Raw genomic sequence first — 72,089 nt, forward strand, 5'->3', positions numbered from 1 at the left:
CCGTATAATAAATGGTGGATACTCCAACAGCTAACATGCTGTTCGATCAACACATAGCAGAGATAATGGACATGCATGTAACAGCTACCATTATAGTATATCTACAAAGTTACAACATATAATAATGTATGTATGCAAAGAAAAGTATTGGTATGACTTACATGTTGTAAACCTAGAATTTAGGCACATTAGCATGTACTTTTGCACCCAATAACTTATTTGTCAATATACTGCTACGCAGAGAGGAAACTATCCTCCACTAGTACTGAAATATTTTTTTTCAGACGTTACCAATTTCTAACAGAGACGGACGACATAGGAAACCGTCTGTAACCTTGATGACGAACACTGTAGCTAACGAATCGCTACTGGAAATCAATTTTTAGGGGCAGTTCCGTTAAGAAAACTAGCCCTAGAGATGTATCCTGAAAATAGGATTTTCAAGAATGGACGTCTTTACCGAACCGTCTCTAGAAGAATCAGATTATCACGGACGGTTTTGTTACGAGAACCAAAATCTGAATTATATTCAAGGATGGTGCTCTTAGTCACCCGGCCCTAAAAAAACAACCCCCTAATAATACCCTTCTTCCTCCTCATGACTATAGATGGTCATGCGTGACTGTTGTTGTTCACACCATTGCATGGGCGGACCCAGCACTAGGGCAGCCCAGGCCATGGCCCTAGTCGCGGCCCATGTAACAAGGGAGCAAGTCTTCACTTTTTTTTGGCCCATCAATCCATCGTTCCATCAACAACACAGGCAGCGAGCAAGTGAGCACCAACGGAGACAGAGTGAGAGCCGCTCGGCCTTGGCGAGTCGCGCAGGCGCAGGGGAGGCTCCACGGCCGGCGGCTCCGCCAGTGCGCACCGGCGCGGCGCTAGCTGCGCCCAGCCGGCAGCCTACGCTCACCGGCCCTCCACTCCGCCTCCGCCCTCCGGCCTCCACGCTCCGGCTCCGGCGCTCCGCGGCGGCGCGGCCGGCGGCTCCTTCCTCTGTTCCTCACTTCCTCAGCCAGTCAGCCGGGTGCCGGACTGTCGGGCGCCCGCCTGCTGACCGGTGAGCCTCCTGCCCTCCTTCCTTGCAAGTTTGGATCTGACCGGTGAGCTGAACAGTTGAATACTTATGCGTTCATGCTCATCAAATGTCAGCGTAAATCATTTGTTCGTTTCAATTAGCATTTACAAAATGAGCATTCAATCTAAGATTTGGCCCTAGTCTTGGTCAATTCCTGGGTCCGCCACTGCACCATCGTAGAGTTCACTTGGAGACGAGAAATTGCAGAAAAAGATGGGGAGGTTTTGTCCATTAAACCTTCAAAGGAGTTCGGTTTGAGAGCTGAGTTTATGCCATCCCTAAAATCTTTTCAAATTTTGCCAATACATTTCGTTCACTAATTTTTATTGTCATGTAGATCTAGATCTAGAGACATGATGTTTGATTTTTTTTATTTTTCTACCAATTTATGCTGATTTTTTTGCCAAACTTATTTGGCTCACGTCAACTCTAGTTACTTTATATATTTGTTTTGTCATTTTTGGTTCACAGCTTTTCTTTAGATCATTTTTTTAAGCATATGTATTATATGATGGATCTTCGAAGCACAAATTTCCTAGTCGCAGCATATTTTTACACCCTTTAACAACTCATCTATGAGTACTTAGCTATCATCATTTGTATTTTCTCGCTCTGTCCCTGCTTACATGATTACATTACATACTTACCCGCCGAAGTACGATTTTTTCTTTCAAAACAAGGCCACCGTCACTTGGTCAGTCATCACTCAGAGAAACAAACATTAGATAGACAAAAGCCCTGTAGGTGGTAGCACAAGCGTTGAAGCATGCACAAGGCAGTCAATCTGCACAGGAGGCGTCCCTTCAACCATCCAACAATCAACCAATTGAGATGTCAGATGTCCTCGTGACAACAGCAAAAGATTGAAATTCACGAGCAAATCTCTGAAAGGATCGTGATCTAGAGGCAAACTTGCTTAACATGTACTCCTAAAGATATTATATTACAAAATCGGAAGCAAACGTGCAAAATTTCTTGGAACAAGTTAAACCGTTGGTCAGAACCGTGTAAAGAGGTTCAATCAGTCAAGGGATTCGCAGTCGGTTCAGGTAGTCAGAAGACTCAGAACTCCGGTATAGGTGTAGACAGAATGGTGGGAACTGGAATCTACTGTCGAACAGGGAGACCAAAGATGTAAAACTACAGTGTTTTCTTCATGTAAAAACAAATCTGAAGAACTGGGCTAGAATTCTCGGTAATGGCAGGATGCTAAAGATTCTGACTTTCCACGGTAGTTCATACCAGTTGCAAAATGTTTCCATCATTTCAAATGCTGTGCTCTCCAGTCAACAGCAAAATCTGTGCTGTCATCCTCTTCATTGCTCGATGAGTCACTGCTGGACTCCATGTCCATACCGGTAGGTTTGCTATTTACTTTAGCAGTACGGGCGGCCTTCGACTCTAATAGCTGTTTCTTCAACATATCAATTTGCTGCCTGTACTCCCTGTGTAGAAATAAAAGGATGCCCACGGTAAAAACCTTCACTCTGGTACACATGCTTTTCATAGTCTAACAGGATGTGGTGAAGTATCTTACTGTTGCTCTAGAGTCAAGTGCTCCTCCCTCTCAGCAGCAGCATCAATCTACAGCAAAAAGGAAAAGCTTAATCGTATCAACAGTCTGGAACTAACATTGGCAATGGGTAGGTAAATATCTTTTTCACTGTTAGCATATAATGGACAATATAAATTAGCCTAACCTCCTCTTCTTCAAGGTGGTCATCAACTTCCTGCAAATCCTCCTGAATTTCCTTCTCGAATTCTTTGTACGCATCACTGCACAAGATTTTTAATGAATTGACATGATAATGTCAGTGTACAGACAACAGATAACATTTTACTAACTGTAGATTACTGCAGATTTTGAACTTGACAGATGCACAAACACAAAATGGGCGTGGAAATGACAATAAAACGACCAGTTTAGAAATCAAACTCATTTATGCTGTTAAACTATGCTGACCAGCTGCTGCGAAGAGCCATGATCATAATACATGAGTCATGACAACAGAATGTAAAATTGCCAAATGAACAGGACAATGCATGACAAACAGGTAGGTCTGGTAAAAAATGGTTATGCATGAATACTGAACATAATCCTGGCAAGAGATGGCCACTAAAACTTACTTCATGTCAACTTTTTGAGGTTGGATACCACGTGCACGGAGATCTGCATCTTTGTTATCAAAGAAACCTTCAGGCAACAATCCTTTTGCTTGAGCAGTTTCTGAACTCGGTTCATTGGGTTGCATGTCACTGCCAGTTTTGTTGTGATCAAAGAAGCCATCAGGGACACCTTTCACCTTTGTGTGAATGGAACTGGCAACATTTTGAGATGTACTAAGATCTTTTGGAACTGGAGTTGGAGCTTCATCTTCTTCTCCATAGTCAAAAAAAATCCCTGGAAGGATTCCTTTGACACTGGTATTGCTTTGACTCCCTTTCTTTGGCATTTGATCCATCCTAACAGATGATTTATCAGTGCTTGCTCCTATGGTCTTTGGTTGAATAACAGCAACTTCATGGCGCATAGACCTTCCCTCAGAACCAGTATCTAGAAATCAAAGATGTTATACCAATGCATTGATGTTCACAAAACTGTTGAGTTTACTAAGGGCCCTAACAAATAGCCATTTTACAGGAAGAAAGCGTAGAAAGCTATACAGGAAACACATCTGCATTAGATATTTGACATAACAAATGTACAGAAAAAAACAGAATAACTAACATTATACTTAGACATTGTAGGTAAAGATTCTAAACAACTTCATGGTGTATTAAAATCCTACACCATGTTTCATTTAACAGTTAACACAGTGGCAGACTGATAGGTTTAATGATTTGTCAGGTACAGCTAGGAAGAACAATAGGACATTACAGTTTATTGGCAGTTGTAGATTTAAATAAGAGAACATGAAAATGACAATTTAATCATTTGAAAATACAATTGAAATAGACTAGAATGCACAACTCTACAGAAATGAAGGGCGGGCCTGGTGCAAGCGGTAGAGTCTTACCGCTTGTGACCGGAAGGTCTCGGGTTCGAGTCGCGGTCTCCTCGCATTGCACAGGCGAGGGTAAGGCTTGCCACTGACACCCTTCCCTAGACCCCGCACAGAGCGGGAGCTCTCTGCATTGGGTACGCACAACTCTACAGAAATATGGTATCTGAGAGCAATGCCGTGGGGGCAATCTTTTCCCCTGCAACCCGAGTTTTTTTTTAACATGGTATCTGAGCAAGTGTACATAGAGGTGACAAAAAAATAATGGAAGGCAAACACTGGACAAGTGGCAGAACAAAAGGAGGAATCAAATGTAAACTCAAAAGCAAAATAACAAATGTTTATTTCCATGATAATGATAATCTATCAGACATACATAACAGCAGCATGACATGTAAAATAATATACGCAAATGCCTCTAGAGCAATACTACAGACCCAGTTGATTTTACACTATCTGGAGCAAGGGAGGTCATTAGGTATTCTCACCATCACTTTGCCTTTTAGTTCCCTGATTATCAAAAAAATTGATAGGTAGTGTGGAAGATTTTTGTTTCTCAGACTCCAATGGTTGCTCTTGCTTGGCACTGTTGCCTCTAGATCCTGCACCTGTTGCAGCCTTAGCAGCGGCGGCTTTTGCCTGTAATCAGAATACAAGCTCAGTTCAGAAGTAATAAAAAAAAGGCACCTTCAACTTCAAGAGCAAATACACTTTGAATGCAGTATATCAACGTGATTTCATAAACAATAAGCCTATTCTTGGAGCAATTAAGTATACTTAACTAATTATGTCAACATAAAAATCATGTGCATGCAGTTCTGGTCAAATGTACGCTATCTGATAATAAACAGAAACTAAATTTGAAAATTGTCGCGGGGCGGGGAGGCGGGGGATATAATGGTTTACAAAAATGCTAGAAGTGTTTCGGATCCAACAAACAAAAATAATCATAACAACAACAAAAAGGGCAGACCCAGTGCCAGAGGCACCCACATGAGTGGGGTCTGGGGAAGGGAAAAAAACGAGGCAAGCCTTCCCCCCGCAAAATCTGCGGAGAGGCTGCTTCGAACCCGTGACCTGGTGACTCAGTGAGACAGCTCTCACCACTGCACCAGGCCTGCATCAAATATGTATTTATCTAACACTGTTCAGTTTCATATGGAACAAGCAAAACAAGCAGCGAAAACAACCATGTATGGTTTTGTTACATAGTTCTTTGCCTAATCTTTTTTAAAAATGAAGTAATGGAGAAGACTTAGTTTTATGGGAATATGGTGTTTCTACACCTACTACAAGGTGCAACTGTGATTTTACTCTGTGATTTTGCCCTCAAGATTTTGAATTGAAGCAGTTGTTTGCCCCTGGTTTGTGACGGTGTTAGTGTTGGTGGATTAAATGATGAAAAACATAAAAACAAAATATGCCCACACACGAAAAGACAAAACTACCCTCACCTTCACATTCCCCACACCGTACCTCCCTACCCTTTCACTTTCCCCAAATCAAGAGTCAAACCCTAGCTGCGGCCGCCAGGCGGTGGGCGTACGTACAGCAACGTGGTGGTTTGCAGCTTGGCTGCGCAGGTGCAGGCGGCCGGCGGCGTGGGCCTGGGCGACTGCGGTCTGCTGCGTGGGCGTGTCCAGCGGCGTGACAAAATCGAAGGTGATGCGGCGTGAGCGATGCGATGAGCGCAGAGAACGGAGGAGTAGATGGGACTGGGAATTGGAACGCAGAGGGTAGCGAGGAACCTCGGCGGTGGGAACTTCTCCAGTGTCGGCGGCTGAAACGCCCGCCGCCACCGTTGAAGGGTAAAACCCCACCCCAATACCCAGGGAGGTTTATTCCTTCTTCGATAGAGATTACAATCTCCTAGGGTGCCCTTTATAATATAGGTGCACTGCCAACAATAATAAAATCAATCTATAAAAATCCTCCCTTTCCAAAACAGCCGAGCCTAGCCACGGCTTGGGCTGGGGGATTGTTTGGGGCGACGCCTGTACTGGCGGCCCACAAACGAGTCCACAACACTTCCCTCCTCCCCGACAAACAGCTCGTCTGTGAGCTGAAACACAGGATAGCGATCCTTGAAGTCTTCCACAGCTTCCCAAGTGGCATCAGCAGGTGTGCAGCCCGCCCAATGAACAACGAGCTGCCAGTGGCCGTGGTTGAGGCGAGCACAGACCACAGCAGCCGGTGTCGGAACCACCCGGCCATGGAGGAGCGAAGGCAGTGGAACCAAGGTAGACAGCAGCTCCCCCACAAACTTGTTCAAGAGAGCGACATGGAAAACATCGTGAATGCGCGCCTTGGGGGGGAAGGCGCAAGCAGTAGGCCACTGCCCCAATACGCTCAATCACCTGATATGGTCCGAAGAAATGAGGCCCGAGCTTGGATGGCGAAGCAGTAGTGATGCCAACAGCCGTGCGGTGGTGGAGACACAGCAACACCCAATCACCCACAGCATACTCGACTAGGCGGCATTTCTTATCTTGATGCTCCATCACGTCCTGGGCCAAACACAGCCAATCCCGGATCTCAGACAAGAATTCATCACGGTCACGAAGCTGCCGATCCACCGCAGCCACCCGGGCCGAACCAGGAAGGTAACACGCCAAAGGTGGCGGCGGTCTGCCATAGACCACCTCAAAAGGAGTGGCACAGAGAGCAGATTGGAAGGAAGTATTGTAACTGAACTCTGCCCATGGTAACCACTGGAGCCAAGAATGCAGCCGATCACCAGCCAAGCAGCACAAGTACATCACGATGATGCGGTCGGTCACCTCCGACTGCCGATCAGTCTACGGATGAAATGCCGAACTGCGCAGCAACCAGACATTGGCCAACTTAAAAAGCTCTTCCCAAAAATTGCTGGTGAACACCGTGTCGCGGTCACTAACAATGGAGCAGGGAATCCCATGGAGGCGCACAATATTGTCGAAGAAGGCACGGGCTACCGAACTCGCTGAATATGGATGACTCAAGGCGATGAAATGAGCCATCTTGGAAAACCGATCCACCACAGTGAGGACCACCGACTTCCCGCCGACTCGCGGAAATCCTTCAACGAAATTCATGGCGATGTCGCTCCACACATGTTCTGGAACGGGCAAAGGCTGCAGCAACCCAGACGGAAGTAAATGCTCTGTATTGTTCCGTTGACAAACAGCACAGCCACGGATGTAGTCACGGACCAAGCGATGTGCACGAGCATTGAAGAAGGACGCCCGGAATCGGTGAAGAGTCTTCTGCGCCCCCTCATGGCTGCCATGTGCCTCCTGCAGCAGACACGGCCACAACACTGAGGCGTCTGGAACAAAAAGGCACCCCCGGTACATCAGCATGTCATCTAGCAATGCCCAGCCATCAGGTGCTGCTCTAGCTGCTATCTGTGCTCGCAGCCCCTGGGCCTGCGGATCATGCAAGTGCTCCAGTCGCAGATCATCGTAGAGGGCAAATGTTGGAGCGGAAACTGCGCGAACAGAAGGTATGTCGGAGTCGCGGCGGGACAAAGCATCGGCCAGAGTATTCAACTTCCCCGCACGGTATTTGACCATGAGATCATAACCAAAGAGCTTAGTCACCCACGTGTGCTGTGGAATCGTCATGAGGCGCTGATCAAGGATGTACTTGAAACTCCAATGATCTGTGCGGACCGTGAAAGCACGACCCCATAAATATGGCCGCCAGTGACGTACGGCTTTCACCAAGCCGATGAGCTCCCTCTCATAAGCTGGTAGCTTGGCATGATGAGCTGCCACTGCTCGACTGAAGAAAGCCACGGCGCCATCTCCTTGATGAAGTACTGCGCCAAATCCAGCTCTTGAAGCATCACAATCGACAATGAAACGCTTGCTGAAGTCGGGTAGCTGCAGCAACGGAGCAGACACAAGCGGCGCCTTGAGCTGGAGGAAGGCTGCCTCTGCCTCATCGGTCCAGGAGAAGGCCTCCCGCTTGAGGAGGGCTGCAAGTGGCGCGGCCACACCACCCTAACCGGCGATGAACTTGCGCTAGTAGCCGGTAAGCCCCAGAAAACCGCTAAGGGCCCGCGACGAACGGGGACGCGACCAGGCCTCCACCGCAGCCACCTTGTTGCTATCCATGGAGACCCCATCAGCCGATACGATATGGCCAAGGTACGCGACCGACGGCTCACTAAAGAAACACTTGGAGCGCTTGGCGAAGAGGTGGTGATCATGGAGTTGCTGCAGCACAGTTCGTACATGTTGTAAATGTTTAGCCCACGTGGGACTGAATATTAGTATATCATAAAAAAACAAGTGCGAAGCGCCGGAGGAAGGGCTTCAACACATCATTCATCAAAGCCTGAAACGTCGCCGGCGCGTTGGTCAAGCCGAATGGCATGACCAAGAACTCGAAGTGGCCACGATGCATAAGGAACGCGGTCTTGGCGATGTCCTCCGAGTGCATGCGATGATACCCGCTACGAAGATCAATCTTGGTAAAGAAGTGGGCACCTTTGAGCTCGTCGAGAAGCTTGTCAACGATCAGGATAGGAAACTTGCCCTTGTCGGTGCAGTCGTTGAGCGCGCGGTAGTCGACACAAAAGCGCCAAGTGTCGTCCGGCTTGTGGACTAGGAGCACCGGGGAGGAAAAAGGCGATGTCGACTCCCGGATGATCCCCTGGGCCAGCATGTCGTCGCACTGGCGCCCAATTTCATCTTTGAGCAGCTGCGGATACTGGTACAGCCGCACCGCCACTGGAGGAGAGCCCGGCAACAAGTGGATGCGGTGATCATGGCGGTGAGCCGGGGGTAGACCGTGGGGCTCGTTGAAGATGTCCTTGTAGGACAGCAGCAACTCGTCCAGAACTGTGCGGGGGTCGGCCATGGTGTTGACAGCCATGCCACGCCAGTGATGGGCACGACCATTGAACCAAAAGGCCATCGAAAGGGCGTCGAAGTCCCAAACGATGGGCCCCAAGGTCTGTAGCCACTAGACACCAAGGACGAGGTCGAACCCACCTAAGTCGAGGGCGAAGCAGTCGACGGAGAAGCGTAAGTCGTGGATGAGTACGTCCGTGGCGAGGCATACGCCGGGGCTACGCACTCAATTGCCGTTGGCCACCATCACCGACAGCCTAGCACGCTCGGTGACCAACAGTCCCCAAACGCGCAGCCACCGCTGAGTGAATGAAGCTGTGCGTGGAGCCCGTGTCAACCAAAGCCCTGAGCTGAATACCATAGATCACCACCTGTGGCATCATGGAATTAGCAGGCCCAAGGCCGGTGAGAGCATGTAAGGATATCTCCAGGTTGGTGACATCGTCGCCAAGCAGGTCTTCCTCGCCCTCCGCAAGCTCCATGAGGAAGACGCCCTTCGCGGCGCACTTGTGATCCTTGGAATAAGGCTCCGGGCAGAAATAGCAGTGCCCTTTCTGTCGCTTCTCTTGCATCTCAGTCTGCGTTAGGCGACGAAAGCGAGAGCGCGGCCCTTCCTGCTTGTCGTCCTGTAGACTGGCAGCAGAGCCAAAGGCGCCGGTCGAAGCAGTGGCGCAGCGAGTAGAACACTTAGGTGCCGCCGAGCTGTTGACAGTGGCTGACCCATGCCCGCACCAAACTCATGGCCTGCTGCAGATCGATGGGGTGCTGCAGCTCCACGTTGGAGGCCAGTGGCTAACCCAGGCCACTGGTGTAGAGGTCAATCTTAGTCCGCGTGGTGAGGTTGTCACAACGCGACAGCAAGGCAAGGTAGCGCCATGAATACTCCTCAACAGTGCTTGTGCGGAAGAGGGCCTTGATCTCCCCGAGGGAATTGGAGCGGATGGGTGGCCTGAAGCAAAGGTTGACGAAATCGACAAAGAGGAGGTTGACGAAATCGACGAAGCGCGGCCAAGAGACCATGCCGAAGTCACGCTCCATCTGGTAATACCACTCCGCAGCGGTGCCGTCGAGATGCAGAGACGCCATCCAAACCTTCTCATCCTCTGGAACGCAATGCCCGCAAAAGTAATTGTCGCATTTGTTGAGCCAAGTCAGCGGGTCCGATTCCCCGTTGAAGTTGGGAAACAGAATCTTAGGCGGCCGGTGGGGCTCTCGGCGACCGTCTGGGGCACCGCGGAAGCGGCCGCCGCGATCGAAGGCCCGGCCTCTGTGGTCGCACTCACGGTCACCGCGGTCGTAATCTCGCCGCTGCGGTCATAGTCGCGGCTGCCACGGTCGTCATAGTCACGGCCGCCACGGTCGTCGTAGTCGCGGCCGCCGCGTCCGTAGAAGACAAGATCGAAGCGCCCCTGGTCGCGACAATCATAGCGACCGTGCGAGTCTAGCTAGCGGTCCCGATCACGGATGGCGCGGTCGCGGAACTCCGCCCAGGCGCGATCCCGATCGACGTCGCGCCCATCATAGTCCTCGCTGCCACCACTGTTGTCATCCCCGCCGATGCGGGTGTCATCCTCACCGCCGTGGTGGCCATCCCCGCCGCTGCCCTTGCCAGCGTCGGGCTTGCCCGTCTCCACGCGCGCGAGCCTAGCGTCGTGGGATTGAGGCGGTTGTTGATGGTGTTGAGCTGGCCCAAGATACGATCTATTTTCGCATCCATGGCCGCAGGATCGAGAGGAGTGCCGGACATGGTGGTCGATGCACTCGTGGTCTTTGGTGCCAAATTGATGCGGCATGGGCGATGCAGTGAGCGTAGAGGAGAACGGAGGAGTAGATGGGACTTGGAATTGGAACGCAGAAGGTAGCGAGGAATCTCAGCGGTGGGAACTTGTCCGGTGTCAGCGGCTGAAATGCCCGACACCACCGTCAAAGGGTAAAACCCCATCCCAATACCCAGGGAGGTTTATTCCTTCTTCGATAAAGATTACAATCTCCTAAGGTGCCCTTTATAATATAGGTGCACTACCAACAATAATAAAATCAATCTATAAAAATCCTCCCTTTCCAAAACAGCCGAGCCTAGCCATGGCTTGGGTTGGGGGCTTGTTTGGGGCGACGCATGTACTGGCGGCCCACAACAAAGGTCAGCAGTGCGCGGGCGCGGGTTGCAGCAACTAGGTATACCTCGGTCCTCGACAGGCGTCGTTGCCTCGTCGAGGAGGCCCACGTCGGATCCACAAGATCTGCACGTGCCACCACGAGGACCAGCGGGTGGAACGACGGCGGCGCGGATCCCGTACGGACAGTGCGGCTGCGGTGCTTTGGTCGCTCAGGCGGCAACACCATGGCTCTCGGACTCGGTCATACACTTTGCTGCAGCTAGTGTGGCGCCCGTGGCCATGGTCCTATGTCGGACATAGGGAAGAGAACGAGCCATGCCTGCGACCGTGCTGCCATGCCACTGGGCCCACACCATGGCCACTCATGCGCCGCCACCGCACGCCGCGCTGCGTACCGCCGGCAATGCCCCTTAAGCCTCTCACGGTCTCGCCACGAACCGCCGGGTGCTGCTCTTTTGCTCACCTGGCAGGCTGGCACAACTATTATTTGTCCATTTAACATGACATCAAATTTTAGATGTCCAATTTTGGCTGAATTTTAAAAATTTGGCAGATATATATGATGTCCAAATAAATTGTGTTTGTCTGAATTTTAGCATACATATGGTGTCCAAATTTTGTAAACTTTGAAAAACTTTACCCAGATTTATAATACTAAATCGAACCCATAAATTTATGTCTAATTTTGTTGCCAACATCCCTACAAAATATGTCAAAAGTTTAATTTTGAAAAAAGGGTAAAATCACAACGTTCTCTAACAAAATAGGGGTGAAATCATATGGGCAATCTTGTCCATGCATCCAAAATTTAACACCGTGAACTACACTTCACGGAGTAGGGGCGGACTCTTCTTTCAGTTCGAAAACGCAGGGGTAAAATCACAAAGTTTAAAAAACGAGGGCAAAATCACCATTTCGCTTCAAAACAAGGGCACAAACGCTTAAGCCCCTAGTTTTATATAGGATAAGATTGCACAGTTATGTATTGTGTATTGCTGCAGTAAAATATTCAGTTGGGTGGTTTTTTTAACAAGCAGCCAAAAACACCAACTCTCAAGCCTAAATCAATTAACACAGGCGAGGCTTTCTTACCTCATGATGTTTCCGTGACACTTGGTGTGCAGGCCAAAGTGCTTCAGACTTTAGCGTAATATTGCATACTCTGCATGTGGGCTGGTCAAATTCGTTATACCTGCACAAGATTATGAAGCTTTAAGATGTCAATTTGATGTCTCATAGTTCATAGTAGTATTTCTTAACTAAGATCCTCAGCAGTCCGAGTGCAATTTGAAACACATTCACAGTTTGTAGTTAAAACTCAGGGCGACTACTTGTGGTCTTTACATCTATGCTCTCAAGATCTATGACAGCATATGCAGAATAACTAAATGATGCACAGATGCAGGATACTGGTCACTGGAATCATTATTTCAAAAAAAATGGTCACTGGAATCCATTCGAACTAAAATTTCGATATCACGTTGGGGAGAAAAACAATAGGTTAGAGAAAAACAATATGTAAGAGTCCAAACCATGATAATGCTAAGCATTAATTCAGCGAACCAAGAGTCATACTGTAATTCGGAGGTAGTGTGAATTGGTTAGAGAAAAACAACAAAAAGAAAGGCTAGTTTTTGCACATGACTAGCCAGAATTCGCGCCGGCTGTTCGTCCAAATGCCCTATGGTTACACCTTGTACAGGTGCGGCAGCCATCCCAGACACTGAATGATCTTAGCGGCAGGCCACAAAAAGATAATCGAGAACCAAATCTAAGACACGAGAGAGCGAGAGCGAGCGAGCGAGAGAGCGAGAGAGAGAGAGCGAGAGAGAGCGAGCGAGCGAGGGGGCTGGGGCTGCTGCCAGAAGGACGGCGTGCGACAGTGCTGTTGGCTGTTGCCTGGGGGATGGTCGGCAGCGGCGTAGTGGCGTGGTGTCCCGGGGCGGCGCTGCTGGTGGCGGCTGGCGGGTGGCTGGGTGCAGCAGTCGGCGACGACAAAAAGTTGCCGGCGTGGTGGCTCGGGCCTCGGGGCGGTGCGGGTGGCGGGCGGCGCAGGTGGCTGCCGGCTCCGCGGCCGGTGGCGCGGCTTCCGGCTCCGCGCGGGCGGCGCTGGTGCGGGCGGCACTGGTGCCTGGACGCAGTGACGCGGCGGGATGGGCGGCGCGAATCTGGTGGCCGTGGGTGTGGAGAACCTGGTGGAAAGCGTTTTTTTTATCGTAGCTTAATCTCCTACATATAAAAAGAAACATTTTTTTGCGACGTTCCAGCTTCATCCTGTCCCTCTGCCCCGTGCGATACCTCTCCTCCGCGCCGTAGCCCTTTCCTCCCGCGGCCCCACGTCTCGATCCCCCTCCCCTCGCTCTGCCCTTGCGCTCGTTGCGCCCGCGCGGTCGCCCTCGCCCTCGCCCGAGTCCCGAGATCCCGAGATCTAGCTCTGCTTCTCATCGCGAGATCCCGCTCGCTCCCCCTCTCCCGAGCGTGCGCTCCCCCTCACGAAATCCCACTCGCTCGCCCGTGCGTGCACTCCCCCTCGTGAGATCCCGCCATACGGCTACGCCGTCATCCTTGCCGTGCGAGCCCGCTCCGTCGTCGCATCCAACCCTACCCATTGGCGTGTCGGCATCCAATGCTCTCGGGCAGCCGGGGGTCGATTCCCATGCCCCGTGGGGGAAGGACACGGTCTGTTTACACCAAAATTTAGAAGGAGAGTCACAGAGACCCAGAAGCTCCCAGGATCGTATCATCAAGGGATCAGTTGCGGGCGGATTAGAAACAGCTGATTCAGACGCGAAATCTAGGAATCGACTTTCTTCAGACAGCGCCAGCAGATAACGACATGGCTACGATCAACGCCAGGACAAAAACATGTTGGACTCTAAAAAAGGGAAAGATTAGAGTCTAAGTTATCTTAAATTAGGAATATTTTCATTTTTATGCCAAAGTCTATAACAAATCGTGTTCAAATAGGATTTATGTTTAGGCTCCGGGTATAAATACCAAACCCCGGCTATTGTAAGAGACAACCAATCAATCAAATACAAGTCAATTACTTTTTTCGGCTCCGGCCACCCCTTAGGAGTAGGAGTAGAGTAGATCTCGGCGAGTTCTTCAGCAAGTACGGCTGTATCGATCCGGTCGACCTCCACTGCTTGTTGTAAGTACCGTCATGGTTTATACCTCTGTTCGTATGGCTGCATCGATCCGGTCGACCCCCACTGCGGCTCTGGTATAAGCTAGTTATCGACTCTTGCCTAATTCAAGTATGGCATGTGTGATTTTGTCTCACACCCCACTGCTTGAATTAGATCGAGGTCAAGTTATCGGCTCTACCTTTGAATGGCGGTCTTTGGTAGATTCATTAAGTTATCGATATTGCTTATTGCTTTCATTGTTTATTTAATTACAGCAATATCACTCTGCCCGATTGAGATTGATCTGGATCGGCCTTATATCTTATTTAACCCATCGTTTGTTAATCTTAAACTGATCTAATCTACATCTTAAACAATGAGTTATGTTTTTATTGACTGTTTTATATCAATCTTAATCGTGCATAGCGTGCGGTTAAGGCATGTTCGATCTTGAGTAGATCTGTTGGTTAGCGAGAACCGTTCCATAGCCCGTCATCATGGCCTGTGGGATTCTGCCTCTCACCCCACTGTTGGCATCTTGGAGTGGGGATCGTTAGTTGGTAGATCCGTTCCTGAGAAGGCATGACCTTAACTGTGTGCTATGCCTGAATCGGTTGTTTAGCCGATATCGAATGCTTTCACGAATAGTTCACATCACGAGATCGTTGAAGTAGAGATAAGTTGAAAGATGTATTAGCCCCATGATCTTGTTATTATATTACGGCCTGCATGATTCTGCCTAATGCTCCACTGATATTAGTAATGAGTTAGGGTCGTCGAGTCTATTGTTGTTTCTACGGCTTGTATGATTCTGCCTCATGCCCCACTGGTCATGGCGATAGATGAGATCTAACATGTTCATTAGATTTATCTTTATTAGATGATTGAGCGGTATTGAATTGTTTCTTTACATAAACAGGAGTTCGGTTACTTGTAATCATTGGCTCAGTATAAACCAATCATCATCGATATCTTATTGCCATTGATTAATATTTGCTTAAATGATATTTATTCTGAATGATAACCGATTCTTCTTCACACGACCCCATGAGCTCTAACTGACTTATTCTCATGAATATACTGGGATCGGCTATTTAGCCGATTTTCTTCCATATCGGCTCTCATAGCCATACTTTCGAAACTGTCTGTTAACACCGGCAAGTTTCGCCCTTAATTACTGATGAACTTTCTCTCCTTGCCAATTACAGGGTCAAATTGACTGGCACGCCTCGAGAGGATTGCGCAGGATCGATCACCTATATGCTGAAGCTAGGCAGATCTGGTCCATTGAGCGGACCGGACCTTCCTGCGTCGACACGGCCGCTGCCGCCCGCCCCACCAAAACCACCAGCACGCTGTCGCGCTGCTGCTCCCTTCTCCCATCCGCCCCGTGCGCCCACCGCCCTTCCCTATCCTCGCCACGGAAGACGCCGCGCCGTGCGTAGCTAGCAGTGCCGGCGCACACGAGTCGGATAAGGATTGGATTTGGCTCTTCGTCTCCCCCCTCCTTCGGTCCTTCTCCTTCCACCCCCCTCTTCGCCTCATCCGCGGCGGCAAGCTCAAGCTCGGGAACTCACTGCCCAGGTATGCATCTCTCCCCCTAGAACTCCGAGTTCCAATCTCCCACCACAATCCCGAGATTTCTATTTTTTTCTGGATATTTTTTCCGAATTTTTATGCGCAAAATTAGCTCGATCTTGCTTTCGCAGGAGTGCAGATTTCTCTAGGGATTTGGTGGCGTATCCATGAGGGAGCCGGATTAGTTAGAGGCTTCATGATGGCGGCCGCGAAGGCGGATGTAGACGCGGAAACGGGAGACAGCGGCGGGGCCGACGGTGGCGTCAGCGGCGGCTCCTTCAGCGAGCAGAGGCTGATTGATAAGCTCAACAGGCTCAACAACTCAGCCACTAGCATTCAAAGTATCCTTTCTTCCGTGTTTACTTTACTGCACGCTAGCAAATTTGGTAGCCTGGTGTTTGCTGTCTGTTTCATATTCTCTTGATTAAGTAAAGCCCTAACTTGTAAATTGCAATGTGCTGTGAGTACAACTTGCTAGGAGATCTAAGTATAACTGTATTGTTCTGTTCCGCACAGTGCTTATTGTGTTGTTAGTTTGGAGGTGCACAAATATAGGAATTGCAAATCCGCTTGTGTAGTGTATCAGTATTACAGTATGATTTATATTACTCTACTTCCTGACAGTTCTCTTGATTCTAGAGTCTTTCTCGTGCAGTTTATTTGAATAAGATAGTTCTCCTATTGTAAATGCAAATCAACCACGGTACAAGTCTTGGATTTCAAGTCAGCTTTGTGCTGCACTTGAATATATGTGTTTCTGTCTTTGGACATAAGTGCGTAGAAACCAGCACTGCACCGCTGGAAAGATGACATAGGCTACCATCTCCTCTTGTGATTAGTACAGTTACTGTTACTATCGTCATTAATGCTCTTGTTGGGTTTCAACTCTGCCCTGCCCCAACTTTCTGGGGACTAAATGACTTTGTTTTTGTTGTCTTTACTGCCAATGCTTGGTTTCCATTTCTCTATAAAGATGAATTTCATTGTCTTTTAGGCTGTCCCCTTTGTGAAATGGAAAATGATAACATGAATTCCTAAATTTCATTGTCTTTTCAGGCTGTTCCCTTTGTGAAATGGAAAATGATAACATGAATTCCTAATACGTCGCTCTACCTACCGACCGCATCTCCGCCCGGGGGGGGGGGGGGGGGGGGGGGTGGGGGGGGGGGGGACACGGCCGCTGCCGCCCGCCCTACGCGGCCTCACGCTGGAGGAGCTCGCGACGGCAGTGTGGCCATAGAGGACGAGGAGCCCGTAGACTCGCTGGCCTCCGCCATCGTGGACTGAGCGTTCCACCTGCAGCCTGTCCTGTCTTCCTCCTTCGGATCTGCATCGGAGGGGAAGTTGTAGTCCCACTCCCACCTCGGATGCACGGGACTCGACGTAGGCGGCCCAGGGGCGTGCCGTCGCTTGGAGACACGGTGGCCAATGGGGCAGGTGCCGCCATGGCCTCAACGCATGACGGACGATGGCTGGCACCGTCGCTGCCTGGAGTCCGAGATTTGGAACGGCCCACATTGATCCAGCAGTTGCGACTCTCGACTCTAGGTACGATTCGATTTGACCGTCTCTTCCCCATTCTCATTGGTTTTTGGTTTTGATCCGTGTTGATTGCGGTTTTGATGGTGATTTGTTTGTGTTGTTCCAAGAACCATTTGTTGCCGAGCTTCATGGACACGTCGGCTAGAAGTGGCAGCGACAGTGATCGGAATGGCAAAAAATAGGACAAGAGCATTCAGCGCTGGCCAAGAAAGGCATGTTCAGGTACGTGGACCGCCTCCTCCATGAATCCACCCGAGCCTTGCGTTACTTTAGCAAATCTGACAACACCACATGCCTAGGTCAGTGCTTGCATCTTCCGATCCATCTATAGCAGCCAACCAGTATGGGAGTTAACTTGCCCTTCCAAATCAAGAAGGCCTTTTCATATGTCACATCTTTTTGGATGAATTGCTTGATATGCTTTGCCCTGCTACAGGTTGCCAGGCTTTCCTTGCAATAGATAAAAGAGATATTCTCTGCACATAATTAGTGGATGAATCCTACCTATATATATTAAATGGGAACTTTGCAGATGCATGGATGAATTCTCTCCATTTTCAGTAGTGGTCATGTGTTTTTGAAAAGCCATTAGAAAAGCAAGATGCATATGAACAATTTACAGTGGTGGTCACTGAGAAGTAGGATATCGCAATGCTTTCCTGCTTTCCTCGCATGCTCATGCCAATATGTCATGCCTTAGTAGAGCTTCTAAAGTGTGTCAAACTGTATGCTCTTATCTACTTGTTAAAGTTATGTAGATAAAAAAATTCTTAGAAAATGGTGTCCTCAAATTGCAGTTGTTGTTTTAGCAAGGTCAGTTTCTCTTACTATATGGTCAAAAAATGATGAAAAAAAAGTTGTGTTAATTGTGGTGTGTATTTTTTGGTGTGCCCACAATACAGTGTGAATCAATTTTCTACTCTGCAGGAGGTAAAACATTGCATGGTATGGGATCCTCGTTGTCTTCCTAATGCTTTGTAAAGGTAGACTTCCTAATGCTTTGTTATCTTTTTTAAATAACAGATTGTTGAAAAGCCTGTAAGCTATTACCACAGAGAGTCTTTTCATGTGCTATGTGAAGTATTATTAATGTGTAGCTGTCTCTTTTTTCAGATAAGTAGTGAACAATAGACAATTGAGATCGTGTTTCATTTATAATCAGTTTTTGGATGCCATATGGGTGGTTGGGGTGGTATCCAAAATATTTTTTAACTGCTCCATGGAAATTAAACAAAATCGATGATTTCACTTCTTCATTTTACTACGGAATAAATTTATCTTTCCGAAACAGTGATTTTGTTCGGTATAAAGAGAGAAATCAGTGCTAACTGATATGCTGATTTTTTTTGGCTTATCTAAAAAGAGTAAGAGTATTCAACTCAAAATAAGATAGATCTTAAACAACATAAAACCATGTGATCCTCTAATATATAAAAAGAGATGTGTGCCAGTTGTATCATTCGTACTATTGCAGATATCTTAGGACCACTCAGTGGTGTTATTCGATCCATGCTTATGATTTTTTTTGGTTAAAAATACAACTTTTTGTGCTTGTAGCAATGCACAGGCCAATACATATATTACAGTAACTCTATTTCACAGATTGGAGGAGAAGAAAAGTGAAGGGGAGCAATTTGATAAAAAACAAAAGTGAAAAGTTGTAGATTGAAGGAGAACAATAACTGGTTGATCATTTTCTAACATAGATCATCATACGATGCTTCAGTCCCTAGATAGAAAAGTCATATAGGTAACTCTGTTTCATCTTACAATTGATACAAAAGTTAAAGCTCAATTGCCAGTGACCTATGAATCATGACCCGTACATTGGATTATATGCTTTTAGAATATAACTGTTGTATTTGTGTATGCTCACTACCCCAATGCTCCAAATTGTTTCTTCGTCTTACCACTGTTTTTACATAGCCGTTTTTACATAGCCAATTGTACGTAGCGCTATCTATATCCATAGCAAGATCTAATATCAGGATCTTGACAGTGTTAATTGTTGAGAAGAACATGAACAAGGGGAATAAACTGTTAAATGATAATATTCCCAATGAATATTATCTATAAAGAGGTTCTAGCTTTATAGACAAGATAATATTGCCTGTTAATACTTTTTTCATGATAATCAAAAGTACCTTTATTAAACAGTACCGTTATTTATCGTGCGATCTGTGTATTTTTAGTATAAAAGTTTTGATGTTCCATTTAACATTCACCATCAGGCAAATCGCCCGATACTAGATACTAAACTTTAGTCACATACGATGTTCGGATGCTAATTAAGATTATTAAATATAGACTAATTAAAAAATAAATTACATAGATAGAGGCTAATTTGTGAGATGATTTTTTAAACTTAATTAGTCCATGATTTGACAATGTGGTGCTACGATAAACATGTGCTAATCATAAATTAATTATGCTTAATAGATTCATCTTGCTAATTAGTCTCCTCATGTGTAGTTAATTTTGTAATTAGCTTATATTTGGTCCTCCTAGTTAACCTCCGAACAACTGATGTGACACGAACTAAACTTCAGCCCCTAGATCAAAACACCCGTCCGGTGGATGATGTAGCCATAAACTAGTGTCATCAACACCTAAAGATACACCATAAGCAGCGAAAACAGTCGGCCACAAGATTGCAAGACCTATATATGACGTTTTGAGATGTTATAACACTTATGCCCTTAAATCTGGCTTGATCCGCTTCTTTTTTTTCATCCGGAACAGTGTTTTCCTCTCATAAATTCCTTCAGATTCCTCCAAATTCCTCCAGCTGAACAGGGCCAAAATCAAAAGCTATTTTGGACTTATCTCTTTGAAGATGACTCCTAGCTCGGATTAAAGTCATTGGATTTTAGGGCAGGCTTGGTTGGCTTCTACTTCTTGTCCAACCAAAATCATGATAATCCAAAGGGTTTTGCTATATATCAGACGTCTGATTTTTCTAGTTTTTTCAGGCGACGGATCTCAGCCCTTGGATTAGGAACGGACGCTCCAGTTTAGATCGAGTATATTCTATGCGTTTGTTTGATGATTTTGGTTCGGCTAAAAATTAGAATCCAACCAAGCATGCCCTTAGTGCCAATGCCAAGTTCTGTACGTCAGTTTCGACAATCACCTGGTTCATGCCGAGGTCAGGAGCCAGCTTCGAGCCTTTCAAGCAAGCAATTGCTTCAACATGGAGAGCGCTAGATAGGTACTGAACAGAGCCTGCAGCAGCCGCTAGGAACCCGCCCACATGGTTCCTAATAACTAGCTGGTTCCCCGCGCTTCGCTGCGGGGTGGATTTTAGGCACACACGCCTACAAATACACAGATCCGACAGAGTAAAGCTGATGTGTTCCGCTGCGCCCGCCGTTCAGTTGATTTGATGTTTGACGGGCCAATAGTAAAGACAAGTAAAAATAAGGCAGACGTTCTAAAGCGCTGCCTTCAAACTGGCCATACGCAACTCATACGTATGGTCATCACAAAAAAACCACATTCATATAACCAAAGGAATAACAGTGAATCTGAGAATAGATACTTATCATATGGAAAAACAATACAGAAGTCAGCTGTAATTAAATAACATGAAAAATGTAGGCCAATATATAATTATCTTATTTCTTGTTTTGTTCAAAGAGTAGAGATAGTGCCATAGTAAGTTCTCAGTTAATAGAAATAATATCCTTTATCCAAGGACGTTGTGGTCGAAGACAGAAACTGCTGCATTTTTTAAGCACGGCACCTGTATAACTTTGAATTAAAGACCTCCGAAATCACGGGCCTGTTCGGCAGGACTGAAAAATAAACCAAAATACTGTTCCGGCTGATTGTTACGAGGGAAAAATATTGTTCTGTCTGGAAACACTGTGCAGATAAACAGTGCTTTCGTGAGTGGGCTGGCCAGCCCAGCCTCAGCCGGCCAGCCAGCCGAACACTCGCACATCAGCAGGTAATGCCACATAAGGAAAACAGTGTTAATTAGGCCAAACCAAAGTAGGCTGCATTCCCTCGACTAATTAGCGAAGAAGATAAAATCATAAATGAGCATAACGATAGAACATTCATTGACCTCAATATTCATAAGCTCTTCTGCAGACAGTAAATAATGTAGACGTTAAACATTTAAGCATGGGATCCATCACTGTAACTTCGACGAAGCAAATGAACATGCCCACATTGGCAGCGTATGCGTGGTCGTGGCCAAGCAACACTGACATTATTAAATGGTAAACCATTGACAGAACAAACTGTTGGTATGAGGCCAAAAAAAAAAAGAAATATTTGTGGACCAGACAGTATTAAGAGTATCTGGGAGGCAGGAAAAAGTGTGTTTGGCTACATAATTTGTCGTAATGTATCATCGACATTTGTGAATAAGTAATACACTATATAATGCATAAATAATAATAGAAAATAAAACCATATGTAATTAACAATAGCACATAGATAAATAGATACATATATAGGAAGATCAGGAATATGATATTAACTGAGGTATGCACTGGAGGCTTGTAGCAGATCAAAATTCTGAGTGGAAAAATAAAGGTAGGTTCAATTGATGATCAAAGTTCTTACCTCCTCGTAAACATTTGTGAATGGGCAATTGGAAAAGAAAAACACAAGAATTCCCAAGTGCACTGAACCACTAGTTATGCATATATGAATCTTCGCAGCACCCAAGCTGGAGAATGCGTGGATAGTCATGATAGCATACACCAAAATTGGCAGCGCAGCTATATAAAATTGATATGAATCGTCGCAGAACATTTGGTCCTCCTTTTATTGAAACTTCATACGAAACCTCAGCAACATCTTGCATCATTCCTTCAGCTGTTCCTGAAATTAAGCATTCCAAACTTATATATAAGAACCTATTGTAAGCATATCAGCATAAACAGGCACTATGAGGCAAAGAAGCCTAACAATAACTGAATCAGTTTTTTTTTGCACCTTTTCATCTCAAGTCTGTTTGTGAATGGCTAATTGGAAAAGAAAAACACAAGAATTCCCAAGTGCACTGAACTGCTGGCTGCATATATGAATCTTCACAGCACCCAAACTGGGAATGCATGGACAGTCATGATAGCATACAACAAACTTGACAGTGCAGGTATATAAAATTGATATGAATCGTCACAACACCCAAACTGGAGAATCGATGAATACCCAGGATGGCATACACCAAAGCTGACAATGCAGCTATACAAAATGATAATGGTGTAGCTATACATTTAATTGCAAAAAAATAAAGAGGTTTGAGCTGCAAGAACAAAGCATGGTATTGAAAGTTACTGCTTACACAATAATCAAGCTATTGAACTCTTTCTTGAAGATCATGCCCCTGATCAGTATGGTTACTTGCAATGTTTGTACATGACATACTTGTTAATGGTTCAGCCTGATAGACAGAGACTGTGACTCATTTGTACATTTAGGTCCCTGGAAAATCACAAAGAGATTGAAGTTACTTGAGTATGCCTCAACGGAGCCTGTTGGTACAAAAGTGAATAACAAATGAAGCAATTTAAAATAAAGTGGCCGCAATGGATCATACCCATAATATATGTCCGCAAGAGGCAATTGGCCAACTGCAATTAATACATATGAAATTACCAGCGTAAAGAAATAAGGGCGAGGAGATGCCGGACCTCGGTTTGCACCTGGCGGCGAAGGTGTTGGCAGCATCCTTGCCCCGGAGGCCATCCGTTTTGCCTCGCCGGGGGCCACGCTGGAGGATCTGCTGCAGCGTTGACCCCCTGACACCTGGAGCTGCGCCGGAGGACCCCCTCTCGCCGGGGGCCGGGATGGGGTCGTGCCGGAGGTCGCCCCTGATGCCGGGGCCGTGCGCTCCATGCCGGAGTGGAGGAGTCATGGAGGAGATCTGCAGAGAGCGCAGAGGTGGCGGAGGGAGCGGAGGAGGCGATGGGAAACGAAGTTTCTGCAGGAAGGCACACGTGACGACGGCCACGAGGGCCGCGCGCCTCGACGAGGAGAGAGATCCGGGAGGGAGAGGGCGTGGTGGAGACGACGCGGCGTGCCACACCCGGCGACGCGGCGGATCTGTGTTGAAGGATAGAGCATACAGGAGGAGGCATATTTACGTTTTCTATATTGGACTATGACATGTGGGCCTTAGTGGCCAGTGACGGTAAGTGAGGAACATATGTGCCGCGTCCTGTATCAGGTCCGACTTCAGGCTATTCGGTAATACAGAATCGCCAAGGCTGAGGGGTTTACCTCGCCGGCGTCCTCGTTCGCTACCCACCTTCTCGTGCTCACGTCGACGGTGGCAAGCCGACGGCCACGGGAGTGACAAGTGGTATCGGAGACGTCAATCCTCGGCGTGGGTGTTGGGCGCTCGCCGCTCTTCATCTTCGCTAGTTATCCAACTCCGCCTATCCCCGACGACGGATCCACAGGTCCGGCGCCACCACCTCCACCAACCACCATTGACAAGGCGCTCAACTCTATCGCGGTACATCCGAATCCGTTTGCTTTGATCTATAGCTCGTAATTCCGGTCGGTAGGCGATCTCGATTCATGCCCTAGTGGTGTTTGAGCTGAGATCCCAGAGGTCCCTCCTTAGGTTGAGTTGGGTCAGCGGCGGTGTAGGCGTCACTCATCTCGAGCGCCATCATCCAATCCACCACCAAACCCCAATCCACCTCCTTCCTCACTCCACCAAACCCTAAACCACCACCCGGTGATGCGGATCGGCTCCATCTTCGGCTCGACAAACAACTAGGGGACAACATCGACATCTTCTGGTTCGGTGGCGAGAACCCTTGTGAGCACTATCAATTTTGCTCCTTCTCTTTCATCTTGCACATTTGGACACCAGGCAAGGGTTGCAGGGCAATTGTTCCTGTGTAAATTTTTGTAGTGGATGTGTTCAAATCGGTGCGGTGGCGTTGGCTGGGGGAGTGTCCGTAAACTTGGGTTGCGATGCTCTGTTCTCGTGTAAAATCCCTCGGTTTCGCCTCACTCCTGGGTGGCAGTGATAGTACTTGGCACAATAACGTGGAGGAGTTGTCCAAACCGGTTGCTAGTACCTACTGTTGTGCTTGTTATTTTTCATCAGTCATCATGGCTCCTCCAAAGCCTTCAAAGCAAACCCAAATCTTGTTGGACACAATGTCTCCAAGTGCTGATGATGAAAAATCCAGATGGGGCCAGGTTATGGACAATTTTTGATCTACTGTTCACTCAAATGAATGACCTTGGGTGGTGCAACAACAGCTCAAGACACAGTTGGACATCAGAGGTGCTGCCATAGATCAATACTCCCAAGAGCAGCACATGATTGCTCAGCAAGTGAAGGCTAATGGGCAGGCTGTGGCCCATTTGACACTACATCACTTCAAGAATGAAAACAAGCTGGAAGTTAACAATGAATTAGTTTCAGTCCTCTATGATGAAGAACCCGACTTCCAAAATATTTTTGCTGAGCTGAAGAATGGTAAGAAGCCTGAATCATCCAAAACCAAAAGACCTCTTCATACTTTTGGGCACAAAAGTTCAGGTGTCAAAACTGCTAGTGACAAGACTTCCCTCACTCGATAGAACATTCCCAAGATGCAATTTCCCATTTTTGATGGCACTGATCCAAAAGTATGGAAAGACAACTGTAAAAGCTACTTTGAGCTCTACAGTTTACTTGAAGGCATGTGGATCACAGCAGCCACTCTGCATTTCAAGGAAAATGCAGCCAAGTGGTATCAAGCTTACAAGCAGACACATACTTTGGGCACTTGGGCTCAATTATGTGAAGCTGTAGAAGAAGAATTTGGAGCTGATGACTTAAGAGCTGCCATGAATGAACTGTTGGAGTTGAAACAGACCACTATAGTGGAAGAATATACAACCAAATTTCAAGCCTTGCAGTTCAGAATCATTATGCATAATCCTCATTATGATGACTTGTTTTTCACACCAAAGTACATCATGGGTCTAAAGGAGGAAATCAGGAATATGGTAGAACTTCAGTTACCAGCAACGGTCACTAGAGCAGCTGCATTAGCAAGAATACAGCGAGGCATGCTGGAAAGAGCCAAAGACAAATACAATAGAGGAATAGCTCAGAATAGACAGTACCACCCACCCAAGATGGAGAACAAGACCACAGTTCCACAAACTTCATTGTGGAGAGACAGGCAACTCAGAGATTACAGAAAGGCCAATGGCCTATGTTTCGGTTGTGGTGAAAAGTTTATGTTAGGGCACTTAGAAGTCTACACTAAAAGAAACAAGCCTCAAGCAAATGCATTGGTACTCAATGATCTTGATAGGGAGCTCTCTGATGATACACTAAATGAGTTAGAAGCTGAAGATGCATTACATGAAGAATTCTGCCAACTTTCCCTCAATGCACTTTCTAGTCAGGGAAATGCAAATTGCATCAAACTTAAATCAAGAGTCAAGGACAAAGTTATGCTAGTTTTGTTGGACAGTGGAAGCTCCCATAGTTTTATTAGCTCACACTTTGTGGATATTGCTCAACTGCCAACAGAGAAAATGCCACCTAGAACAGTGAAATTGGCCAATGGTGACTCTCTGGTAACGAATAGGAGAATCTCAAACCTAAAGTGGTACTGTCAAGGCCATACCCTATGCACAGATATGGTGGTGCTGGATATGCACCCATATGATGCAATCTTGAGGTTTGATTGGTTACAAGCCCATAGCCCCATGCAGTGTGACTGGGAACAGAAAACTTTGGAATTCTCTGAGCAAAGCAAACTAGTAAATCTCCAGGGCCTACAAGACCCACCTCTACAACTGCATTCCATATCAGCAACAAAGGTATACAACTCTGCTAAAGGCAATGATGTCTGGGCTTATGTCTTGGTTGATCAACTGCATGATTCTATAAACACATCATTGCAACATCCATCAACACCATGACAACCTATCCAAGATCTCCTTGTAGCCTATTCTGATGTCTTCCAAGATCCCAAAGTTTTACCTCCACAAAGAGTATATGACCATACTATACCTCTAGTGCCTGGAGCCATTCCAATTAACTCCAAACCCTATCATTATTCTCCCAACCATAAAACTAAGATAGAGAGACAAGTTCAAGAACTGTTACAAGCTAGTCTAATAGCTCACAGCCATAGCCCTTTTGCATCACCAGTCTTGTTGGTTAAAAAGAAAGATGGATCATGGAGATTTTGTGTAGATTATAGAAAACTGAATGATATGACAATCAAGAACAGATTTCCTATGCATGCAATAGAGGAAATACTGGATGAGTTAGCTGGAGCACTGTGGTTTACCAAGCTAGATATGAGGTCAGGGTATCATCAGGTTAGGATGCACCCAGAGGATGAACACAAAACAATATTTAAGACCCACCATGGCCATTACCAATTCAAGGTCATGCCTTTTGGTCAAATGCACCTGCTACATTTCAATGTCTAATGAATCACATCCTTCAACCATTTTTAAGGAAATCTGTCCTGGTCTTCCTAGATGATATTCTTATCTATAGCTCTTCATTGGATGATCATATTATTCACTTGCAACAAGTGTTGGAACTCCTGAGGAAACATCAGCTCTTTCTTAAGGAAACTAAATGTTCATTTTCCCAAGCAAGTTTGGAATACCTGGGACATATTATATCAGGTAAGGGAGTGTCAACTGATCCATCCAAAGTCTCTGCCATGCTCCAATGGCCCCAGCCTACTTCTTTCACAGAATTGAGAGCTTTCCTAGGCCTCACAGGGTATTATAGGAGGTTTGTCAAGAATTATGGTGTCATGACAAAACCACTAACAAATCTACTCAGATACAAAACCTTTCAATGGTCTCCTGAAGCACAGATTGCTTTTGACAAGGTCAAAGTGGCCATGACTAGGGCACCTGTTTTGGCATTACCTAATTGCCAAGCTACATTCACTATTGAAACTGATGCTTGTCAAGATGGGATTGGAGCTGTCCTTATGCAACAGGGCCAACCCATAGCTTATTTGAGCAAGGCACTAGGGGAGAAATACAAGGCGTTATCCATTTATTAAAATGAATTCTTAGCTCTGATTATGGTAGTTGAAAGGTGGAGACACTATCTCTAGAGACAGGAATTTCTCATAGTGACTGATCATAAATCTTTGGTATACTTAAATAAGCAAAATCTCCACTCTGATATGCAACAAAAGGCAATGACAAGACTGATGGGTTTACTGTTCAAAATCATATATAGGTAGGGTAAGGAGAATGCAGCAGCTGATGCACTTTCAAGGGTTGCTCACTTATTTGTTGTACAAGCTGTTTCATCAGTACAGCCTACATGGATCCAGGAGGTCATCAATTCATATGCCACAGACCCTCATGCTCAGCAACATCTCCAAAAGTTAGCACTGTCCAGCCCTGATGACAATGGGTATAGCCTGCAGAATGGTCTCATCAAGCAACAAGAGAAGGTATGGATTGGAAGTAACTCGGCCTTGCAAACAAAACTCATTGGTGCTTTTCATTCTAGTGCCTTGGGGTCATTTAGGGGTAGCTGCCGTCTTCTGCTACGACGTGGGAGAACTACAATGTTCTGAAGAAATGTTTTCCAGATGCACCAGCTTGGGGGCAAGCTGGACCTCAAGCGGGGGGAGATGTCACCCGGCGATGCAGCGTGAAGGATAGAGCATACAGGAGGAGGCGTATTGACCTATTACATTCATGTTTATGTTTTCTGTATTAGACTATGACATGTGGGCCTTAGTGGCCAGTGACCGCAAGTGAGGCACAAATCGATGTTGGTTTCTGAGGTTGCGTAGACGCTTCGAGAGGCAGTCAGACGTGGATGGCTGGGATATTGGAGGGAAGCAAACGCGGACGGCTGGGATGGTTGGACTGTGGATCTACAGTGCAATAGTGAAAAGTTGGCTCAGAAACAAGGGTTCTTATATGATATGATATATGATATGATGCAACCCCAACTTCCACTTTTGTTGTTTTGGCGAAAAGCTCCATCAGATGGACACATACGTCCTTCACTAGATGATAAGAATGATGAATGGCAATGATCTCATTGTAATATATACATTAGAAATATCCAGCTTCCACTTTTGTTAGTTTATGTATACAAGCTTTTGAAATATATGTATAGTTTTGTACATTTGAATATCGTACTCGAACAAGAACTTAAATGTATGGACATATAGTAGTAGCATATAATACGTATATGAAAAATTATTTGAAATGAAAAAGAATTGAATGGAAAAGAGACCATAAAAGAAAAGGAATGCAGGAAAGAAAAAGAGACATCTAGTACTGGTTGCTAACACCAAATGAGACTAAAGGTGCCACCCCCGGACGCGGGTTGAAGGTCCCTGTAGTTCCGATTGCCTGACCCAGGACTAAGGGACGGGGGCTTTAGTTCTAGATCTGCTGTCCCGACTGGAAAATCGAGACTAAACGTGTTTCAATTGTGGAGCATGAAGATACTATCTACTTGGGCATAAAAGTGACATCTAGGAGGATCACAAGAATCTACAGGATATTTTCATTAAGATGGTCTTGAGCTTGTGTTATCCTCGTTGGAATGAAATTGATTATGACTTGAAAAAGTGCTATCACTTCGAGGAGCAAAGTCATGGCTGATGCCCTTAGCAACGGAGAATTGTGCTAAGAAGGTTCAAGTGACACCAAGGACTACGAATTGTATTCAAGGTTCGAGCAACTTAACCAGAATCCTTAATGTTTTGAAGATTGGTAGTAGAATCTCTTTCTGACCAGGAAAGTGAAAAAGGCTCCGTTGGAAGATGAATATATGAAGAAAGAGGTCTAATAAGTATGGACTAAAAGGGAAAGGTGGCCTAGTGATTGGAATTACCTGAGAATTGTTTGGAGTACTTGTCAAAATCTTGGAATCAGTGGAGCAAGTTACTTTGAGTAAGGTTATCAGAGTGGCACAACGAAAGATGGTGATCAAATATGAAAGGTGCAACCTTGGAAGAGACTAAGGTGGTGGAGTACCCTAGCTTTTTGAAATAATTTACGAATCATGAGGAAGGGAAGAAGATCTAGGCAAAGTATCCATATCTCTTCGATTACCATCTTTCGAATCTCGAGGACGAGATTCATCTTAAGGGGTAGAATTTTAACACCCTAAAATTTACATGATTTTAAAATAGAAGAATTTGAATTATTATGCCTTTTTGTGAGCATTTCAATTTAGAAAAGTAATAACCTTGTTAAAGTTAAAACCAAATATAAGGTCTACATACATGTTTGTGCATTCATGCTGATGCATATTTATTTTGTGATACTTTGGTTTGATTGAAATTTGCAAAAAAAATTTGAATGTGATTTGAATTTGGATTTGAAAATGTGTTTAAGAAAAAAAAAGAAAGGAATTTTTCCTCACTCTCCCTCCTTTCTCGGCTTCTGGCCCAGCCGGCCTGTTTCCTCCCTTCCGGCCTGTTGCTCCTCCCCATCCCTCTCTCCTTTCCCGCTGGCCGCTCATCCTCCCTTTCCTTTGGGCCGCCCCAGCAACCAAGCCGCGCGGACACGCCCCGCCTCCTCCTTCGCTTGGCTCACTAACAGCTCGGCCCCGCTCTATCCCTCGCTGGCACCATGGGCCCACGCATCAGCCGTGTCTCCTACCTCGTGTCATGCCTGGCTCCAACTCTTCTGAGCTGAACATTGCCGCCGGTGAGTCTGCCTTCGCCCCGCGTCGTTGTCGTGCGCCCCACGCCTCTTTGCCCCATAAATAGGAGTCAGAGCTCACGTTGCCCCCATCCATCCCTATTGCGAGCCGTCGCTGCTCAAGAGCAAGCCGCTGCAACCCTAAAGCCACCGTCACCGTTTGAATCGTTGATCCACCGCTTCGTCGTCGACGAGGGGCCCCTACCATGCTTTGGGATACGGTAAGGAGGTCGCCAGCCCTATCCGCGCCCTATCTCTCGCTCTCTGTCGCTCTCGTGTGGTTGCCGTTGCTTCGTCGGAGCACCGGTCCACCGAACTAAGCTCTATGCCGCCACCATGCCTTCGCAACCGTCCCAAGCCCCTCCATCGAGTTCGCCTTGGCCTCCTCTTGCTCTCTGTACCTTTCTCAAGCCAAACTGAGGCCGTAGGCCCTTCCCTAAGTACTCCGGTGAGGAGCTGAGCTCTCCGGCCATGGCGCCGCCGCACACAGCGCCGCTTTGGTGACCCCCATTTCCCCATTTGATCTGCACCGCCCGATCTGAGATCAACGACCTAGAAGATACCCCTTTAGCCGACAGTTTTGCAAAAGAACCCATGCCCTTTTCTAGTATAGAACCCGCCGTCCCTACAGTTTTTCTAAAGAGCCCCTGCCTTTTGATAAAATAGTATCCGCAGTCCTCCTGCAGATCCAAAATTCGATTTTATTTATTTTAAATTCGAAAATCAAGTTCCATCTATTTACAAAATTGCCACTATCTTCATTAGGCCATAACTTCTTCGTTTTAACTCCGATTTGATCCGTTCAAGTTGCGTTAGATTCGTAATTGCGTAATCTACATGTTCAAGCTACTGTTAAATATATTATCAACTTTTAAAATTTGAGGTTAGATTTAATCTATTATTGTATTAAAGGAAATCTTGTTTAATTCATAACTTTTCCGTTATAGCTCCGATTATAGTGCTTTTCGCGTCTGTGTGTTCATGACAACGTGTAGAACATCTTTAAAACCTTTTCACTTGCTATTTCATATGTTTGGTGTACTGTTCTGATTTAGTTCTATTGTTTACTTCATGTATGATTGCATGAATGCTTGTGTGGTGCTTTATGATCATATCCGGTCGATGAGAAGTACGTTGGTGAAATAGAAGAAGTTGGTGATCCAGAAGAAGTCTTTTGGAGGTTACAATTCAATAGAAGAAGGATCTGAGTTTAAGGCAAGTATAGCATGGGATCTTTCTTGTGGTCCTATTCACCTTAATATCACTTTAATCATATGCATGCGTTTACCTTGGCAACCGTAGTAAATTTCCCTAGCTATTTGATATCTTGGATTTCTTGTTACCTATCGGTTATTGCATTAGGTAGTAGGATGCTAGTGCTCAAACCAAAGCCATGATCTTGTAACTTGACTAATGGAATATGCAATAAACATTAAAAGATGCTTTTTAGCAACATGGAACCAGGGGGCTAGAGCATTGGGCTATTTTATGGTGCTCTAGATTCCTCTCCCTAAGGACTTATCTGTAAGTGAACATTCGGAACTTACAGTACAGTTGTGAGGGCTACATGGCTCTGGCTTTAGCTCAGTATGAGGACCTTTTCTAGCTTGTTAGTGGTTACCTTTATTGGTGTAAGAATGGCTTGACAAATCGGGTATAGTGGGGCCTCTGTCCCCTTGTGTATAGGCTGCGCGTCATTGTGCCATCGGGAAGGGGGGCTCTACATCTGTTTGTCGAGTGAATTTAATGGCCCTAACTTGTTAGACGAACCTTTGAAAGGCTTCATAGTGAACCCTACCGACCTTCCTTGGAAGTGGGTCAAGAGATTAGCTACCTCGGGCGAAAGGATAAATCACAACTCACAGTGAAAGCGTACAACCTCTGCGAAGTGTAAAACTGGTATATCAGTTGTGCTCACGGTCACGAGCGGCCTTGGAACCCTTACGGAGTAGATGATGAACACTGATGATACGTGAAAGGATCAAGATGCCCAAGAGAGGGGGTGAATTGGGCTAATTCTAAATTCTTTGCAATAATTAAGCCCTACACTTAGCCCACTTCACCCCTTGTGCCTAGAATGTGTTTCTATTGTTCTATCGCATAAAAGTTTTACACCCTAAGTTCCAATCTGACTCTAGCATGGCAATTCTAGGAATGTAAAGACTTGAAATGAATTGCTCAAATGTAAATGCTTAAAGTAAAGAGAGGGAAAGGAACGCGACAATGTTTTGCCGAGGTATCGGAGACTCGCCACTCCCCACTAGTCCTCGTTGGAGCACCTGCGCAAGGGTGTAGCTCCCCCTTGATCCACGCAAGGATCAAGTGCTCTCTATGGGATGATTCTTCGACACTCCTTCACGGTGAATCACCCACAACAGCTCACAACTTGAGTTGGGTCATCCACAAACTCTGCCAGATGATCACCATACTCCCAATCACCACCGAGCCGTCTAGGTGATGGCGATCACCAAGAGTAACAAGCACAAACTCACACTTGACTACGACAAGCCTAATGAGAAGGGTGGATGCACACTTGCTACTCTCCTTGCACTAATGAGGACCTTAAACTTGAATTCTCAAATCTCAATCACCTCACTAGGCTCTTGCTCTCCTTGGCACTCTCAAGGTGTTTTCAGCTGAACAAATGGGCAAGCGACCTCCATTGAACGAGTGGAGTAAGTATTTATACCCCATCATTCAAAACAAACCGTTGGGAGGCTAAGTCAGCATTCTGCGGGGTGACCGGATGCTCCGGTCAGTTATCCCCGCCACTGTGTTAGAAAGAGCCGTTAAGTTCTGACCAGACTCTGACCAACATCCGATCAGTACTGACCGGACGCGTCCGGTCAAGAAAAACGCTCTCTGGAACCTTACTGATATTGACCGAACGCTGGCATCCAGAGTTCGGTCACTTCGCTGTTAAGCGTTCGATTAGTTACCGGATCCTGACCAGCGTCCGGTCAGCACTGATCGGACGCGTCCGATCAGGAAAATCCCTCTCTGGAGTTGACCGAACGCAGGCACGCAACGTTTGGTCACTTTTTACTTAGTGTTCGATCACAACCAGACGACTTCAGTTTGATCAAATGAACTGACCGGACTCACCCTCCAGCGTCTGGTCATAACCAGACCAGCGTCTGGTTAGTCATTTGACCCTCCATTCACTTCCAACTCGAAATCCTATGTGATTGAAGTTTACTCCAATTGATCTTAAGGCTACTCCTGAGCTACCTAGTGCTAGATTTGATAAGTATGCACCACACCTAACCCACTAGACTCACCTAGTTCAAGCTACTAGTCCATACCCCCTTAATAGTATGACCAAAGGAAAAACAAAGTCCTAAACTACTCTAAGTGTCTCTTCAACACCAAACGACACTTAGAACTAGTCTGTCCTTAACCTTGTCGTCCATCCTTTGAAAACCGAAACGATTTCCATTGTCAGGGGCATAAAAACCATGATTGCTCAATCAATTGCCATTACCATGACCTAACTCAAATTGCCTCTACAAAACACATGTTAGTTATAGTAATCTTGTGTTGTCATTAATCACCGAAACCCAACTAGATGCCTAGATGCTTTCAATACGGATGATCAAGATGCTTACTAATGATTACTGTTTATGCTATTTATTATTCATGTTTACCTGATCATGTGTTTATATGGGCTTGTGAATAAACTTGTTGCCACCTAATTGCTAAAAGATGACTCATTATAAACTAATCGCAGTTAAACCAGTGTCAGCCTTTTGAGCCTCATGAACCCCATGTTATATTTGTTGAGTACGACATGTACTTACACTTGCTTTATTTTTCAATTATTTAGATAAAAATCCCGGATGGGTACCAGATTGCTAGAGTTTGGAGGAATTAGGCTTGTGATCAACCAGTCAGTTGTCCCTGTGGAATTGGAGTCTTCACCCGAAGATCGGAGTTGTCTTTCCGCTGTTTGCTATCTAAGGTTATATTCTTTATACTAAGTACGTTATATTTTGAGCATTGTCTATTGATATTACCCTTATTTGTAGCTATATGTGAGATTTGACTTCCTAGGCTCACTCACATATGGACATATGGTGTGTATCTGATTTTGTTCTTAAAACCGGGTGCTACACTAACCGTGACTGCAAGTCGATTGTCTACCACTGTAGATATACAATATGTCTATATATAATAAAAATTGTGTATCTAGAAATGTCAAAATGACCTATAAATTGAAACAACTGGAGTATCTAATAGTTGGGTAACTAAGCTTTATGGCTAACAATTAATTTCAACCAATATTAATAGACCCTGAGCTAATAACCGCCTATAAAATAGCCTTTTGTCGGCATATAGATAGTTTCTTTTATTTTTTTGTTACTACTTAAACAAGCTGAATGATGCATTGCGCTCTATGGTACATTACAGTTCCTCCATTCTAAATTATAAAACGTTGTTTTGGCTTTTTATACGTAGCTTTCGCTATACATTTGGATATACAATCTGTCTAGATATGTTAAAAAAATAATGTATCTAGAAAAGTTAAATTAAAATGTCTTATAATTTGGAACGGGGGAGTAAGTCGAGTATAGAAATATTTGTAAGCTGATTTTTCCTTGAGATTGCATACCAGGAGTATCGCGTTGTTAGATGCCATTGACGCCATCTCCACGGCCGCACTTCTTCATTCATGTACTCCCTCCATCCCAAAATACTTGTCGTTCTCGCTTCTCGAGGAATAACATTGACTAATTTTATATAAAAATATTAATATTTATGGTACATAATTAATATCATTGGATAAATCGTTGAATCTATTTTCATAATAAATTTATTTAGAGATATAAATGTTGCAAAAAATTACTATGGATCTAGTCAAACTTACATCACGGAACAAAAAATAACAGTTATTTAGTGACGCTGGGAGTAGGTTCGAAGACCAATCAGGTTGATCGTACTGTGCTCCTGGCTCCTGCATTGATCAAAGATGAGCGACCCGGAAGATGTGCTGAATCATCAGTACGTTACTTTTGCTTCCATCAAGAGGTATGCTCTCAAGGCCAAGGGTTTGATGGATCAATAATTACCCAAGTAAGGCCTTGTTTGGATACATGTGTATCCACTTCAATCCATATGTGTTGGAGTGGATTGGAATGGAACTTAGTTTAATTCCACTCCAATTCACTTCAACCCATCCAAACAAGGCCTAAGTCGATTACTCTACTTTCCCGTCAAATGGAGCAGACAATTAGCTGCCTACCAGTACCAGGTTACCATAGCGCCATTGACTTCAGGTAATAGTGTCCATTGATATTTGTTTCTCTGAGTTGAAAATGGCCTAAACCCAAGAATTTTATTAGGTCAGCACAAGAAGTTAGCGGTTGTGCATGGCCATCAATCCGTGTCATTGTTTTTAAGTAAGAAACCACTGCCAGATTTGTACTAACTATAAGTAGTAGGGCCCCAGAGGTGTATGCAGTAACCAATATAAAAATTGCGACCTCTATTATAACGCATTTTAGAGGTACCACTCTTTTTTCCCCCCGCAATGATGATTGTTATTTCAGTCGCCGATGCAAATGGTTGTAGAAATGGACCGTCCCTGAAAATTAATTTTCAAGGAAGATCGATAACAGCTAAACGTCCATGTGTTGCCAAATGTCTATTTCTAAGAACTGTTGATAACATCATAAAATAGAAATAGACCGTCCCTGAAAATTAATTTTCAAGGATGATCGATAACAACTAACGTCCATGTGTTGCCAAATGTCTATTTCTAAGAACTGTTGATAACATCATAAAATAGAAATAGACCGTCCCTGAAAATTAATTTTCAAGGATGATCGATAACAGCTAACGTCCATGTGTTGCCAAATGTCTATTTCTAAGAACTGTTGATAACATCATAAAATAGGCGACTTGCAAATAAATAGGTGGTTTGCAATTAAATAGGTCAATCTTTCTAATGGAATCCAATAAATATAAACTTTATATCAAAATTGTAGTGTTCGATGAGATTACAACATAGTTAACAAGTTTTTGATTTAAGATCTTTTAGAGTACCAAATATTCGTTATAAGTTCTCATATTTTGAATTTTGAATTTTTAATTTTGTAAGTGACTTCAGATAGACATACGCAATGTACAAAATTTAATTCTAATTATCTACTCCTTCCATCCAAGAAGAAGAATGCAGTCACCGGATAACTCTGATGATGCATAAGTGGACCAGCCCCGAAGCTTAGGTCATGGGTGAAACAATCTGCAGAAGCTTTTTTTACCCACCGGAGGCATTGTGTGGAGTTCGATGAATTGTTCTCTAAGCTAGTGTTTAGTTGAGAGACACAATGAGTTGGAATGGATCTGTCTTAGACTTTAGGAATGGGATATCCCATTATTATTTTTGGTTGAGGATGGAACTGGTCTACTTTTTGTTTGGTTTACAAACGTCAAAAGTGGGATAGAACCTATGACATATAGGTCTCACTAGACAGCCATATTTTTCCCGTCTCACCTTTCGTTTCTTCTTTCCCGCAGCACCCATACGTGATTCTTCCTAAAAATGTTGCCCCCGTGGCTTGTTCGTGCGCAGCGCTCATGGCTCCTCTGCACACCGCCGCCTGCAATAGCTCCCTCTTTCCCTGCACCCGTGGATCCTTCTCCGGTGAGCTTGCCTGCGGCCGTGGTCGTGTAGCCTCATCCCCGCACCTCGGAGCACTGCCTCGTTCCCAGACGTGGCCACTACGCCTATGCGCTGCTGCACCAGGAGCGGCGCATCACATGGTCCCCTTCTTCCTCAACTCCGGCACCTGAATAGCCCCGCTCCTCTTCTTCCTTGTTCTTACGCGCGCACGTTCAGGACTTATCTCACCGGGCCCTGTCCGCCAAATTTTGTGGGAATATTCGCTAGTGGAATCATCCTGTCTCTAATTGACTCTCAACCAAACACTATAGAAAGTGAGATATCTCATCGTGGGATCACCCTATCCTTGTAACTAAACACTACCTAATGTTTTTTTAGATTAACACTACCTAAGGTGAGAACCTACGGTTTGGTCTTTATTGGTTCCATCGTTGTAACGGTATCAGGTGTGCGTGTTATTTTCCTCTTAGAGGGCGTTGCTTTTAGAGGGCCTTCTTGCTGTCCATTTGTTGCTATGGCAGTACAGGGAACTGAAGAAAACCAGTGGACGAAAACCAATTCATTCTCCAGTTCAATCGCTTATATTTTAGAGGTAAGAGATCTGTCCTAATCCCAGGGCGCGCTGTCCAGCTTTTGAACAAGCCAACGGTTCAAGAAAATCCCTAGTTTTCTTCCAGAAAAATGGTGTATTGTCATTATTTGTTTGCGAAAGAAAGAACTTTATTAAAAATTAAGTAACATCCTTACGAGAGAGGGACACAACCCACTCTGAAAAACAAGCACAAAAAAAAAAACACTGACTCTCGCAAGACATAATCGCAAAATGCGCCAACTCATGCGTCACATTATTCTGATCTGAATGCCAGCGTCGTGCATCTCCGCGAAAACTTGCCACAGCAGAACGATCACGACCCTTAGTATGGAATTTAGTGACCACCGTTTGGCAATCAGATTCTAGGATCATCGGAATTTCCGGCCATCTCATCGCCAAGTGAACACCCTCCAGGCACGCTACAGCTTCGGGCTCTTCTGCATCCCTGCAATGAGATAAAATACGCTAGGCAGTTCTCGGATCACGACTCCCACCGCAGCATCTCAAGATAACTGATTAAAAGCAGCATCAACATTAATCTTGAAGGTACCCTGCGGTGGTGGCACCCAATGCTTCCTCCTCTGAACTGCTGACTGCCTCTGAACATTACTGGCTGCAGGCTCAACACAACGCTTCCCTTTTGAATTCATATACTCACCCTGTTGTCGGATATTAGTCAGGGAAGACATATACCTGGTTAGAAGGGTGACCGAGCTAGCTATAAAAGGACAGATATCCTCATGGATCACCCTATTTCATATACTCCAAGTATGCCAAAAGTGCATGAAAACATTTGACAATACCTCCAAAGAATTATTGTGTATCAACATCATCATCCAATCTGGATCAGCCTTGGCCAATTACTGCTCTGACGGCAACACCCAATGCTCCCTCGTAGCCTGCCGCAGAGCCGAGGCATGCGGGCAGGCCACCAAGGGTGCAGTGTCATTGATGAACAAAACGATTCAACTACTTGCCACCGAATTCCTCCTTTCGCTCTTTGCTCAATCCGCAGCAGGAATTTATGGTCGCGATGGAAAAACCGTGGCAGCAGTACCCACTGGCCAGATGTACCCTAGTCCCGTGCAGTGTGAGTGTGTCCGTAAAAGCGGTAGCCATGCATGCATGTGAGCTTCATCTTCGTTCCCTCACTCTTCTTCTGGCCAACAGTTGCGTACGTACGTTCCGTGGTGGCATGCGTACTATTCTCTCGTGGCAAAGCACTAATGCCGTGATCCGGACTAAACGTGAATAGTCACTGCACACTGTGATTAGCGGTGCCGTACATGATCTGTAGGCCGTAACGGTTGGCCTAGTCGCCATGCTTGCCTGAACTGGCTCGCCGGCAGTGATCACAGTTCACAACCAACTTTTAATTTCCCCTCTTTATTATCTAGATAGAAAAAGGAAAAAAAGAACTGCCCCGCGTGTACAAATGGAAAATAAAATAAACTAAAAAAGAACGCTCGGCGAACTTGTCGGCGAACCAGAATCAGTTATTTCTTAACTGAAATCCTTTCTAATAATAGCCTGCCTCGCACCAGCTTTATCTATCAACAAGTAGAGTAGTGAGGTGGCAACTGTGAGTGTGAGCTAGCCTGCTCGCGTGTGAGTCAAGGAAAGCGACTGTCCTGCTCCTGCGCCGCCACGGCTTTAAAACAACCTCACCCTGTGCTCCCTGCCGGAATCCACACCACACGCAGGCGCAAGCACACTGCACACCCACTAGAGTGCCTGTGCATCGCACAAAAAGAGAAGAAAACGGGGCATCATGAGCATGAGCTCGCCACCTCTGTTCGGCAAGGGCCTCAAGGCCGTGGGCCGCCGCGTCGTGGACAACATCCTCGCCGTCGTGACGGTGCCGCTCACGGCCGCCGCGCTGGTCGCCGTGGCGCGGTTCGGACCAGAGGAACAACTAGCTGGCCGGCTCCGCGAGGCGCGGCCCGTGCACCTCATCTTGGCCGCGTTGGTCCCGGCCGCGGCTGCCACGGTGTACCTCATGCTGCGCCCGCGCGCGGTGTACCTGGTGGACTACGCCTGCTTCCGCACGGCGTCCAACTGCCGCGTGCCCTTCTCCTGCTTCCTGGAGCACGCCAAGCAGGTGCCCGTGCTCAACGAGCGCAGCATCCGGTTCATGACCAAGCTGCTGGAGCGCTCGGGGCTCGGGGAGGAGACGTGCCTGCCTCCCGCGCACCACTACATCCCGCCCTACAACTACTGCACCCTCGACGCGGCGCGAGGCGAGGTCGACCTCGTCGTCTTCTCGGCGCTCGACGACCTGTTCGCCAAGACGAGCATCAGCCCTGGAGCCATCGACATCGTCGTCGTCAACTGCAGCCTCTTCTGCCCCACGCCGTCCTTCGTCGACATGATCATCAACAGGTACAAGCTGCGCAGCGATGTCCGCAGCGTGCACCTCTCCGGCATGGGGTGCAGCGCCGGGCTCATCTCCGTGGGGCTTGCCAGGAACCTCCTCCAGGTCGCTCCGAAAGGCACGCACGCGCTGGTTGTCTCCACGGAGACCATCACGCCCAACTACTACTTCGGCAGCGAGCGCGCTATGCTCCTGCCCAACTGCCTGTTCCGCATAGGCGGCGCCACGGCGTTGCTGTCAAACTCCCCTGCCAAAGCAAGGTTCCGCCTAAAGCACGTCGTGCGCACGCTCACCGGCGCGCAGGACAGCGCGTACACGTGCGTGTTCCAGCAAGAGGACGACAACGGCAACGTCGGGATCAACCTGAACAAGGACCTGATGACCATCGCCGGGAACGCGCTCAAGGCCAACATCACCGCCATGGGACCCCTCGTCCTCCCGGCCTCGGAGCAGCTCCTGTTCGCGCTCTCCTTCATCGCGCGGAAGGTGCTCAGCGGCAAGTTGAAGCCGTACATCCCCGACTTCCGCACGGCCTTCGAGCACTTCTGCATCCACGCGGGCGGCCGCGCCGTCATCGACGAGCTGCAGCGCAGCCTCAAGCTGTCGGACGAGCAGGTAGAGGCGTCGAGGATGGCGCTGCACCGGTTCGGGAACACGTCGAGCAGCTCGCTGTGGTACGAGCTAGCCTACATCGAGGCCAAGGGGCGTATGCGGAGGGGTGACCGAGTGTGGATGATTGGGTTTGGGTCCGGGTTCAAGTGCAACAGCGCGGCGTGGGAGTGCATCGCGCCCGCCGCCAACGCGGAGGGACCCTGGGCCACGTCCATCCACAGGTACCCGGTGGACATTCCAGACGTGATGAAGCACTAACAAGCTTGGCCATCAACAATTGCATCCCCCCCCCACCCCCCCCCCCCCCCCCCCCCCCCCCCCAAAGGAAAAAGGAAACAACTACTTATGTTTGAGGTCATTCCCAAGTCAAGTCTACAGTAGTAGTGCCTTTAGAGAGAGAAGATGATACGCATTCCCAACCCACTAGGCAGTCTCAAATGTGGCAGCGTGGCTGGGAGCTCTAGCCTCCACGTTCGCACCAAGACTCCATCTCATTGCAAATGGTGGTTCTATAGGCGGGGAGACATGTGACAAAACCGTCCAATTTATACAAGATTAAGTTTGACCGTTCCCGTTAAACATGTTGACACGCGCATACCGTCACTTATATAAACCCCGTAGTCCGTAGCAAACATGGTCTTGGAACAGTCCCCTTCCTTCAAGCTCTCCTCCCAGCAATGCCAACGGTTCAATATACTCAGCCCGAATGAGCTAATCAGCTTCACGGTCAACTATAACTTAGGCTCCTGTTATGTGTTTGGCACCTCGAATCTCAACCAAGGTCCGACAACGAAGCGGTCCTTAAATGACATAGACGGGATCAAAGAATACATGTCTAGCCGGCATCAACAACAACCATAATAGCACCAGATCCCGTCCGATCTCCAGTTATCCATTATCACCTGGTTCTTTTCCACGATAGCAAATATAGCCAACCGTGTCAGAGTAGCCACATATGTCTTGCAGGCGACAGGAATCACCCGACTTCTACCGGTCTAAGCATAGCTAGGCATAGAGCGACCTATACATACTAGTATAGATACGGGTATATATATTGTAGACAAGCTAAAACATGCGGTAATGGGTTTCAATTCAGCTCCTATACTTAATGCACGATACAAAATATAAACCCAAGTGTATTTTAAAAGAGAGGTAGGAGGCTTAGAATGTTCCGGGGCTTGCCTGGGGTTCAACACTAGGTCAGTGTTTGTTAGATGATATTCGCTTGGTGAGCATCTCTTGCCTGACATGTATTCCCGGGGTCCTCCCATCTTCTGGATCCGTTCACCAACATCACCTTTTGGTTGGTTTCAGCACCACGTTCTTCACCCTTTCGTCATACATCTAGCGTACCTATATAATATATGCAATGCATGCATATGAGAAAGAGCAAACGCGATTGCAAACAAGGACAAGTATAAGGTCATAACAAAAATTGACCTAGGCACATGGATGAATAAAGCGCCAACTAAACATCACACAATTTGTCATGCTAAGATAGCAATAAGACAACACTGTAACATTTATCTATCGAGAACTAATTAAGTTTAGTATCAAACAAAAGCACTAGGGTTGATGTAGGTAACACTAAATTTAGCCATGTCAATCTTGATCAAGGTTCTACTACTAAACATACATCATAGAAATGGCAAGATGCTAATCAAATTTTAGTTCTTTTTACCGAGTAGGTGCATATCTCTTCTCTGGTAGAGATGGCAATTATTTTTAATTCACCTAGGCACATTAGTTTTATGTATTTTTAGCACATCAACAGGGGTTCACAAAACACTATAGCATGATCATCAATCATTTATCAAAAAGGGTAAAAGTTGGGCAAGCATCAAGTAGTATGCATAGATAAGTTTGAAATTGCATTCATTTTCTATCATTAGCATATTCATCTTATATTTATATAATCAACAATGTACAAAAAGGAAAAGGCCAGCTGCTGTATAAATTTAATTCCTAGAAAATACAGCAGCACACATATGATGTGAATAGCATATCACCTAAATTTCCTCACAATATATATATATATATATATACACACTCACAAAATTTAGGATACAAACAATACAAGTTAAACATACAATTTACTAGGAAAACAGTACAACATATAAAAGTTGGCCAAACAGTAGAGATTATATGTTTTTGAGCTAGAGTAAGTTACTAGAAAACCATGAAAATTGGCTTCATGAATTTTTTATACTTATGGCCCAAGATATCATTTGTGGAAGCTAAAAAGGTATTATTCTAGGTAAATAAAAGCAGTAAATAAAAAGTTGTCAAACAGCAAATTTTATGATTCTAACATGTAGAGCACAAACAAGACAAAACTAACAAAATTGGTTTCACCCAAATTGGATCTCCCAAGCTTAAGTTATAAATTTTACAAGTTTGAAACAAATTCTAAAAAAGAAAACAACAAAAACCACCCTAACTGCCACTAGGCGCACCCGGTCCATGCACCCAGAGCGACTGACGTGCGGAAACCTCGGTTAGCTTGGCCCCACTTGCCATAGGGACAGAGCAGAGTTGCCCGGTCTACAGGCGATAGCTCGCCGTTGGCGAGGTTGCTGGCAACGGAACCACCACCGTTGGACTCCTCATCTCACTCCGCATCTAACGAGGTAGATTAAGGTGGGGCGCTCGACTCCTAGGCTAGGCAGTGGCGCTAAGCCATGACGGCGGCGACAGACTCACCGTCTCCAGCCAAGGTTTGGCCGGTGGCCACGAGCATGGGCTCCAGGGAGCTCACACGGGGATCTAGGGGTTAGGTTTAAGGCTTGGCGGGGCTGCAGCGAGGCATGGCCACGCGCATGGCGGCGCGGCGCCCAGAGCACGGCGACAGCGCACAGTGTTGTGGTGAAGCCGATGCTTGAAACGTTCAACGGTCAAGCGGTTAAGCAAAAGAGTGTAGCACCCGGTTTTAAGAACAAAACCAGATACACACTGTATGTGAGCCCAGGAAGTCAAATCTCACATATAGCTACAAATAAGGGTAATATCAATAGACAATGCTTAATATATAATCGTACTTAGTATAAAGACTATAACCTTAGATAGCAAATAGCGGAAAGACAACTCCGATCTTCGGGTGAAGACTCCAATTCTACAGGGACAACTGACTGGTTGATCACAAGCCTAATTCCTCCAAACTCTAGCAATCTGGTACCCATCCAGGATTTTTCTAAAGTATTGAAAAGTAAAGCAAGCGTAAGTACATGTCGTACTCAACAAATATAACATGGGGTTCATAAGGCTCAAAAGGCTGACACTGGTATAACTGCGATTAGCTTTTAATGAGTCATCTTTTAGCAATTGTGTGGCAACAAGTTTATCACAAGCCCATGTAAACATATGATCAGGTAAACATGAATAATGAATAGCATAAACAATTAACCATTAATGAGCATCTTTATCATCCGTATCATCAGTGTTCATCATCTATTCCGTAAGGGTTCTAAGGCTGCTCGTGACCATGAGCACGGCTGATATACCAATTTTACACTCTACAGAGGTTGTACACTTTCACTATGAGTCATGATTTACCCTTTCGCCCGAGGTAATCAGCCTATTGACCCACTACCAAGGAAGGTCGACAGGGTTCACTATGAAGCCTTTCAAAGGTTTGTCTAACAAGTTAGGGCCGCTAGGTTTTTGTGGCCTGCAAATGTAGGGCTCCCCTTCCAACAGGCACAATAACGCGTAGCCTATCAGCCTATACATCGATGAACAGAGGTCGCACTATATCCAACCTAGAACATACCCCTCTTGCGCCGTAAAGGTAACCTCTAACAAGCTAGAAAAGGTCCTCATACTGAGCTAAAGCCAGAGCCATATAGCCCTCATAGCTATACTATAAGTCCCGGATGATCACTTATAGATAAGTTCTTAGGGAGAGGAATCTAGAGCACCATAAAATAACCCAATGCTCTAGACCCCTGATTCCATGTTGCTAAAAAGCATCTTTTAATGTTTATTCCATATTATATTAGTCAAGTTACAAGATCATGGTTGTAGTTGAGCACTAGCATCATACTACCCAATGCAATAACCCATAGGTAACAAGGCACAAGGTACAAAGTACTAGGAAATCCTTAGTGGCAGTCAAGGTAGACGCATGCATATGATTAATGTGATATTGAGGTGAAAGGACAATAAGGATGATCCCATACCATACTTTCCTTAAACTTAGATCCTTCTTCAAGTCCAAAACTACAAAGATCTGCTTCTTGATTCACCACGTATAACTCAACGACTGGACAAGATCATAAAGCACCACACAAGCATCCATGCAATCATACATGAAGCAAACAATAGATCTAGATTAGAACAGTACACCAATCATAGAAAATAAGTAAAAGAGTTTGAAACACGATTCTACGCATCGCTACGAACACACAGACGCGAGGGGCACGCTAATCGGAGCTATAGTTTGAAAGAAACGGCTACCAAAAGATCTACTCATAAGAGAAAATACAAAACTATAAGCTTCATGTGTTTTAACTATATAAAAGCGTATATAAATTGAATTAAGTCAAATTTGAATTTGAATTATAAAACTAAAGTAAAACAAATCATATTTTACTTACAAAATCCAGTTGCATAATTATTATTCAAGTTAGAGTTTAAACCATGAAATTTTAGAAATAGTGATATGATAAACAATGTTACTAACATGTAGATCTCGTGGTAATGAATCTAGCACAACTTGAACAGGTCAAATCGAGGCTAAAATGGAGAAGATATGAATTAAACAAGATTTCCTTTAGTAAAATAATAGATTAAATCTAACATCGAATTTTAAAAGTTGAAAACATATCTAACAGCAGTATGAACATTCAGATTATAGAATTACGAACCTAACGCAAGTTGAACGGATTAAATCGGAATTAAAACAAAGATTTTATGGCCTATAGAAGATTGTGGCAATTCTGTAAATAAGTGAAACTTGGTTTTCGAATTAAAATAAATAAAATATGATTTTTAAACCCGCCGAGGACGGCGGATCCTATTTAGCAAAAGCTTAGGGGATCTTTTGAAAGAAACCAGGGACGGTGGGTTAAGATTCAAATAATTGTAATGGCCTTTTTGCAAAACTACAAGAGAATGGGTATGTTCTAATCCTGGCCCTTGATTTTGGATCGGGCAGCTGAGAGCGGAGAGGGGAAGATGGGGGTCGCCGGCACAGTACTTGGACGGCGGTGCCATGGCTGGACCTCGTCGGTGGTGTCGGCTTCGGTATTCTCGGTCACCACAGGGCATGGGAGGACTATGGGGAGCAAGAGAAGCTCGAGGCGAGCTCGATGGATGGTTTGGGGGGAATGTGGCAGAACCTCCTAAGTTATAGGGCCCACATGCACCTGTCACTGTCCGACGACCTTTGACATTTATGCATATGTTTCCATTAACTTAAAAAGACTGTCGGGTGTCCGCGGGGAACCCCGAATCATCCACAATTTCCGAGCAGGATCACGTTACAGAGTCATTGCAGTATTACAATATTTATTCAAACATCAATACTAGAGTAAAAATAGCGGAAGTCTTACAATAACATAATTTACAAAACAGTAGTTTCAAACCTCACAACTAGGTTCGATGTTTATTACAAAACGAAATAGTGGAGTGGCATTATAATATAATACAACACACACAATGAAACTGCCCTGCCCAAGGGCCACACATTTACTTCTCATCGTCATCACAAGGAACAACGGTCATGCAGCACGATCCAAAACAGATCTGCTCATGAGGCTCACCTGCAACAAGGGTCAACGAACCCTGAGTACAAAAGTACTCAACAAGACTTAACCGAAATAAAACTGATAGAACTCAGGAATGCCGGCTCATGGGATTCAAGGTATGACTTTAACAATAATCAAGGTTCTTTTGCGTAAAAGCTCTTTAACAAAATTCTTTAATTCAAATGTAAAACTTTATAAGTACCACATATGAATCTGCCATGATCCGTAATGAGATCATGAACTTCATATCAATCTCTTTCGCAAACCTTTCTCAAGTTCCAGTTATTAATACTACGATGATGAACAGTGAGTCGAGTCTCCATAACCGAGGAGCAACGACAATTTGAACCGATTAAACCCAGCTGGGAATTCCAGACCACACGACATATGTAGGTCCCCGACCTACATATACCAACCTGCACTCAGATCCTCTAAAACAAGAACAGGTCCGCGCCACCCGAGAATACAATACTCCACCAATTCAGCCCATGGCCACGTGGGTACACACTATTCCCGCCATCTCTCCACTCCTAGTGCGCGAGTAGCCATTCTCGTACTAGAATCGCCAAGTTAAGGCTTACCGGAGTATGTGGTTAGTACTACAAATTCTCACCTCATGCAATTCAACAACGAACGTGCCTTAATCGACACAGGCGGAAAGAACCCGCTCACAAGACTTCCATGTCTTGTGGCTCACACTCACCGAGTCCGCCCGGTCTAGATTTATTACTCCACATTCCTATATCACATGATAACATAAGTTAATCAAATTCCGTTTAAAGTTCGCAGGTGACAGGTAATCACCTGACTTTCATCGTTCTACGCATAGCTAAACACAACTAGGCATATACGAATTTAAAACTGGTAATATGGTAATTATGGAATAACAAGGTTGGTAATGTACCAATTTGACTTGTACTTGACTCCTAATCACTTAATGCAGTAAAAAGAAGCAAAAGCGAAATCAATTTGTAAAATACAAGGTAGGGTTGTATGCATCCGGAGCTTGCCTTCGTTGACGGAAAAGTCTGGTTCCTACAACGTTTCACAAGTATTTGATCCGATCTCAACAGACGGATTAACCTCTTCCACAACTTGATTAACTACCACGTGTTCACCTTCATTTACTACACGTAGTAACAATGCCATGTTTAACATGATGTGGAATACGAAACATGATGCTCGATGATGGATGCAAAAATTAACAATTTGAATACAACTTTCCTTCGCGGTACAGTTGCAAGTTAAACAAACTAAATCTTTTTCGTAACACATACATCAATGGCTAAGGATCATTATCAACAAATGACCCAAGGTCATCACTCAATCAAAATTTCAAACAAAACCTAAATCATTAAAGGTTACTATTTGCTTTTATGAATTAATTATTTAATTCAAAATTATGAAATAAATCAACTTATTCTAATTGAGCTCAAAATTTTAGTAAATGTTTATTACATGATAAGTAAGTGGCAAAACAAATTTCATAATTTTTGGACAATTAAATAAGCCTAGAAAAATCATGGAAATCCATTTATTAATAAATTGAGAATTTTTTATCACATTCAAAAAGTACTGAAAAACAGTATTTCATATTTTTGTTAAATAATATATATCACAGAGGAGTCACAAAAATTTTCATAATTTTTGGGGCTATAAATAAATGTACACAAAAATAACAAAAATAGACACTATTTATTCAAATCTGAAAATAGAAAAATCCATTTGAACGCTGAGTCACTGACAACCCGGCCCCACCTGTCATCCCTAACCTCGTGCGCTGACCACGGCGACGACGGCGCTGACCGGTGATATCTCGATGACGGCGAGACCAACGGCGACGGCCAAAGCACCAAAACACTCCCCTCGACTAGGCGCATCGATCTAGAGCACAAACGGGACTAGCTATGGACTGAACCGAGCACTACGCCAGCCATGGCGGGCACAACGGCACGGCAGCGCTACGCCGGCGACGCAAGCATGGTAGAGGTTAAACGCTTAGCACAGAAGGGTTCAACACCTCACCCCGAACATGACTGAGCAACGAGCAGGATCGGAGGAGCAACGAAGAGACTGGTCGACGTTCCGAGCAGGCACGACGGAGCAAATCGTCGTCGGTGGTGATGTTCCGGGAGCTGTGGTGGTCAAAATGAGAAATCAATGGGTCATGGAGAACTACACCATTGTGGCGAAGCTGAAACAAGACTCAACAGAGGCAGAGGATCACCGTAACACGCTGGCCACGACGAAGCGCTCGCGATGGGGACGCTGCCGGCCGCGAGGAAGAAGAGCGCGCACCGCGAGTTTCCGGTGAAGACAAGCCACAAGGACTGGTTTGCTAGACGCGCAAGGAACTAGTGGAGCTGGAACACGCTTTGCTGTGATGGCGTGGGCGCTGGTTTGACGGCAAAAGCTCAACGAAGCTATGGCAACGGTCGTGGTGGAAACAGAGGAAAGGAGCGGGGGCAAACGGCGACGACCAGGGCTAAATAGAGCGGCTCAGAAGCACAAGGAAGCCACGCAGGAGACTTCTCTGCGCCAGCGTGAAGCCGAGGACGTCCACGCGCACGCCTGGAAGCGAACCGATGGTCACCGGCGGTGTAGCTACGGCGGTGAGCACTGTTCACTATATTTACAAGTTTGCCATTCGCCAAAATTCACAAATTACTCGCAAATTTTCATAACAACTCAAAAATCTCCAAAAACAAAAGTTGTTCAAAATCAAAAGTTCTACAACTTTTCTTTTATAACCAACCCCTAATTCAGTTTAGATTTTAAAATGATCTTTTAAATTCAAATAGGGGATATTTAACGAATTACGCCTTTTTGAATTACTCCAAATTTTTCTAAACAACTTGAAAAACTCCAAAAATAAACTTTGTATAACTTGTCAAGCTCAACACTTTTGCTTTTGGGCTCAACCCCAAAATATATTCTTAGATTTTGAAATGGATTTTCAGGGTAGGGTTTAAATACTGAAAATCAGGGTTTTCTGGAAAAATTCAAATCCAAACCAAATTTTGACATGATTCAAACAATTCAATTCAACACTCATAACACAAATGTAAACTTGTTTTAGTGAATGCATATCAAAGTTTGCAATTTAATCAAATGCCTTGCAATGCATATGATGACATGTCATGTTTTTAATATTTAAACACCCGGGGTGTTACAATCCTTCCCCCTAAAAGAAATCTCGCCCTGAGATTCAAAGCCATAGAGTAAGTAATGGAAAAGGAAATGTGTCAGTCCAAAAACATCCAAAACTTGTCCATAATACAGCTGAGGTTCCTTTACAAAACACATCTTGTAGCAACCGAGCTCAACTAACATTATTCTATTTTATAATGATGCTAGAAACTCTGGAAACTTTTCTAACAAGTAATCTTCTAATTCCCAAGTAGCTTCCTCTTCCGAATGTTGATTCCATTGTATTTTATAGAACTTGATTGTACGTCTTCGAGTAACACGATCTTTCTGATCTAACACTCGGATAGGATATTCGGAATAAGTTAAATCCGGTTCTAGTTCCACTCCTTCAACTTCAACATTCTGTTCAGGCACTCGAAGACACTTCTTCAATTGAGAAACATGGAACACATCATGCACAGCTACGAGATGTTCTGGTAATTTCAAGCGATATGCCACTTTTCCATACCTCTCCAAAATTTGATACGGTCCAATGTATCGGGGTGCTAATTTTCCTTTAACACCAAAACGGTTAACTCCCTTCATTGGTGATACTTTCAGATATACAAAATCTCCTTTGTTAAATACCAATGGTCTCCGTCTTCTATCCGCATAACTCTTTTGGTGGGACTGAGCTATTTTCAAATTGCTCTGTATTTGCCTAACCTTGTCTTCTGTTTCTTTCACAAGGTCAACTCCAAAGAATCTTCTTTCTCCAGGCTCAGACCTACTCAACGATGTTCTGCATCTACGACCATAGAGTGCTTCAAATGGAGCCATTCTAATGCTTCCTTGATAACTATTGTTGTATGAGAACTCGGCCAAAGGTAAGCACTCATCCCACTTATTGGAATAGTTAAGAACACAACATCTTAACATATCTTCAAGTACTTGATTGACTCTTTCAGTCTGTCCATCAGTCTGTGGATGATAAGCTGTACTATACAGAAGTTTGGTACCTAACAAAGCATGTAAGTGTTTCCAAAAACTAGAGACAAACTTTGTACCCCTATCTGACACTATGGTCTTTGGTACTCCATGTAAGATCATGATTCTTGCTAAGTACATCTTGGCATATTGGATCGTAGGATATATTGTCTTGACAGGAAGAAAATGTGCTGACTTAGTGAGTCAATCTACAATAACCCATACTGAGTCAAATCCCTTTGATGTCTTGGGTAGACCAACAATAAAATCCATACTTATGTCCTCCCACTTCCAAGATGGAATAGGTAATGGTTGTAATTCACTAGCAGACCTTAAATGTATAGCTTTCACCTTTTGACAAGTATCACACTTTGCTATATATCTAGCAATCTCTATTTTCATTTTAGTCCACCAGAATCTTTGCTTCAAATCATGGTACATCTTGTTACTTCCCAGATGGATAGATAACCTAGTAGCATGTGCTTCATCTAGAATTGACTACCGCAACTCAGGAACTTTTGGTACCACCAGGCGATCCTTGAACCATAGCACACCTTCATCATCTATGCTAAAACATTCTACTTTTCCATTCCTGACTCTTTCCTTGATATGGGCTATACCCTTGTTTTCCTTTTGAGCAGCAATAACTTGATCTCGAATAGTGGCTTCAACAATTATGTTGGTCAAACTTCCTTGTTGAATTACTTCTACATTCAACTTCTCCATTTCTTGACATAAATTCAAACCCATTGTTCTCACTGTCAGACAATTGCAATAACTTTTGCGACTGAGGGCATCTGCAACCACATTTGCTTTACCCGGGTGATAATGTACTTCCAAATCATAATCCTTAATTAGTTCTAACCATCTTCTTTGTCGCATGTTCAATTCTGACTGAGTAAAGATATACTTTAAGCTCTTGTGGTCTGTATACATATGGCACGTATTACCAAGCAGGTAATGCCACCAAATTTTCAGAGCATTAACCACAGCTGCTAACTCCAGATCATGAGTCGGATAGTGTTCTTCATGTTGCTTAAGTTGCCTGGACGCATAGGCAATGACTCGGCCTTCTTGCATTAACACACATCCAATACCAATACCTGAAGCATCATAATACACATCAAACGGCTTCTCAATATCAGGTTGGGCTAATACCGGTGCAGTAGTCAACAGTCTCTTCAAGGTCTGGAAAGCCTTTTCATAATCAGATGACCAGACAAACTTAACTTGGTTCTTCAACAATTCAGTTATGGACTTTGATATTTTAGAGAAATCTGGAATAAACCGACGGTAATATCCCACCAATCCCAGAAAACTCCGAACTTGATGAACTGTGGTTGGCGGTTTCCAATCAAGCACATCCTTTACTTTGCCGGGATCAACTGCAACTCCTTCGGCTATCAAGACATGTCCAAGAAATTGCACTTCCTTAAGCCAAAAATCACACTTGCTGAACTTGGCATATAGTTGATGTTCTCTCAAACAGGTCAGAACAATCCTGAGATGTTCCGCATGTTCTTTCTTATTCTTGGAATATACTAAAATGTCATCAATAAACATCACTACAAACTTGTCTAACTCAGGCATGAATACTGAGTTCATCAAATACATGAAATGAGCGGGAGCATTTGTCAAACCAAAAGACATTACCAAGTATTCATATAATCCATATCTTGTGGTAAATGCCGTTTTGGGAATATCTTTAGGCTTTATCTTAATTTGATGATACCCTGATCTCAAATCTATCTTGGAGAAAACTTTGGCTCTGACCAATTGATCAAAAAGCAAATCTATCCGAGATAATGGATACTTATTCTTGATGGTCACTTCATTCAACGGACGATAGTCAACACATAACCTCAGGGTCTCATCTTTCTTTTTCACAAATATTGCTGGACATACCCAAGGTGATGAACTAGGTTGGATAAACCCCTTCTCAATCAATTCTTGTAACTGAGTCTTCAACTCGGCCAATTCCTTAGGTGGCATCCTATAAGCTCTCTGAGAAATCGGAGCTGTTCCAGGTTGTAACTCTATGTTAAACTATACATCCCTATTAGGTGGTAGACCGGGTAGATCTTCAAGAAACACATCCAGAAATTCACACACCACTAGGATATCTCTAATCTCTTTGACAGCAGTTGCAAAAACCTTGCCCACTGATCTTCTTAGGATTGGAAGTTGGATGAGAAGTTGAGAAGTACTATCAGGCAAACTCACTCTCAATGTCCTATTCAAAGTATCTATAACAGCCTTATGCTGATACATCTAATTCATTCCTAAGATTACATCTATATCCTAATCCTTAAGGATAATCATGGTAGTGGGAAAAATATGCCCACCCAGGTTTATGGGTACCTGGTATACCATTTCCTTAGTACACAGACGTCCCCCGGGCGACTGTATAAAGAAACTTTCCTTTATTGCCCCAATTGAAATTTCATGCTTCACGACAAATGTTCTATTGATGAATAAATGCGATGCGCCAGAATCAAAAAGTATAACTGCATGGTGATTGGCAATAGGAAACATACCCATCATCACTGGCTCCCCTTCCAGAATTTCTCCAGCTTGAATATAGAACACCTGTCCAGTCTTCCTTTCATCTTTGCCCTTTTGAGTATTCTGATTGGGGTTCTTGTTTGGTGCCTGACCCTGTTGTTGATTGGCAGGGGCCTTCTGATAATTTGGATTAACCTGCCTAGGATATGGACATTCCCTGGAGAAATGACCAGTCCTTCCACAATTGTAACATGGATAGTTGTGACCCTAGGATGTTGGAGCATTACCACCAGGAGCATTGTTCGACTGTGAACTCGGGTAGGTTATAGCAGGACGAACATTTGACTGTTGCCCGACTTGGGACTGCGGCGGACGATAAGGAGGATGATTATGATGTACTGGATGAGAAATCACCCTCTGCCTCTTCTAATTTCCCCCAAAAGATCCGGACGGCATACTCTTTTTCTTTTTGAGCTTCTTATGCTGCCGATACTTTGACTCTGAAGCAATTGCAATATTTACGGCCTCATGGTAGGTGACATTGGTGCAAGTTGTCATCATTGTTTGCAGCTTGGTATTCAAACCTCTCATAAACCACCTCTTCTTCTTTACATCAGTATTGACATGTTCTGATGCATATTATGACAGGTGATTAAATCTTCCCACATACTGCATTACGGTTTGATCTCCTTGCTTCAAAGCAAGGAATTCATCTAACTTCATTGCCATCACTCCTTCAGGGATATAATGGGCTCTGAAGGCAGTATGGAACTCAGCCCAAGTTATTGGAATGCCAGCTGGTTGCATAGCCACTAAGTTTGCCCACCAAGCACTTGCTGCTCCTCTAAGTTGCTGGGCGGCAAACGCAGGTTTCTAATATTCCATGCATGGAATAAGATCAAATTTCTGCTCCATGGTTCGAAGCCAGTCATTAGCCTCCAATGGTTCATCTGCCTTGGTGAATACTGGTGGTCTTGTGTCTGTAAAATCAACATATGTAGCCTCCTGTCTATTATGGTGGCGACCACGGTTTCCTTGCATCTGATTCTGATTACTTAGAGCGATCTCATGAAGCAAACGGGAATTTTCAGCCGTCACATTGACAAGTGTGGTTATAGCATCAGCTAGATTTGTTGGAACTGGTAGCGGATCTAGAATACCATCCTCATCTTGTGAAGTTCTAGGAACATACGAATCCCGTGTACGACGCATCTGCTCATAACAAACCAAACTTTATTCACAGCCCTTTATTGAATTGCACAAAAGCTTACTCCAGACACATTACATAGGGTTTACTAATATAAACACCCGAACCTGTAAGTACCAAAACAAAGATACATAGCTTAACTATAACTAACTATTATACAACTCTACTCTTTTCCGTGATTACTTCAAACTTCAGGCTCGGTATCCATTCCGGAATTATTACCGCCTTCATCATCACTTTTATTGATCATTACTAATTCTTCAGGATCTTCTTCTTCTTCTGATTCGTTATCATCGGCAAGGACGACATCAGGGTCCATGACATGAGCTTGAGGCTCATGATTCGGATTTAATAGATTGCTAAGCCTATGAACTTCCTCATGCAAATAAGTATTATGTTCTTCTAAATCTTCTACATAGAATTCTAGCTCTAGCTACATTTTCCCTATGCCAAGCCTCATTTCGTCCCTCCACCGTATGAACTAATATGCTTTCACAGTTCCTGTGTGCGGTGGTGAGACGCCTCAATTGATCCTGCAATTCTTCTACCTATATAGCATCCAAGGCCCTATCTCTAGTAGCTTGTGCTAATTCTGCAGAAATCCTCTGTATCTCTGCCTGGGGATCAGGCCTAGAACTGCTACTGCTAGCACCGTCATTTCTAGGGGCAAGTTGGTGACGAGGAACTCCTTTGGGTCCAGTGGACTTACGGGGCGTCATCTTGGCACGAGCCATACTGTAGGAAGCCAATTAATCCAAGTAAGACCATTTGATCAAAGTCTAAAGAGTAGCTAAGATGGATTACATTACTCAAACCAGTCTCAATACTCAACTCCAGACTAAGAGGTGAAGGAAGTAACGAGTGAATTAATCATGATGCATGAATCGTTCTTACGAACAAAAACATCAAAGTTTATAATACACATAAACAACATTTATTTTTATATAGGGCATAGTAATATTACTACTCCACCACACAAATCCTTTTTAATCAAATACGGAATGGTGAGAAAGAAATAAGATAAGTCAGAAGCAATTTGGACCAAATTATCAAATTAAATTTAGTCATCCAAATCATTTTGAAGTTTTTGTAAAACAATACAACAAAAACCTTGTAACGATAGCTCTGATACCATTCTGTGGCAGAACCTCCTAAGTTATAGGGCCCACATGCACCTATCACTGTCCGACGACCTTTGACATTTATGCATATGTTTCCATTAACTTAAAAAGACTGTCGGGTGTCCGCGGGGAACCCCGAATCATCCACGATTTCCAAGCAGGATCACGTTACAGAGTCATTGCAGTATTACAACATTTATTCAAACATCAATACTAGAGTAAAAACAGCGGAAGTCTTACAATAACATAATTTACAAAACAGTAGTTTCAAACCTCACAACTAGGTTTGATGTTTATTACAAAACGAAATAGTGGAGTGGCATTATAATATAATACAACACACACAATGAAACTGCCCTGCCCAAGGGCCACACATTTACTTCTCATCATCATCACAAGGAACAATGGTCATGCAGCACGATCCAAAACAGATCTGCTCATGAGGCTCACATGCAACAAGGGTCAATGAACCCTGAGTACAAAAGTACTCAACAAGACTTAACCGAAATAAAACTGATAGAACTCAGGAATGCCGGCTCATGGGATTCAAGGTATGGCTTTAACAATAATCAAAGTTCTTTTGCGTAAAAGCTCTTTAACAAAATTCTTTAATTCAAATGTAAAACTTTATAAGTACCACATATGAATCTGCCATGATCCGTAATGAGATCATGAACTTCATATCAATCTCTTTCGCAAACCTTTCTTAAGTTCCAGTTATTAATACTACGATGATGAATAGTGAGTTGAGTCTCCATAACCGAGGAGCAACGACGATTCGAACCGATTAAACCCAGCTGGGAATTCCAGACCACACAACATATGTAGGTCCCCGACCTACATATACCAACCTGCACTCAGATCCTCTAAAACAAGAACGGGTCCGCGCCACCCGAGAATACAGTACTCCACCAATCCAGCCCATGGCCACGTGGGTACACGCTATTCCCACCATCTCTCCACTCCCAGTGCGCGAGTAGCCATTCTCATACTAGAATCGCCAAGTTAAGGCTTACCGGAGTATGTGGTTAGTACTACAAATTCTCACATCATGCAATTCAACAACGGACGTGCCTTAATCGACACAGGCGGAAAGAACCCGCTCACAAGGCTTCCATGTCTTGTGGCTCACACTCACCGAGTCCGCCCGGTCTAGATTTATTACTCCACATTCCCATATCACATGATAACATAAGTTAATCAAATTCCATTTAAAGTTCATAGGTGATAGGTAATCACCTGACTTTCATCGTTCTACGCATAGCTAAGCACAACTAGGCATATACGAATTTAAAACTGGTAATATGGTAATTATGGAATAACAAGGTTGGTAATGTACCAATTTGACTTGTACTTGACTCCTAATCACTTAATGCAGTAAAAAGAAGCAAAAGCGAAATTAATTTGTAAAATACAAGGTAGGGTTGTATGCATCCGGGGCTTGCCTTCGTTGACAGAAAAGTCTGGTTCCTGTGACGTTTCACAAGTATTCGATCCGACCTCAACAGACGGATTAACCTCTTCCACAACTTGATTAACTACCACGTGTTCACCTTCGTTCACTACACGTAGTAACAATGCCATGTTTAACATGATGCGGAATACGAAACATGATGCTCGATGATGGATGCAAAAATTAACAATTTGAATACAATTTTCCTTCGTGGTACAGTTGCAAGTTAAACAAACTAAATCTTTTTCGTAACACATACATCAATGGCCAAGGATCATTATCAACAAATGACCCAAGGTCATCACTCAATCAAAATTTCAAACAAAACCTAAATCATTAAAGGTTACTATTTGCTTTTATGAATTAATTATTTAATTCAAAATTATGAAATAAATCAACTTATTCTAATTGAGCTCAAAATTTTAGTATATGTTTATTACATGATAATTAAGTGGCAAAACAAATTTCATAATTTTTGGACAATTAAATAAGCCTAGAAAAATCATGGAAATCCATTTATTAATAAATTGAGCAATTTTTATCACATTCAAAAAGTACTGAAAAACAGTATTTCATATTTTTTTTAAATAATATACATCACAGAGGAGTCACACAAAAATTTTCATAATTTTTTGGAACTATAAATAAATCTACACAAAAATAACAAAAACAGACACTATTCATTCAAATATAAAAATAGAAAAAATCCATTTGAACGCTGAGTCGCTGACAACCTGGCCCCACCTGTCATCCCTAACCTCGTGCGCTGACCACGGCGACGACGGCGCTGACCGGTGATATCTCGACGACGGCGAGACCAACGGCGACGGCCAAAGCATCAAAACACTCCCCTCGACTAGGCGCATCGATCTAGGGCACAAACAGGACTAGCTATGGACTAAACCGAGCACTACGCTAGCCATGGCGGGCACAATGGCACGGCAACACTACGCCGGCGATGCAAGCATGGTAGAGGTTAAACGCTTAGCACAGAAGGGTTCAGCACCTCACCCCGAACACGACTGAGCAACGAGCAGGATCGGAGGAGCAACGAAGAGACTGGTCGACGTTCCGAGCAGGCACGACGGAGCAAATCGTCGTCGGTGGCGATGTTCTGGGAGCTGTGGTGGTCAAAATGAGAAATCAATGGGTCATGGAGAACTACAGCAATGCGGCGAAGCTAAAACAGGACTCAACAGAGGCAGAGGATCACCCCAACACGCTAGCCACGGCGAAGCGCTCGCGACGGGGACGCTGCCAGCCGCGAGGAAGAAGAGCGCGCACCACGAGTTTCCGGTGAAGACAAGCCACAAGGACTGGTTTGCTGAATGCGCAAGGAACTAGCGGAGCTGGAACATGCTTTGCTGCAATGGCGTGGGCGCTGGTTTGACGGCAAAAGCTCAACGGAGCTATGGCAACTGTGGCGGTGGAAACAGAGGAAAGGAGCGGGGGCAAACAGCGACGACCATGGCTAAATAGAGCGGCTCAGAAGCACAAGGAAGCCACGCAGGAGACTTCTCCGCGCTAGCGCGAAGTCGAGGACGTCCACGCGCGCGCCTGGAAGCGAACCGAAGGTCACCGGCGGTGTAGCTACGGCGGTGAACACTGTTCACAGTATTTACAAGTTTGCCATTCGCCAAAATTCACAAATTACTCTCAAATTTTCATAACAACTCAAAAATCTCCAAAAACAAAAGTTGTTTAAAATCAAAAGTTCTACAACTTTTCTTTTATAACCAACCCCTAATTCAGTTTAGATTTTGAAATGATCTTTTAAATTCAAATAGGGGATATTTAACGAATTACGCCTTTTTGAATTACTCCAAATTTTTCTAAACAACTTGAAAAACTCCAAAAATAAACTTTGTATAATTTGTCAAGCTCAACACTTTTGCTTTTGGGCTCAACCCCAAAATATGCTTAGATTTTGAAATGGATTTTCAAGGTAGAGTTTAAATACTGAAAATCAGGGTTTTCTGGAAAAATTCAAATCCAAACCAAATTTTGACATGATTCAAACAATTCAGTTCAACACTCATAACACAAATGTAAACTTGTTTTAGTGAATGCATATCAAAGTTTGCAATTTAACCAAATGCCTTGCAATGCATATGATGACATGTCATGTTTTTAATATTTAAACTCCCGGGGTGTTACAGGGAAGCTGCGACGGCACGGTGGAGGCCTCGGGCACGGTTAGGTGGCTTGAAGTTCGCGGCGGCGTGGATTAGGGCACAAACGGCACTAGGGCTCGGTTCTAGGCGGCAGCGCTTGCTTCTAGGGTTGGGGGAAAGTGGTGTTGGTGCGACTGCTATTTATGGGAGCGGGACGGCTTGCGGCGCACACAAATCAGCGGAGTGGGGTGGAGATGGAGACGGACACGGCCAAAGAACTCCATGCTGGTTATGAGCTCGAGCTGAGGGATGAAGCTGATAGGTAGGTCCCACCTGTCGGTGAGAGAAGAGGCGCGGTCGGGCTGTTAGCCAGAGAGAGACGGAGGAGTGCGCGCTTGCGTGGCTTGTTGCTGAGCTGGGCTACGGCCTTCGGTAGGGAGAGGAAACTGGGCCGACTCAGAGACAGCCCGCGCGGGTGAAGGGGGAAACAAGGCACGAGAGAGGAGAGGTGGAGCGGCCCGAGAGGACGAAAGAGTGGGCCGACCCGGCTGTTGGGCTCCGGTGGCCTGCTTGGCTGCTGTGCTTCCAGGCCAGAAGGGAGGAAGGGAAATGCTGGGCCAAGCGGGGAGAAGTGGTGCTGGGCCGTTGTGGAGTTGAGCGGGCCGCACAGGAAAGATTGGGAGGAGAGAAGTTTTCCATTTCCCAACTCTTTTTCTATTTTGTTTTCAAAACCAAATTCAAATAGAGTTTTGAATATACTTTTCAATTCAAATAAAAGTGAGAAATTTTGGTAGGTTTTCAAAAATAAATTTTTACAACTTTTTAAATCCTTTTATTTTCAAATTTTCTTTTCTTTTATTACAAAGTCAATTTTAATTTCATTTGTAAAAGCAATTTAAATCATTTTAAATTTTCGATCAAAACCACTCAACCCAAATAAATCAAATGCAAGGGCATGTATGCTCAAACATGTTGCTACCTTATGATAAATTTTAATTTAACAAAGAGTTTTATTTCCTACACTGTCATGAGCACAAAATTCATAAATAAACCATTTTAAACCAATTTTCAAAAGAGGCAAATTTTGGGGTGTTACAAAGAGGTTCCTGGTGAAGCTAAAACAAGAAGGAGAAGAAGAAAAAGGGAGACAGAGACGCGCTGGCCACGGCGAGCGCGAGCTCAGCGGCCATGGCGCCCATGGTGGTGGCATTGGGCCAGGAGCGCTCACCTTACGACGAGGCATGTCGCAGCTAGGTGGGGAAGGAAGGGCAGTGCATGGCGCAACTGCTGGTGCAACGAATTGAGCGGGGGTTGAACGGTGACGACGAATTTGATTGGCGAGCAGAGGAGGGTGGCGGCAACAGAGGAGGAAGCAAAGGAGGAGTTGCCGGTGTTGGGAGAATTAATTGGGCGTGGCGAGTCTTCTCCAGGTTCACCAGCGCAGCTTAGCCCCTGTTCATGGTGATGGCGTGGCCTAGACGGCAAAACGCTGAGAAGGTGGCCATCGGCGGTGGTGTAGCAGCCGAGCAGGCTGTTGCCAGCCGGTCACTGCTCACCAACTAACAACTGACAGTGCCTCTCCCTCTCTATTTTTCTCTCAAACCATTCATCCTGGGTTAAAACTCCATTACTAAAAGTTGTAGAACTAAAAGGGATCTCCAACATTGCTTAAATGAGTATCCACATAAACTTGATAGTTTGGATGGTTTTGAATTTTGAAAACCTAACCCTGAAACTGAAAACTGCATTCAGTTTACAGTGCTACAAATGAATTGATTTGCTACTTTGGGCAAATAATTAATAGCCAAACATTGATCAAACAATCCAACCAATAGTTGGATATCAAAGTGCAAACATCACACTAATTCATAGAAGCAAAGTTGCACAAATTTTATTTATGAAAATCGATTTAATAATTCACCAAATATTGAACTTAACAACTGATATTTAGGGACAGATTTTTGGAAAGCTAAAACAACACTGCATTTAAACTTGTGATCACTATTTGGACATGTTAGAGGCTGATTTAGGCTTGGGTCCAAAAACAAGGTTCGCTATACACAAACTAAACTACAACTTTTTATTAAAGGCCAAACCTCAAAACTGAAATAGAAACCAAAGTTCTATATTGACCAAAGTAGCAACATGAAAAGGTTTAAACTAGAGTTTCAGCTTTTTTTAGCATTTTCTTCACATTTTCCAAATATAAACCTTAACTAACTTTTGTTCAAGAGTTAAATTAGAGTTGTTTGAACATGAATGCAAGGTTTAGTTGACATCACATGTTTCTACTCAATTAACAAAAGTGTTTTTAAGCAAAGCGGAAATTATAATTTTTATAACTTTTTTATCCAAAACAACATGCATTTTTTTCATGTGACCAGGATATGTTAATGATTAGGTGATGCACATGAAAAGACATGATGGACTTTTCAAGGGGAGACAAGTATGCACTACAACTTCCACCAAGGATGAGTGCAATAAAGAGTTTTGTCTTTGCCTTTGAAAAGTTTAAGTTAGGTCATATTTGAAAAAATTTGACTCCACCTCTATCACCACTTGTCAGGTGTTAAACTAAAGCTCACAATCATCCTTTGACTTGTTTAGATTAGAGTTAATTCACTGCTTAACTTGAAATTGACACCTGGGGTGTCACAGCCCTCCCCCCTTAACAGAATCTCGTCCCGAGATTCAGGGCGAAAGACTTTTCAAGGGGAGATAAGCATGTCAGCTTTTCCAACATCTGAGATAACACTTAGCTTCTTACAACTCCACAAGAATGCCAGATGTAAGTTGTTACTTGGTTCCAAATAGAATGTAAATGGTAGTAGCACACCAGCTTATTAAAAATAGGACAACTTTATGAACTTTCACATCCTTTTGTGGCTGACTTTATCTGGAGAATTTTCTTTATTGGCTCCCACGAGGTATTGTATATTCTGGGAAGATCCAAGACAACATTGCTACTTTGGGAGGAATCCAAGATAGCATTCTCTAAAGTACTTTGCCTTCGGTGTATTGACAAGAATTTGGTCTCAAGTAAAGGCTAGTAACTTCAGATCATCTGTTTTTCTAGCGAATATAGCATATATAATCTTTCATATCGTTTGAGACCATGAGGAGATGAACTTTGTGTTATGAGAAGCTGGTACATGCTTAGGCTTCTGGAAAATACTTATCTTCAATGGCTGAGTGTTTATTCACCAAGTTTGAAAAATAGTCCTCTATCAAACGGCTTGAGTTCTAATTTCCCTTACAGTACAGTTACAAGCCAATTAAAACCTACTTGTTGAACTACTTTGGCATTGAGCAAATCTTCTCAAAATCAATCAGCAGCTCAAAGTCTGAGGATTTCACAACATAATCCGAAATCTGTTGTGTGACACTTTTCAACTTATCTTCAATTGGCACTGCTATGAGTTAATTACTTAGACACCTTGACTGCTCAAGAATAAGGGACTGTTTCTGAAGGTCCTTCTGTGCTTCATCCAAAAAGAGTTTGGGAACCTTGTAATTCTTACAAGTTACTTCTCTAATTATCACGGAATATATATAGCTTCATCGATAGCAGATCTAGTATATCCAAAATTTTCAGAGCTTCACTTAGACACTTATCACGAAGGTTGGAGGACAACAAATCCGAGAATGAGTCCTGAACCGATTCTTCGTTAGTATCCACATGTGTTACAGTGCTGGCCTTAACGAAAGATGTATTCTCCTTGGACATCCACTTAGCTAATAATACATCTTGTACTATATAAGTGATTGTTCAAGGTGGAATTGACTTGATTTCCTCAGGGTCTAGAAATGAAAGTGGTACAAGCATTGCTGACTAGTTTACTGGTTCTTTTGCTTAACATTGTTTTGTGAGACATAGCCTTCATAGCTACCAGAGAGCCGTTACCTAGCTAGAGGTTAACCTTCCCACTGTGGCAACTAATTAGTTGTCTCTCAACACTAAAAGTTCCAAGCTTTCGTTCTTGGTAGCGATAATCATAGTTGAGGCATACAGACAATCACTATCGAAGTCAATAGAAAAGGGGTCACACTAGAGAAAATTGATTTTGACTTTATGATCACCATACACATAAAGATTGAGAACTTGGACAGAAAGATCATGAACACAGGGTGACCAGTAGCGATAATCATAGTTGAGGCATACAGACAATCACTATCGAAGTCAATAGAAAAGGGGTCACACTAGAGAAAATTGATTTTGACTTTATGATCACCATACACATAAAGATTGAGAACTTGGACAGAAAGATCATGAACACAGGGTGACCTATTAAGGAGCATAACATTTCCATTGATTCTTGCCCGACTGATGACTTGTCTAACTTTAAGTGTTGTGTGTCCTTTTGATCCAACAATGATAGCATATGCAGCTTGATTCATGGTTAGCATTACTTACAGAGACAGTCGAGCAGAGTCTTTTGTCTAACACCTCTTGCAATCTGTTAATGTTTATGTCGGTGACCTGTTCTTTAGAGGTTATCCTCTTTGCAACTTTAGGAGGAAGTCCGGCTGCATTTGGTCTGATATATAGATCTTCTTACCAAACATTGAGGTATAGATCAAGAGAAGATCACGAGGAGATAACACATCGGTGTAGCTCTACAATGGGTCATGATTAGAAACCGCAATACCAGCGCATGCCGAGCAGCACAACCATGTGGCTACAGTCCACAGGATGTCTTTGGTTTCGTCGTGGCATCGTCAGTCGTCAATCATAACACAATTACTGAACACACAACCAATGAGAAATCCCACATGGCACGAATTGAGTCATATATGGACAATGAATATGTGGGTGGAGTTAGGCAACAATAATTTATCTCATGGGATTGAAAAATCAAGGAACAAGGCCCAAAGATATAAACAGATGGGAATAATTAGGGAAGTCTTCCAGGGCATCCAAAGCTTGCTAATGAGTAGTGTCTGCATCTTTTCTAACCACTATTTTATAGACATTGCAACTAAATCAGCACTGCCAACTGCAAATCACTTGGTGTTATCTTGAGGGCTCCAGAGCTGATGTAAATGAAAAACTGAAACGGGTCTAACAAGATCCTGAGGGGTTTTTATTATTTAATTACATGACTCCTACATGCAAGATGCCAATATGAACGACATCATGATGCATCTCATATGCATAACACTATGTTAAGGGAATGATGATGCAACCCATGGTGCAATGCCATCATGAAGGGTGCAATGCATATATGGGATGACACCATGTATGAATGAAATGGTTATAATATGGTGCATCCTACATGATGATATACGTAGTGCAACTTGGTGATGCATAGATCTTAGCTTATGACATGATGCATATGTAGCATGATCATGAATTAGTGTAAAAGATATGATGTTGTACTGCCATGTACTAAAGCGTCCCATAATTTCATGTTTCCTTCCGATTCGTTCAGTCACGTCAACACAAAAAGGAAGATTATTAGAAAACCCAACAAAAATCCAAATTTGTGCTCTCATCAGTAGCAGCTATATGGCGCGCACATACGAAACCAACGGCACAACTGTATGGCGCGCACATACAGGGACACTAATCCCATCGCAGCACCATAGTTGGTCGGACATGGTAACACCACCACTAATCGAGACACCAAAAACCAAAGAACAACACCAAAAGTGAGGAAGAAGAACGACCAACAAGCACCAAATCAAGAAACTTCGCATTCAAACATGCTACGTCCCACTAACTATAAGCATATCCCTTTCAATCATGCATATGTGTGCATGTGGTTAAAAAGATGAGGGACTCATGATGTCGAAGTAATACCAATGCGACATGTTGCAATGCTTAAGAGTGACAACAGTCGTGATGCATGATTCTTGATATGACATGTCAATGAAGGTGTAACACATTGGTTCTTAGTTTAAAGATCATAATGCGAATATGTGCTACCTTTAACATGATACTATTAAATTTTAGTTAAACAAGAGTGTGGATATGATCAAGTTTTTAGAGACAAGATGGTTGTTAGGATAGGCAACAAAAGAGGTCCCAAAAGGGTTTTGGGCATAGCTTCACAAACAGGCACATGGACATACCACAGGCAAGAGTTAGCATTTTTCTGAAAACTCAACGGTGTTAAGTTAGCATTTGGGAAAACTTAACTCCGGCTAACTAATTAAACAAAAGCTCAAGGCATACATAGGTACATATTTTTAAGAAAAGGTATCTAAGGTTAGCAACCACATGCATAGGCTCAGATCTTTAAGCAAGGAGGTCTACTTAAAGGCAACCACGAGATCAGCACAACGATAAGGCTCGATAACAACTCATATGCTTACCGAGGACAAAAGGTTGGACAAACTATGGTATCATCTAGATAACAGGACAATCACATACATAAAGAACTCATGTGAAGTTAATTTGAAAGGAAGAACCTGACATTATATTAAAAAAAATGCATGTGCAGGCTACTAGCAAGATACAACTACAAGCTTTAGTTTCAAAAGATTGAAGTTTTTATTAACTAATAACTTGTCATCTATTTTCTTTGAAAGCAAACGTACAAGACAAAACTAATCACACACTATCTTCAAACACAACTATTCAAGCAGCATGGAACAAGGCATTTTGCTTAGCTTTACACAAAGAAGATAGCAACATTACACTGATTATTAATTGTAGCAAGTTATTACTAGAACATAGGAGAGGAAGGCATGTTAATGCGCATGATAACAATCATGATGCATGCTCGTCCTATTTGTCCTCACAAAGTTGCCATTCTAATAAGGGCAATCACGTTCTATTTCGGTGGCATAACACGTACTCTCTCGATACATATAGCTAGTCGTCAGCTACATTCAATTTATGCATTCATGGTCAGTGTACCTGCAGAAGATTTCATTTCAGCCCAACCCCCATACATATATATATCGAAAGTAAAGTTATCCATGATCTCTATATCAAGCAAGGACTAAGTCATTAATTACTAAGTTAGTGAGCTCTCAAAGACTAAACTAAAGAGACTCACTAACCAAGCTATTTGAGAAACTAGCTAGCTCTCAAACTAATTACAAGAGCGTAGCTACACTAGAATGTAAATACATAAGATTTTTCCTCCACCATTTGACCACTAGTTAGCAAAAGCGGTCATTCTTACCTGCTTACCTGACTGAGCATAGGGGTATAGTGATCCATACATTACCATTCAAGTGAATGGCATCCATACAATAGCACGACGTATGGACGACGAAATAAAAATTACAATAAGATAAATCTCCCCATAGTTAGTGTTAGTTTACTTAGCCACCTTGTAATCCTTAAGTAGGGCTTAATGGAGGTTGTCGCTAGCATAGTTTTGAAAACCTGGTTTGAAACAAGTTGCATATAGCTAAGTTTTTTTTGTCAAAATAGGCTTTTTAAAACCAAGACTTTGTTTTTAAACTATGTATATGATAGTATTACACTTAATCTTGCTCTGATGCCGGCTGTGACAGAACTGCCCAATTTATACAAGATTAAGTATGACCGTCCCCGTTAAACACGATGACACGCGCATACCGTCACTTATATAAACCCGGTAGTTGTGGGACATAGTGCCCGGGTACCCCGCAAGAAAGAAAGAAGATCTAGTCCGACTAGGAATTCTCCACATGTAATTCTAGTAACATTGCTACCATGTAATCCTATTAGGACTCTTATATTGTAACCGACTAGGAGACTTGCCTCCTGGGCTATATAAAGAAGGGCAGGGCTCCCTAGATTGGCAGACCATGATACACAATCATATCAGTTAATCCAATGCAAAAGGCTACACGCCGACTGGACGTAAAGGCTATTACTCGATCACGAGGGCCGAACCAGTATAGATCATTCGTCTCTTTGCGTTTACTGTCGAGTTCTGCGTACGCCGAAACCCTTCAATCATTGTCCCGGGTAATCCCGTGAAGAGTTGTCGGTCATCAAATATCGACAGTTGACGCGTCAGGTAGAGGTTTTCGGCGACTTCACGATCAAGAGCTCGATGGACCTCGACAACATGATTTTTCGGCGAGATCAACATGTATCTCCCGCGCCGTCCGCGGCAGCTGGGTTTCTCCATGATCCCCGTCGTTCTATATGGTCAATACATCGGCCATATCAAGTCGACATCAACTCGGATCGTGAACGGCGCACTATTAAGGCATCCTTCCGCAGATCATCGGCCCGAGGCGGCTGCTCTTCTCGGCCCTCGCCGACAACGTCGCCACGCCCTCCAATGACCTCAGGACACCTCGTTGTCACCGCACGTTCTGGAGGCAGTTTGCAAACAGTCCGCCGCGGTGCTGGATTCCATCTACATCGGCGTACACGGCATGTGTATGAAGGAGCTAGACAAATTCGTCGACTCGGCGCGTATTGATCTCCGCTGCGATCTGTTGTGGATTCCTGTTCGACGAGACGTCCCCTGTTTGGCATGGGGTCGAGTCAGAGTCAACAAGGACTTGATTTCGGTGATCGAGCAAAAGGCACTCTGGTCTCGCCAATTTCCGATCTACTAAAACTGCTATTTGTATTGCAAAGCGGTACCGGGAAAAACTATGAAGACTATTTTACTGCGGCACGCAACGTCCAGACTTTACACATATGCAGCGAGTTGCAGACGCAAAAGGGCAAGTTGATTCAGCACGCAACTCCAAGGCAGAGTCAATCTGGTGACGTAGGGCTTACAAAGGGATGCGAGAAGATCTTCTCGCATGCAAACGCTCATACCAGACTGACTTGCACGTATACGTACATCATACAAAGCACGGCGTCTATACTTCCATGATCTGACTATCCGACTCCGGGACAAGGCCAATACGATGCGGCAGACACGGATCAGAGCACGAGTTCACCTGGAGGTACTCGGCAACCAAGCGGCGTTTGACACGGAGCGGCGATCCATCATCACGGGCATGTACGACTCTATGGCAAGACTTAGAGCCGAGTACTATCCAAGCTAATGAAGAAAATTAAGACACCGAGACGGGGCCTCCAGATTCAGCATATTGACCAATATACTCGGCATACTCGGACCCGGATATAGCTGCTGCTGATTATCACTCGGATTCCACGTACTAGTCGGCACGGGACCTAGCTGCTGCTGATCACTCGGATTCCACGTACTACTCGGCCGTGCCAACCGACTACTTGACCACCATGTCACTACTCGGCCACAAAGGTCAAGCTGATACCGGGGGGTTTTCAACCTTAGCTCGACTAACACGGCTTGACTATTACTCCACGTACCCGTCCGACTGCATCAAGCCGTCCATGCCAGAAGCAAGATGTCTGACTGCATCAAGCCGTCCGACTACACCTCCATGATACGCCAACTACTCCATCCGGCCATGAATCAAGCTAAGTCAAGCTTTAATATTTTTCTATATATTTTTTTAATTTTTATATATCTTCGGATATTATACATGCGTCTCCGCGGCCATACAATAGTTATATTCCGACTACCCATATAGCTCCACGCTTGTAGTATAACATGTGCTCCGGTGCATTCTCTTTTTTAGCGCAGCGCCGACTGCTCTAGCCTTCTCTTAACGGTTGTGAAATTACTTGAGTAATACGAACTCACATGTGACGCACTGTTTACTCACATGGCTCACATGGTCACGGTCATAAACCTCACAACCATACGTCAGAGACACAAGTGCTTACACATATGGGGTCAGCTACTCGGGGCATTTACACAGTCCAACAAGAGCAAGACACGAAAAATTCTACACGCCTTTCATAATACTGGGATCCGCTCCCGACTTATTATTTTAAATGCATAGGACCTGCTCCCGACTTGATATCCCGAATATCAATAACTATAAAATTTGTATATTTATCTTACAAAGAACCAGATCTGGGTGAGGTACGCGCCTTCGCAGGCTACCTTACTCGGACTACTACTTCGTTGGGTGAGGTACGTGCCTCCGTGGATTGCCTCTCATTGACAACTCGCCGCCATGGCTCTCGTCGGCCCTCATCGACAACTCGCCGCTATGGCTCTCGTTGGCCCTCATCGACGACTCGCCACTGGGGCTTGCGTCGACAACTCGCCGCTGCTGACCGCCTCGGCTCTCGTCGATAACTCGCCGCTGCCGCTGCCTTGGCCCTCGTCGTCAATGGCTCTGACCATCGTTGTCAGCATACACGGCGGTTATCACCGTCAGCATGCAACGGCCCCGTTCGTTCGTTGACGGCTCACATCTCTGCGACTAATGTCACATCTATTATACAAGGTACACAACCTAACGTTGTTTACTTCTTCGACAAGTAGTCATGCTGCTACTTTCTAAACTGCGAGATAGTCCGGCTATCCACACTGCTACACATCTCTCCGACTATGATGTTGTCACCCAGCACACAATCTTGACAAGTTGCATACGCTGGAGACTTGGCTATATTGCCTTTTTGCGAGATACGCCGACTACTTGGACGGCTCACATCTCTATGGCCGGTGTGCGCCAATTACCGACATTTAGTTAAACTATCGCATGTTGTCCTGGTAGGGTGATTCTCAGAAGCAAGGTACCTGATTCGTTCACTTTGGGGCGGGACTCTAACAGGGAACAATCGCTACAAAGGCTCCTTGAACAAGTGCTGTTACACACTTAACATCGACTATAACACCCTAAAATTTGCTTCTCTTGAATTAGAGCTAAAACGATTTAATTTTGTATTTTTATGCTCATGAAAACATGGGGAAATAATAAATTTTCATTAGATTAAAATTTATCTTAAAGTAGAAACGTGTTTGTTGCATTCATGCCGGTCGCACCTTGTGTTTCTATGTGCAAAATGTGTTTTTTCAAATACATTTAGGAGACGAATATATATCTCCAGGACTTATCCACCTTCTTTCTGGAATTTAATTCCTACCTCCTTCACATTACTCTTTATATTCTAAGTTCCCAACAATCTTTTCATGAGCTCCAAATATTTTATTTGAGTTCATCATGTTCCAAAGTGTCTCTGGAAAATTTTCCCAAATTTTTGGAGGCCTCAGAGTATTTTTCGTGGCTTAAATATCAATTCTGGACTTTTTAAGAATTATTTTATTCACAAAATTAATTAATTACGAAAATAAATAATATATCTCATTTTCCAACCAACTCTCAAAGCCCATGTGTAATAATTCTAATAAATCTCAAAGGCCCATGTATTTATTTACTAATGGGCTATAATGATTATTTATGTCCATTAGTAAATGTGAACGATGCAACATCAATTAGTACCATATTACTAGTTAATGTAGATGTGATGAGTTTTTCTCCCTATAAATATGTACCAACACCTTGGGCAAAGTAGACCAAAACTACCGTAAGGGGAGCCCCTAGTTTGAAAAATCCCTCGAGTAGTAAATTAGATTTTTCTCCTCCTCTCGCCGTCGCCGCCGCGCTGCCCGACGTCGTAGACCCGCCGTCGACCACAAGAAGGCCCTAGGTGAGTTCGCCATCTTCTTCTCTTATTTCCTGTGCTCTCGGCTCGTCAAACCGTGGCCTCTAGGGCCCAAACCAGGCGTGCCGGGGAGCTTCTCGCCGCCGGTAATGGAGCTCCGCCACGCCGGTTTTCTTCTCCGGCCGGTGACTCTCTCCCCCCCTCCTTTCTAATTTGGGCCGTCCAGATTCAATCCAATGGTCCAAGATCGCCCGTACCCGTTCACCGAGTTTATTTGCAAAAGGGCCCCTGCAGTTTCGCGTAATATAACCCACAGTCCACGGCGCACTTCTAGAATACGTTTTCCTATTCCGAAAGTGTAATTTCTTTCTAGTAGATTCAGAATACGTTTTCTCTTTTAGAAAGCGTATAATTCCTCTGTTAGATTCAGAATATTTTTTCTTCGTTTGAAAACGTAGTTTCTTCGGTTAGATCCAAAATACGCTTTCATCTATTTATAATTTTGCCACTAGTCTTATTTAGGCCATAAAATCTTTGTTTTAACTCCGTTTTGATCCATTCAAGTTGCATTAGATTCGTAATTGAGTAATCTACATGTTCATCCTATAGTTAAATATATTTTTAACTTTTGAAATTCGAGGTTAGATTTAATCTATTATTTTATTAAAGAAAATCTTGTTTAATTCATAACTTTTTTGTTATAGCTCCGATTAGAGTGTTTTTCGTATCTGTGTGTTCGTAGTAACGTGTAGAACATCTTTAAAACCTTTTTACCTGTTGTTTGTTATGTTTGGTGTATTGTTCTAATTTATTTCTATTGTTTGCTTCGTGTATGATTGCATGGATGCTTGTGTGGTGTTTTATGATCATGTCTAGTCGGTGAGCTATTCGTGGTGAATCCAAAAGCAATTCATTGAAGGTTTGGACTAGAAGAAGGATCTGAGTTTAAGGCAAGTATAGCATGTGATCTTCCTTGTTGTCCTATTCACCTTAATACTATTTTAATCATATGCATGTGTCTACCTTGGCAACCGTAGTAATTTTCCTAGCAATTTGATATCCTGGATTCCTTGATTCCTATGGGTTATTGCATTGGGTAGTATGATGCTATGCTCAACTAAAGCCATGATCTTGTAACTTGACTAATGGTATATGCAATAAACATTAAAAGATGTTTTTAGCAACATGGAATTAGGGGCCTAGAGCATTGGACTATTTTATGGTGCTCTAGATTCCTCTCCCTAAGGACTTATCTGTAAGCGAACATCCAGGACTTATAGTACAACTATGAGGGCTACATGGTTCTGACTTTAGCTCAGTATGAGGACCTTTTCTAGCTTGTTAGTGGTTACCTTTATGGTGCAAAAGAGGCTCCGATAGGTATGATCTCGGCCTGCCAAGAGGGTGCACTTTGATTTCTTGGTATTTTGTTAGTCACTCCTTGGAGGGGGGTTCATGCTTATTGATGGGGAAACCTTAGCAGCCCTAACTTGTTAGACGAACCTTTGAAAGGCTTCATAGTGAACCTTGTTGACCTTCCTTGGTAGTAGGTCAAGAGGTTGGCCGCCTCGAGCGAAAGGGTAAATCACGGCTCATAGTGAAAGTGTACAACCTCTGCAGAGTGTAAAACTGGTATATCAGCCGTGCTCACAGCCACGAGCAGCCTTGGACCCTTATGGAATAGATGAAGAACATAGATGATACCGATGATGAAGATGTACACTAATGATTACTGTTTAAGCGGTTCATTATTCATGTTTACCTAATCATGTGTTTGCATGGGCTGTGATAAACTTGATGCTACTCAATTGCTTAAAATTGTGACTAACTAAAAGCTAATCGCAGTAAACCAGTGTCAACCTTTTGAGCCTCATGGACCCTATATTATATTTGTTGAGTACGACATATACTTACGCTTGCTTTACTTTTTAAATATTTGGATAAAAATTCAGGATGGGTACCAGATTGCTAGAGTTTGGAGGAATTAGGCTTGTGATCAACCAGTCAGTTGTCCCCATGGTATTGGAGTCTTCACCCGAAGATCAAAGTTGTCTTTCCGCTGTTTGCTATCTAAGGTTATGTCCTTTACACTAAGTATGTTATATATTAAGCATTATCTATTGATATTACATTTATTTGTAGCTATATGTGAGATTTGACTTCTTAGGCCCACATATGGTATGTATCTGGTTTTGTTCTTAAAACCAGATGCTATATCAACGGAAGGGTCTAATATGATTTTCATCATAATGACTATGTGTCGGGTACCACGAGAAGGGGTCCCCTAAGAA

The 72,089-nt window shown here is 44.2% G+C and overlaps 2 protein-coding genes across 3 annotated transcripts; one reads left to right on the top strand and one right to left on the bottom strand.

The window, feature by feature from the left end:
• Positions 1-1,932: 1,932 nt before the first annotated feature.
• LOC136520063 (protein ABA AND ROS SENSITIVE 1-like) lies at positions 1,933-23,349 on the bottom strand. 2 transcript variants are annotated; one of them, XM_066513466.1, is made up of 9 exons: positions 22,941-23,349; positions 22,592-22,731; positions 21,868-22,128; positions 12,131-12,230; positions 4,569-4,719; positions 3,206-3,632; positions 2,779-2,854; positions 2,616-2,662; positions 1,933-2,523 (listed from the first exon to the last, which is right to left on the bottom strand). In XM_066513466.1, exons 3-9 carry the CDS (start codon positions 21,879-21,881, stop codon positions 2,340-2,342), a joined length of 999 nt encoding a protein of 332 aa, XP_066369563.1. In that variant the 5' UTR covers positions 21,882-22,128; positions 22,592-22,731; positions 22,941-23,349; the 3' UTR covers positions 1,933-2,339. The 2 variants fall into 2 exon arrangements, with proteins under 2 accessions (XP_066369563.1, XP_066369562.1); XM_066513465.1 differs by lacking the exons at positions 21,868-22,128; positions 22,592-22,731; positions 22,941-23,349 and adding an exon at positions 4,096-4,279 and having other exon boundaries at positions 1,941-2,523; positions 12,131-13,245.
• A 15,514-nt stretch (positions 23,350-38,863) lies between these two features.
• On the top strand, positions 38,864-40,648 carry LOC136520886 (3-ketoacyl-CoA synthase 5-like). Its single transcript, XM_066514564.1, has 2 exons — positions 38,864-40,415; positions 40,454-40,648. Exon 1 carries the CDS (start codon positions 38,923-38,925, stop codon positions 40,393-40,395), a length of 1,473 nt encoding a protein of 490 aa, XP_066370661.1. The 5' UTR covers positions 38,864-38,922; the 3' UTR covers positions 40,396-40,415; positions 40,454-40,648.
• The last annotated feature ends 31,441 nt before the right edge of the window (positions 40,649-72,089 follow it).

Source organism: Miscanthus floridulus, chromosome 18, assembly GCF_019320115.1.
Source record: "Miscanthus floridulus cultivar M001 chromosome 18, ASM1932011v1, whole genome shotgun sequence".
NCBI classification, from domain to species: domain Eukaryota; kingdom Viridiplantae; phylum Streptophyta; class Magnoliopsida; order Poales; family Poaceae; genus Miscanthus; species Miscanthus floridulus.

Excerpts from the sequence above, each read along its gene's own strand:
- LOC136520063 (XM_066513465.1), bottom strand. Across the intron at positions 3,633-4,095 it reads AGACCTTCCGGTCACAAGCG|ATACTGGTTCTGAGGGAAGG; the intron begins GTAAGACTCTAC and ends TTTGATTTCTAG. Across the intron at positions 2,855-3,205 it reads CCTCAAAAAGTTGACATGAA|TGATGCGTACAAAGAATTCG; the intron begins GTAAGTTTTAGT and ends AATCTTGTGCAG.
- LOC136520886 (XM_066514564.1), top strand. The coding sequence starts at position 38,923 with ATGAGCATGAGCTCGCCACCTCTGTTCGGCAAGGGCCTCAAGGCCGTG.